Source organism: Pecten maximus, chromosome 1, assembly GCF_902652985.1.
Source record: "Pecten maximus chromosome 1, xPecMax1.1, whole genome shotgun sequence".
Classification (NCBI taxonomy): domain Eukaryota; kingdom Metazoa; phylum Mollusca; class Bivalvia; order Pectinida; family Pectinidae; genus Pecten; species Pecten maximus.
Window position 1 is genome coordinate 42,019,022 of NC_047015.1, and position 67,005 is coordinate 42,086,026.

Genomic DNA, 67,005 nt, shown 5'->3' on the forward strand with positions numbered 1-67,005 from the left:
ATTATGCCTTCTACCTGTCTCGATTGGCATTTTTAAATTAGACGTGCGAAATTTGGTTAGAATTATTCTATTTCTTTCTGATAACTTAGTAGGATAATTTTAAAACCAAATTCCGGTTTGAATAATACATAAGTTTGACCTTTAGACGAGTTTTCAACATTCGAATACCATTTCTGAATAAATTGATCCTGAAAGCGTTGCCTCGTGATACATTTATAAAAGTACTCAAACATTTGTATATCGTTCATGAAAATGTTACTTTACTTTTACTTTAAACATATTTTATTTCAATTAAGGAAAAGGGATTAGGCACAAGTTATTGCAACTTACTAAGGCCTTCTCCCATTACACATATAAACACATGTATATTACATATAGAAATAGGCATAAAGTTTGAATGACTATGAAAATTTAATACAAACACAATAGTTCACAAGAACTTTATAAATATTTTAAAATCTGTTGCTGGATTTTATGAATAAATGCACAAGTCTAAAAATACGACAATTTAGATCTACGGAAAATTGAGTATTACCATACAATAGAAGTTTTAAACTAGGTTCTGTTCCAAAGGCATTTATATGTTGTAGCATAATACGTCTTTCCTGAGCATAAAGGCGACATTCAAATAAAAAGTGAAAGGCATTCTCACATGGATATCCACATGAGCAAGCTGGATCATCAACAAGATTTACACGATACAAATCGTACTTAAGTGGACTACACTGGTGTCTTAGTCTGGTGTGCATAATATTGAATTTTCTTTCACCCAAACCGAAATAGATAGGTGGGGATGGTTGCACGTTTAGAGCCAAAGAATTTACAAATAAAGGTAAAGAAGGTAATGATCGTCCGGATAAATCTAATGAATTCCAACTACGAATAGTAGATGGTATAAAAGAACTATTTGTAAGAGAAAGCCGAAATGGAGGAACTCTGTAATTATTATTATTTCTAAGAGGATATCGGTTATTTTCTGCTACTGTAGATGGTAGGAGATCATTCAAATAAATTGGTGTTAAGTTATTTTGCATTTTATATAAAAGTTGGAGTTTTCTTCGATTTCTACGATTTGATAGGGTATCTAAACCTGATTCAAAATATAAATATTCGATATTTGCATAAGACGGAAGGCCTGTTATGATACGAATGGCCTCCCTTTGGGCTTTCTCCAACAATTCTGATTCGGCTTTGGTGCAACCATCCCATACCTCACATGCATATTCTAAAACTGGTAAGATGAATGATTTGTAAATTCTTAAAAGACATTCACGGCTTAGTAAAAACTTCAATTTTCTTAAAACGTTAATTTTCTTCATAACAGAACTGTATATTGCGTTAATGTGATCTCCCCATTTGGCATTCGAATTAAAATATACTCCGAGATGTTTATGGTTGTCAGTAAAAATCAAATTTTTCCCATCAAAGTTCAATTCTAGGTCTTCGTCTAAGTCATTAGAATTAGAAATAAATATTACATCAGTTTTGTCTGGATTAAATGTAACTAGCCAAGTTTTAGACCAAAGATTTAAAGAATTTAGATCCCTATTTAAAACAGTTTCAATTTCAAGACAGGATGACGAAGACATTAGCATAGAGGTATCATCTGCAAAAAGACGAGCAGCTGACTCAAGAATATCGGCAATATCATTTATATATATTAAAAACAAAAGTGGACCTAGGATTGAACCTTGGGGAACCCCTGCTAAATTTAAACCCAATTGAGAATATGAATTGTTTAAAAAGACTTTTTGTCGTCTGTGACATAGATAATTTTGTAACCAAGAATGTAACTCTCCACAAATTCCGTATGATTGAAGTTTGACCAGAAGACCCTTATGCCACACCCTATCAAACGCCTTTGAAATATCACAGAATACCATACATACATGTTTCTTTTCTTCAAGTGAGATACAGATATTGTGATAAATTTCAAGAAGTTGATACACAGTAGAATGACCACGCATAAAACCCGATTGATATTTATAAAACAAAGAGTTTTCCATGAAGTAGTTATATATATGTTTAAAAATTACACGTTCAAATACTTTACCAACGGTAGATAAAAGAGAAATTGGCCTATAATTAGAAGGAGAATGTCGATCACCCTTTTTAAATAGTGGCATAACTTTGGCAATTTTCCAACTAGATGGAAAATTACTGGTCGATAAAGACATATTAAAAATAATTTCAAGAGGAATACATACAGTATGTGAAGTATTTCGTAACATATGATGGCTAATTCCATCTTCACCAGAGGCCTTTCCGAGTTTCAATATTTGTAAGATATCTTTAATTTCGTTAATGTTCACTCTTATAGAGCTAAAAGTTTTGTCAGTTCTTTGTTCTACCAAAGGAATAGCAGTGTTAGTATCGTCAACTGTTGTAATATTACAAAAGTAATTGTTTAATAGATTAGCCTTATCTTCATCATTGGTGACAATAGAATTGTTAAGAGAATCTACCAGAGTAGGTATAGATTGTGAAGATCCGGTTGATTTTAGTAATCGTTTAATAAGTCTCCAATAAGATTTTGGATCAGTGGTTGAAAATGCATCAATAATGCCGTTTACGTTTTCATAAAAAAATAATCGTGCATATTTTTTCATGTTGTTTACCTTATTACGTTGTTGCTTAAATTTATTAACGTCCGAAAGAAGCTTGGTTGACCTAGCAATTTTGTGTAATCTATCACGAGTTCTCAAATTAGTTCTTAATTCTGAGGTCATCCAAGGTTTATCATTAGGCCTAAAAGTGACTAATTTAGATGGAATACACAAATTTGCAAAATTTAAAAATATATCAGTAAAACGATCACAAGCAATATCAACCGAATTACAATTTGAGAAAAGAGCGTTCCAGTTATAATTAGTAATAAGATTATTAAACTTTTCAAAGTCGGCTCTCTTATAAAGCCAAACTTTACGATTAAAAGTGGGTCTAAAAGTACAAGGAATATTAATACTACCAGTGCAACTATCATGGTCACTGATAGACTTATCAACAGGTATTACAGACGAATCGATACAGGAAAGAGACTGGGATAAGAGAATAGGATCAAGTAGACTGGATCTAGTCGGCCCAATACGAGTTGGTTCATTTATGACATTAGTAATACTAAAAGATCTCATTATATCAAAAATAATATGATTAGTAGATACAGTTAAAAAATCGACATTCAAATCACCAGTTATTATAATATTTGGTGAAATGTCTAAGGCACTATTAATAGATGTACGAAAATTTTCCCAGAAAGGTAAACCAGAATATTCAGGTCTATAAGCAGTGCCAATAATGAAAGAAGAATTCGTTAACTGGACATTAATCCAAATTACTTCATGGCCGGGAAATTCAAGTTCCGTTAATCGGTTTACTTTTAAAAGACTGTTAGTGTAAACTAATATACCTCCACCAGCAAAATTTCTGTCAAGACGAAAAGGTTCATGAAAACCATCAATAAGTAATTCATCTGTAGATACTTGATCATCTAGATGAGTTTCTGTTAAACAAATAATATCATATTCATCGGCTATGTCTTTTACACAATCTAATTTATTCCTAACACTTCGTACATTGAGGTGAAATATTGAAAGCTCGTCGGGCCTCGGGCCGGGATTGGACTCTATATCCATATCTTGTAATAAAAGTAGTAGTAAAACTACTGAAAATTCAACATTTTGAAAGCATGAAGAAATAAGCACATTTAATTGATTAATTAACCATGAAATATAAAAACGACTTCGGTCTAGCAACCATATAAGCATCTTTAGACTAAAAGATATACACACGAAATACTTCCTCATGCATTTACCGTAGACCTTTGAATAAAAGATACCGATCGCTATTCTGTGACACATGTACGAATTACCCATTATCATACACATAGAAAGAAAATGGTTCAGAACAGCGAATCGGTATCAAAGAAGGGCACTGTGCAATCCAGCAATAGATTTTATGTCTGAGTGTATGTATTGAGTACATTTGAAAAAAAGCCACAATAAGTACATAAAATTTAGACAGATAACATGCAGTAAAAAATGTAAGACGTAAGTTCGCAGTCACGTAGGGCAACATGGTTCGATTAATAAACATTTGAGTTTTGGTGAAAGTAATCGCATATCAGGATTCGGTGATAATTCAAATCCCTCATATTAAAGGATCTTATTAACAAGACAAAGATTAAATTGACAAAATTCATTTGTGACTTATGTGGCAAGATATATATATATAACATTAAACTAACACTATATGAATCATATGTACTATTAAATATAACTGCATGTAACATTTACGCTCATCGATATGTACTATTACTACTATAGAAAATAATACGATACCATGTATGTATATATAATACCAGAAATATGTACACGTATATAATATAATTGATTGATATGTATATATGATACCAGATATTAAATTGATACTTATACGATACAGTCATTTAATTGATATTTACGTAGACTCTTATTCCAAGTATTTATATGTATATAAAACAATTATATGATGAATAATAATATAAAACAATTATGTAATTACTAATCACACATACATATACAGCTATGAGAGAAGCATCTAAATCTGTCATTACAGTTGATATGTTGTAATGTTGGTATCTTTAATAGATAATAGATATTCAATTACTGAGCAACTTGAATCCCCATCCTGAGACAGTGCCAATGGCCAAATTCCGTACACACGTCCGTCACCTGACCACTAGTATCGGACAGTTCATAGGTCAAAGTGACCATTCGGCGGACGTATACCAGAATCCAACCAAAGGAACTGCCATAGAAACAAGTAAATCTCGAAATTAAGTTAGTTTCATCAAGTCATGCATTTATCATTTATTTACGTACCAGAAAAGTGATAACTATGACATATACACCAATATCGGAATTAGTAGTTTCATTACTTTGCTAATTGTTAAAAAACTCTAAAATGTTATATGAACTTTACAAAACACAAGTTATTTAACATTTGTTTGCTTTAATTTTGGAAAAAAATAGAAACAAAGTGAAACAATTTAATAAACATTTGCAGTCAACGTAAATGATACACTGGCAACATATTACAATATACTGTACAACGAAATAGTACCATTTATATTTACTTGTTAAAAATTCTTTGGTAATCGCATCTATTACACACTTTGGATATCAGGTTACCTCCCCTGTCGAGGTTAGTTTAGTAAATAGTAAAGGGTTCTAAACGCCAAATTTTATGTTGAGCAAGGTGTGCATGATCGAAGAAGAGTAAATATATATGCTGGGCTCCATATCATGACAAAGCAGCTACTACTTTTATTTGCGACGTCGTTCAAACCCAGTTACTTCAAAATATCAAAATTTTAATTTTCTTTCCTGGAAAATCACATATATACTGACATTTTATTTAATGTACACGTCATAGTACAATAATACGTGTATCTTTGTTTTACGTATCAGAAAAGTGTTTAATATGACAGTCACTAATAGCGGAATCTGTGTTTTCAACACTTGCTATTTGATAAAACTTATATATACATATATATTAATCATACAAAGCACAAGTTTATATTAGCTTTGGGAAAAAAAATAAGAACGAAGGAAAACAAATAGATAAACATGTATACTGTACAATACACTGTACAACGAAAAAGTACCATCTGTGTTTACTTTTCTTAATTCTTTGGTAATCACATCTATATTATACACTTTGTGACATATATTTGATTACCTCCCCTGTTGAGGTCAGTTTTGTATATGTAAGTAAACGTTCTAAACGCCAAATATATGTTAGCAAGGTGTGCATGAACGAAGAAGAGAATATATATAATAATTATAAGTTTGACTGAAAATCATGACAAAGCAGTTATAATTTGAGTTTCCGAAGTAATTAAATTTCAGCTACTTCACAATCTGTAAATTTGAATAAACTCACACATTTATTGACATTGCATATACTGTACGCTTCATAGTACAATAATACATTTTGTACGATCATTTTGGCGTGTGACAAAAATAAAAGACGATTGTATTTGATAGGGCGCAATTTATGAACAATACTCATCGAGCATAATCTATTGTCGAAAGGATGCATATATAAACTACTTATGACATATTTTAATACGAAATCAATTTTTCCTGCTAAAAGTCTTTGTACTAAAACCCCATGACGAGACATTGCCATTGGCTGACTCCGTACCCACGCCCGTCTCCTGACCACCACAGTTTGGACAGTTCATAGGTCAATGTGGTCAATTAACGGATGAACACAGAATTCAGCCAATGGAATTGACGTGGAGGGCAACTGATAAGGACTTTATAAGTCATTGTTAAATTTATTGTTTACTGTACCATAAATGTTTAATTCGATAAATAAGTGTAATTTTGAATACCGATAATATCTTATAAGTCGTTTGTTCATGTGTACATTATATATATATATATATATATATAAAGTTTCAATTACGTAACTTTAAGCAGGAAAAATTTGCAGAATTCGAAATTTGTGAATAAGATTTTAATTATACAATACATAAATGTTTTGTACATGTTGACTTGTTAAATGTTTTCGATTGCAACAAAACAGTGGCAGATATAATTCAGCCCCTGAAACCTATATTTTGCGGCCGCTGGCGGTCGTTATAGCCAGGTACAAGAGACGAAATATCGTTCTGACGATGGACCTCCACTTTGCGGTCCCCTTGACTCTTTTGAGCGAAAATCCTCCCATCCCTGGTCCAAAAAGAAAAAATCTGTTTTCCATGACGAAGTTTGTTTAATTCATTTACTATCGACTGTCTACGTTTGGTTAGGGCTTCAATAATCATGGTGCCAGAACTGTTTCCTTTTAACCGCGTCTTAGCTTCAAACACATTCTGTCTGTCATAATACCTGACAAAGCGGGCAATTATAGTAGTTTTACCATCCCTCACAGAGCCAAGAACATGACAGCGGGAGATATGGGCTTCCTTTATGTTAATTTTGAGTTTTTGGTTACATATGTCAAGGACAGCTCTCAAGGAGTTAAAGTCTTCAGCGTCACCTACCGGTACATTGATGAACTTTAGACACGTCCGTCTCGAATATTGTTCATGCTCGTCTAGCATGTCATCATGCTGTTGGCGTAAATTTTCCAAATATTGGATTCTCTGTTTGAGAGCAGTGATCTCAGTTTCTTTAGTTTCGATAGTTTTTTGTAATTTTGAAGTATTTTGGTCAATATGTTTTTTAATGTTAATTTCAACGGAGTCAGACACAAGTGACTTTAGATTTTCTTTATTTTCAAACAGTTGACACATTTTTTCGTTCGCAAGTTTAGATATCTTTTCCTGGAAAACATTGTCCAATATTTTGGCAATAGCTTCCGCGACCGGATTTGCAAGAGCCTGCACCAATGACTTAATAAAACGTGGGTCTGACATAGATATGTCGGTCTCAACGCACGCACTGTTATACTCGCGAGAATCGTGAACTTGCATTCCAGCAGACTGGTTAGCTTGATCAGGCGAATCATATTGCAACATACGCTTCGGGTCAGTTTGGTCAGAGTTTTCAGGGGAAATTTGATCAATGCCACGTTTTCCTCCCAAATCAATTAAAGGAGTAGTATGACTATAGGCTTGTTCCCTGGTAATATAAGGCGTTTCTGTCTCCTGAGTGTATGTAACACTTGTCTGACCATGAACACTCTTAACACCTGTATTCTCACCTGTATCGGTCATAGTTGAAATCAGTTATTAAGTGCACTATCCGCTACCAAATAACTTTTTACACCGCACAAATGTCCACAGTATGTATCGACACAAGGATATATCCAGAAATTTAAGCAAAAAAGTTCATCAGAATATAATTAATGAATGAAAACCTCACACCGATCTTACCACCACCTTCTAGTTAGGCCATCACGTGAAAATGTTCGAGTAACCAGCTTCATCAAAAATATTTTTAATATAAGTTATCCATTTAAAGCTATAGGATCCTTCAGCATGCAATTTTGAGATTAGTTTATACAATATGCTACTCAATTTGTTTTCATTTTGTATAATTTTGTTCCAAAATGATAGCATTCTCAGTTTAATATCAACTTCGCCATATACCATATAATTTGGAGTACTGCTTCTAACTTTTAATATGCGTTTGCAAAATCTAAGGTGAATTTGTTCCATTTGACTACAATTTTCGAAACCCCATACTTCTGAGCCGGATAACAATATTGGCTGGACTAATGAATCAAATAATTTTAACTGTAAATCTATAGGTATAGCATGATTACGTACCTTTTTATATATGGAGTATATAGACTTCTGTGCTTGATCACCCAATCTCTTTATAGCAGAGGAAAAACTTCCATTATACTTGAAATTGACACCAAGATAAGTAAACGTATCTGTAGTTTCTAGTACTTGCCCGTTTAACACAAAATGAGAAACTTGTCTATTTTTTCTCTTACTAAAAATCATCACTTTTGTTTTGTTAATGTTGACTTGTAGTTTCCATGTATCGCAATACTGTTGAAAAATACCCAGTGCATTTTGCATATCTTGGCGTTTCAGAAAAAAATACGGTATCGTCTGCGTATAATAATATCAATATTTTCATAAAAATGTAGAGTTTCGGACAATTTCGTAGACATAATGTCAAGGGAGCTAACTCCTTCAGACCCCATATATTCTTCTAAATCATTTTAAAATATTGAAAAAAGAAATGGAGAGAGCTTTTCCCCTTGGCGTACACCAACTAAACACGGAAAGCAATCAGAAGTTTGTGAGTTATATTGCACGCAAGATTTTATATTATCATACATATTATGAATTACTCTAAAGCATTTCCCTTTTATGTTACTCTTTCTAAGTTTATCCCATAGTCCTGCACGCCAGAAGGTATCGAATGCTTTACGAAAATCAACAAAAGTGCAGTATAATGTTTTATTACTAGCCAGATAAATAGATATCAACGCATGCATTATGAATATGTTATCGACTGTGGAGTGTTTTTGTCGGAACCCTGCTTGATTTTTTAATATTAGATTTGTTCGGTTCGAGAATGCATTTAATCTAGTATTTATTATCGAGGTAAACAGTTTTCCAAGACAACTGATAAGTGTTATTGCTCTATAATTATCTGGATCGTTTTCATTTCCCTTCTTTTTATACATAGGCCTGATGACACCAATTGTCTAGCTTTCCGGTATTTTTCCAGTGTTTAATATTACATTAAAAAGTTTACAATATATACTTATCAGTATAGGTGGAGAGTTTTTTAAGTATTCATTTAAAATTCTACCAACACCAGGGGCTTTGTTGTTTTTTAATTGTTTGACAGCCTTCAATATTTTATCTTCCGAAATATTAACATTTAATGCATCATCATCATCATCATCATCATCATCATCTCTGTCACTATTTATTTTCTTGAAGTATTTATAAAACAAATCTAAAGGTACGTATGGACTCTTCTTTTTTGATGTACTAAATTTGTTAAGTATTTTCCAAAACATTTTAGGGTTACTCTTGGAAAGTGTCCTTAGTTCTTTGGCACATTTATCCTGGTAATTCCTAAAATTTACATTAATTAGTTTACGTAATTCCCTACCTTTTACCTTTAACTGTGTTTTATTTTCTTGTGACTTATCGGTTTTGTATTCGTTTTTTATCTTGTTAAATGCATCACGGGCTACTTTAAAATCTTTGTTAAACCACGGTTTACTCCCTTGCTTAGTTTTAACTTTACATCGTGTATTAGAAATCACCCCAAATATATTCGAGGCAGTAGTTGTCAGTACATTACATATATCATCAACAACCTTATTAGTATCAACCTTATTAACATTGGGAAGTGTTAACATTTCATTTAATTTACTATCGATATCTCGCAATTTATTATCAGGGTCTGAATTAAGTGCTGATGTAAATTCCTCCTTTTTCACGGGATTCCATTTTACATGATTAGAAGGACCAACTTCATAATTAATTTGCGTCTGTATTGCACACCGAGAAAGATATAATTTATATACGATCGTTGTCAGTGAAATTATATAAAAGTGATTCGCAACAATTATAATATAATTGATACTTTATGTACAGGTACATAGCATAGGTACTTATTAAAACCATCATTTTAGCTCCGTTTTTTATGATAAAAAAAACCATACAATTTAGTTCATCGTGACTAATCATAATTAATACTAAAACTTATTAACTCGCAATGATTTTCGTGTATGATTTTTTTCAAATTTTATTTATTTATTTTTTGTTATTATTATTATTATTATTTTTTTTTTTTTTTGTAATTGTGTCATTATCGTGAAGTCATCGAGATCCTTGTGGTTTTACTTTCCATTCGGATGTCGCAAGTCATATCTTCACTTAAAACAGGACTACAAAAGATGTATAAACATGTTCGGAGAACTATGAATTCTCAAGTTTGAGTGGGTTAGTATACCGCTAAACAAATACCAGGTGTGAAATTACGGTCCACAAGCTCGTCACACCTGTCTCTGCGCCACAGGTGTCTGTGATTTCTGGTGTTCTAATCGGCACACGCCGATAATTGCTTGTGAGTTCACGCGTTTGGTTTCTGTATATGAAACATATCTAGGTATGCTTTTACAGGTTGTACGTAAATTGAGCTTGAATTTTATTAAGAATTGCGTTTATACTATAGGGAATACATTTTCAAGTTGTTGAAATAAAACACATCATTTTTGGAATGCAGTGAGTTTCGTTTTCCTTACAATCGAAAAAAAATCGTATCTCAAATGTTTGTCTATAGAATAATTAACCTAAGTTGCCTCATTCATATACCCACGATGTTTAAAATTTACTCTATAAATCTTGTCTGGGAGCTACTAATCTTTCATGGACAAGTTTTATCTATTTCGGACAATTATCCGAAAATCACAAATAACGGTATCTTCAAGTATTTTGCAACGTATCCATTGCTGTTTTGGCTGATAAAAATTCAAAATTTTCAGCATTTACTTCACATCGTGTATGAATTGCATTTTAAACTTCTATTACTAGAAGTAGTATAACCGAAATCAATATTGGTATGTAACAAACCGGTCATGCCCTCATACTAAAGGCTATATGATGTAAGTCGTTACAAACGGCCCGTTAATTCAAATGTCATACATGTTACAAGGACCCGTTAAAATGGAAAATTATTCAAATTTTACATGTTATATACGACCTGTTATATTAGAAAATAAGTAAGATGATACACGTTGTACATGTACATGTATATGGCTCGTTATGAGAGAAAATTAGTGAGATGCTACAATTTATCAGAGACATATATATGTCTTTGATGTTATAAATGGCCCGTTATAATAGAAAATTATATGTTCCTGGTTTCGGTAGCACTTGTTATTTACTAATTCACAAATATAACTCAAAAAGTTTATTCAGCACTTACATTATTGTTGTCTAATTCGCATTAATTGCAGGTACGTGTCCACGTTTGTTTCTATATATTTCCTGATCCCGTTAAACCTCTGACGTCACAGGTCAGAAGTCACCGAAACGAGGTCAACGGCTTTAGGCTTCAGGTGTGTTTTCGAGAAAAATCGCAATTAATCTAAAACTAAAGTCGCTATGAAAGTCGGACTTTCAGCATTTTTAGTTTCATCCCAAATGGCGATCGTGGCAGTTACACTGTAAGTACCTCAGTGGTAAAAAGTTTTGGCAAATCATGTTTGTACGGCGCTAGATTACGATGAACTTTGATATATATTGCTTCTAATGCTGCAAATTATTACGGATGAACTTTTAGAAAGCCAATGAGTGATTTTTGAGGTACTTTCCCTTGTTTAGAAAATTGTGAATAGCGCCATTCCTTTGTTCTGATATCGTACGTGACGAGCAAAAAATGGAGGAAGACAATAACCAGCCTGCAGGTACTCCCGTTGTCGACAACAAACGGAAAACCTGTGCTAGTACCCCTAGTCCCAGTGTCCCGTCCCAACCGACCCACAGAAGAAGAAATTCTATGGGTGATGTGGAATATACGGAGATGACGCCATCTTTGAAATTAGATGTAGGAAAAGGCAAGGTTGTTGACTTCTGCCTTTGATACAAAATACCGTCTCTAATCCTGCTTTTGCGGCAGCAATTGCCCCAGTTTGGGTGGAAGCTATGGTTCCACATTTTAAAGTGATGATGACTGCAGTGGTTACGGAAATGATGGGGGAATTGATTAAACCACTTCACCACAACATAAATGAATTAACAGATAGGATAAATGATCAGAGTGTGCAGCTCCAAAATCTAAAACAATCTAACAGTGAACTCACAAATAAATGTAACTTTCTCGAAAAAAAAGTTGAACAACTGGAAATTAGTGACGAAGAACAACAGCAATACAGTAGACGTAACTCACTGCGATTCCATAATGTCAAGTTAGCTTCCGGTGAGATTCATAACACTGATCAGAAAATAGTATCTATATGCAGAGACATATATACAGATATATGTCTCTGCTATATGTTCTCAAATATCTGTCGACATTTCCGAAGATGACATATGCAGATCACATATCATTGGTAAGCCTTACAACGGAAAATATCAGATTATCTGCCGTTTTCGGAATTGGAAGATAAAAAATTCCGTGTTCCGCTCCAAAAAGGCCCTAAAAACGAACCCAGAAAAAATCTATATTACTGAGGATCTGACCACTTTTCGCCAGGGAATCATAAAAGATCTGTCCGCGGCAAAAACGAGAGGTGAAATAGATTCTTTCTGGACAAATGATGGTAGAATTTTCCTGAAACGTACCGTGGATTCATCCAAAACTTCAATAAGAAGTAAGAAAGACTTACATCAATACATCCCGTCCACTCGCCCAGCTGAGTGAAGTCAGCTGTGTACTCGTCAGATTATGTTATACCAAAAATCAAACATAAGGACACACTTCACAAGTTTGTGTTTATTTCCATCATTTACTTAAATTTCACTTTGTTTTGACAATTACTTCAATGTACCTACTTGTTAACAAAGTATCAAATTTCATGAAGTTTAATAACTATTAACTATTTGTCTACAAAATATCATTGTCAATATATTTGACAACTATTATCAAATTCCTTGCACAATGTCATATTTCACTAGATTTTTGATAATAATTGATAATAATTACATAGTTGTTTTTACCAAGTATTATCCTTCATTTTGTCATACACTGTATCTAAATACATGTCATCTAAATACCTACATATCCTATTGCATTATTGGAAACAATTCTGATAACTATTACATAGTTGTTTTTACCAAGTATCAAATTTTACTGTTTCCAAAATGTCCTTTTCAATAGGTCATATCTATATATATTATTGCATGTTTACATTATTGCATTATTATTGCTATTGCATTATTGTAAACAATTCTGAAAACCATTTCATAGTTGTTTTACAGAGTTCAAATTAACACTGTTTCTAAAATGCCAATCTCTCACTATATCAGATCTATATGTATATAAATGTATATATGATAACAAAAAAAAACTTAAACCAGAAAATTACAAGTTCTTTTGCCTACTTGAGTAAAAGCTATTCATACTTGTTCATATCCAATATATATATATATACGTATATACATGTATGTCATATTTGCATATTGTCAACTCTGCATCAAATTTCTTAAGTTAGATGACCGTTATATAACTGTATGTGTACAAAGTTCAGTTTTGTTTTCTATTATTTTGTTTACCTTCAGTTTGGTTATAACAATGTATGTTTACAAAAGTAAGATATATCTGTTTCTAAACATTCACTAAATTGCATAATGTCAAAGTTAGCAAAGATTGTTCTTTACTACAATGTATCTATGTATAAATTGTCAGTTTACTATTACCGATATGGTAATTTAAAAAAAAAAAAAAATACAATTTTTTTTTTTTTTTTTTAAATCTAAACTGTGTTACAAAGTTCAGTTTTGCACTTGTTTGTTTACCTAAAGTTTGATAAAAGTAATATTTCATAAAGTTTGATGTATGTTACTAATAACTACTCTTTTTCATAAAGGTAAATTTCACAAAGTTTGGTTAAAACTGCATTTGTATTCATGTACATTGTGTCAGTTTATACGTTCTCACACAAATATGATTATAAACAATGATTTTTTTTTTTTAAAGTGTTTTCTTTTTGCTGTCAAACTGAATTATCACACCAATTTCTGAGTTATTTTCAATATGTATTTTATATATCCCTTATTTCTTCTCTCTTCTCTTCTTTCCTTTACTTACTTCTATATGTCTCTTGTAAATGTATCTGAGTGTTTTGGCTGCCTTTCTTTTTATACATGTATGCTAATTTTGATAGATGTTGCCGACTGCCTCCCAACTTTCTATGTAATATTTGATGACCATGGGTAATGACTTAGCACAGTACCGGGCGGCTATCGGTTGTTTCTATCAAAGAACTCACTGTTTTTTGTTTTCACGAAAGTTTATTTATCATTTAAAATTATTTGATGTTGTAAATAGTTGCAGGTCATAGGGGGGGTAGTCGTGTATACATCCAGTATTTTGTGCACCCGGCGTAGAGATGACTTAGAATTTCAAGTGGGCGAGGTAATTTGGACAGAAATTCAATTCCCATCAAAAAAATATCTTCTGTGTACTCTGTATAGGCCTCCAAATAGCGCACATGCATTTTGGAACCATTTACGTAACTCTGTTGACACTGCTATTCAGGAAACTCCTCATATTATATAAGTTGGAGATATAAATGTTGATATGTTAACTGTAGAAAACACACACGCTGTTTACGATATTATCCACACTTTTAACATGACAAACACGATCGACAAACCTACGCGCACGAGTTCCACCCTACTAGACCCCATCTTAATCTCAGACACGTGCACGTATAACTTTACTGAAGTAATCGACATTGACGATGACCTGTCTGATCATAAAGCGACGACAATATAACTAACAGTAGGGACTAATATTACAAGGACGTATAAACGAATCATAAGATGTTATAATGAAGCTAATTATGAACTGTTTAATAACAAACTAGACGATACGGACTGGGTTGACTTGTTCTCTACGACGCACTCCCCAGACGAAATATGTAAAAAAAATTACTGATAAATATTTGGACATAGCCAGTGAGTGCATACCTATTAAAACTGTTATAATTAGACCTAACGACAAGCCCTGGTTTAATTCTGACCTTCGCCGAGAAATTAGGAAAAGAGACAGACTTTTAAAAGTTTTTAAATCAAATCGCTCTGTAAAAAATTTGACGAATTTTCGGAAACAACGTAACCATGTCAACAATCTTAAAAAAACATACCAAAGAACTTTTCTATGCGGATATAAATGGTATTCTAGATCGTTATTCTTCTTCAAATCCACGAAATTTTTGGAAAATTATTCGGAGATTAATAAAAACTTCTGACACTGCTACTATTTTACCACCGCTTGTACATACAAACGGAAATCTTGTAATGACAGACGTCGATAAAGCCAATATACTTAATGATTACTTTGTTTCCATTTCTACCATTGACGATACAGACATTGACGAGCCAGAGGTCGAACTAAGGACTGACGCTACGATATCAGACATACATTTTCAACTCAGCGACATTACCGACATACTTAAATCTTTATCTCTTTACAAAGCTGTAGGTCACGACGGAATTAGCCACAATATGTTAAAAAATACAGCATTTTCTATAGCCTACCCATTATCATTAATATTTAGATACTCTCTTGATACTGGTATTTTCCCGGAACACTGGAAATTAGCAATAGTTATGCCATTATTCAAAAAAGGGGATAAACACGTTTCTTCTAATTATAGGCCTATTTCATTACTCAGCACTATCGGTAAAGTTTTTGAACGTTTAGTAGTTAAATATTTGAATAACTATTTGCTTGAAAACTCACTTATTTATAAATACCAATCTGGTTTCCAATCTGGTCATTCTACCGTCCATCAAATGATAGAAATTTACCATACCTTATGTGAAAATTTGGAAAAAAATCAACCAACCTGTCTAGTATTCTGTGATATCTCCAAAGCGTTCGATCGCGTGTGGCATAAGGGACTGTATGTAAAGTTAGCGAATTATGGAATTAATGGGAAACTTCTAATTTGGTTAAAAAATTATGTAAGTAACAGGAAACAGCATGTTTTTGTAGGAAACAGTAAATCTTCCGTTAGGACTACTAATGCTGGCGTGCCACAAGGATCTGTATTGGGCCCACTACTTTTTATTCTTTACATAAACGACATATCTGATAATCTCGATAGTCTTTCAAAATTATTTGCTGATGATACCTCTTTATTATGTCCTGGTCGATCACCATTTGAAATTGAAATTAAAATAAATAATGACTTAGCAAAAATTCAAAATTGGGCAGAAACCTGGTTGGTGAAATTTAACCCTCTGAAAACGGAAGCCTTACTAATTTCAAATAATGAACATGAACATGTTATAGACATTAGATTTAATAATATAGATGTAGAATTTGTTGATCACCACAAACACCTAGGCGTAACATTAGATGTAAACTGTAAATGGTCTCGACACATTGAAAGCATATGCAAAAATGTATCTAAACAAGTAAGTATTCTCAGAAAGCTCAAATATATTTTAAATAGGCAAACTCTGTATAAAATTTACAAGTCATATATTCTGCCTTTATTTGAATATTGTTGCGAGGTTTGGGATGGATGTTCTCTCAGTGATGCAGATAATTTGGAAAAATTAAATTTAGAAATTGCAAGAATAATTACCGGATTACCTTCCTTTGCTAGCAGGCTCTCATTATACTCTGAAAGTGGATTAGAACCTCTTGTAAATCGTCGTTCTAGAAGAAAACTACAACTATTCTATAAAATTACTAACCAACTCACTCCTAGTTACTTATCCATTTTATTACCTCCCTTGGTATCTGAAAACTCACATTATAACCTACGTGATGCAAATAATTACTCTCTATCGAACTTCAGACTTCAACTAACAAACAAATCTTTTTTCCCATCTACTATTCGACTTTGGAATCAACTTGATCTAGAGATTAGACATAGTATCTCATATTCAGTATTTAAAAAATCTATCTCAAATAAAACACATGTACCTACCCATTACTCAGTTGGAAATAGAAAATCTAATATATTGCATGCGAGATTCAGAAACAAATGTAGTATTCTAAAAAATGACCTTTTTCAATCACATCTTATTGATTATCGCCATTGTCAGTGTGGACATCCTATTGAGGATGCATACCACTACTTCTTTATTTGTCAAAATTACTTTGAACAGAGAATCGAATTGTTCCGAAATCTAAACAATTTCATGCCACTAGACCTGCAACTGTTGTTATATGGAAACAATGATTTATCCATTGAAGATAATTTTATGATAAGCCAAATCACTCAGAAATACATTCAAGACTCCAGAAGATTTTAATTCCCGTTTTCTCTTTTCTTAATCAATATTGTGAAATATTATACATACATATATATATTGACAGTTAAAAAAAAGAAAATGTATTTATAAAGTCTCTTCCGATTCCGATAGCGCAAGAGAAACGAATATTTTTTTTCCAGAAGGCAATGGATCGAACGGAGAAAGCTTACCATGGAACAGGATATAACGAACATTAGAAATAGCAGTGTGTTTTTGTGCAGCGAATAGTTTAATCTTCTGCTATCGAAATCGGATTTGTTTTGTTTGCTTAGTAAAAAATTAAACTAAATTTATCAATTGAATATTTGAATAAATTCGAATCGTAATACCTCTCTCCCTGACTCTCTGTCTCTCTGTTTCTCTCTCTCAGTCTCTCCCCCCCCCCCCCCCCCCCCCCCCCCCTCTCTCTCTCCCCAAATATAATTGTTAATATTTCAAATGTCATGTCATCTTGTATAAGAATTGTAAACAATCATGATAATTGGGAAAGGGCTTCATATAAGTTTGAAAACTTGTGCCCAATCCTCTTGTATATATTGATACAAATAAAATATGTTTAAATCAAATCAAAATCCCAAATCACATTTTTCGGCATAGCCGTATAATTTTCTTTTGTTCCCGGATATGACGCGACAGGTGGCGACTGGTCAAGATGAAGTATGTGATTGGTCAATGTAGCGGTAAATGCAAAATGCAGACATTTCAGTTAAAGACGAAACAAAATTAAGATTGAATGCAAGCTGAATACGTGGATGTATCTATTCAAATGACACATTAATAAAATCATATTCCTGATTCAAATGCAGTCTTATTATCACCAAAAATGATTCAAACTGATATAATTTTGTTATCCGTGCTGAAACTGCGCATTTATTAATTAGTTCGTTAATTTATTTCACCAACAGTTTTACATTATAACCACCAGCATTAAATTGATTGATTTTTTTAAACATATTTATTGCCCCATAATTGAGCAGAGTTTTTCCAACTTATCAACGCCTTTTCCTCTAATACAGTTCATATATTGATATTTACATGATGACATTTAACAAGGCATACAAATCATATTCTACCATGTATGCTATGCAACGCCAGTTTTGATTGGTTTAAAACCATGTATTATTTTCCATAACCCACGCTCGTGCCAATAATACACGGTCGGGAGTCATGGCTGTAACAATTTTATATATCTAATATTCACCCGTTTCATTAAAGGTCACCATAGCCTAGTGGGCTAATGGGTTGAAAGTTAAATATCTGTGATTATACTGCCTGACAAAAATTCTGTGATATTTTAATTATGTCTTTCTTATTATGCATTTTATCTTTGTTTGAACTGTGAGGAAAGCCCCAACCCCTGAGGCCCTATGTATGGGATATTAAAATTTTATTTTTAAGATAAAAAAAAAATGGGTTGTCTTTCATTAATTTTAATCACGACGCGAGTTCGAATCCTACGGAGGCCCACTTTTTTTTTCTTTTTTTTTTTTAATCCCTTTTTTTTATTTTCAAAATCAATGCCATATGAAAGATGCTCTTGATCGTAGTACTGTATTGCCTGTATATTTCATCAACAAATAATGTAATACTCAAGAAATAAATCACAAGGTTTTCTCGGGGTTTCTTTGCTGTTTTTCTATTAGAAAGAGGTCGATCTAAGAACTAAATAGTACATGGTAGAATAGAAATAATCAACTTTGACTCGTGTATTGTTGCAGGATATACAACTCGGACTCGGATATTTTGCAATTTTAATTAATAACTCAGGCCTGCGGCCTTCGTTATTAATTTATTTGCAAAATATCCTCGTCCTCGTTGTATATCCTGCAATAATACACGAATCATCGTTAATTATTTCTTAAATATACAAACAATACCTTTTACTTAAAACCTGTTGCTGGATTTGATGAAAATATGCACGTGTCTGAAAACTTCTTTATTTATGTCTACGAACAGATTTTCATTACCAAATAAAAACAAGTCTAAATTAACTGGATATATATTTAACGACCTAGTGTTTTGAAATAGTGTGATTCGTGCTACATTATAAAGTTTACATTCTAAGAAAAAAAATAGTAACATCCTCACGGGAATGTCCACAGTTACATGAAGGGTTGTCAACAATCTTAACACGGAACAAATCATATTTCAAGGAGCTACACTGATGCCCGAGTCTTGTATGTAAAATATTTAAATTTCTGTCGCCAAAGTTAAAATATGGTGGTGGAGGCGATTTTGCTCCGTCGGATATAGCAGATTTGAAAGTACTTAAAAAAGATAGTGTTTTTATCGCATTATCTAATGAATTCCAAAGACGTTAACTCGATGGCAGAAAAGATGAATTACTCAACGAAAGTCTGAAAGAAGGAATATTATAATTATTTTGATTTCTTAAGTTGTACCGATTGTTGACACCCACAGTTTGGCAAAAGGGCCGATAAATAGCTGGGGGTTAAATTATTTTTCATTTTATATAAAACACTCAATTTTCGCCTTGTTCTTCTTTCTGATAGAGTTTCTAATCCCGTTTCAAAATATAATGAATCATTACTTGCATACAAAGGTAGTCCAGTTATAACTCGAGCTAATTTCTCAGATTCATAAGCAGTGCAACCATCCCACAATTCACATGCATACTCAAAAACTGGTAAAATGAACGATTTATATTTCTTTAAAAGTGAATCTCTTTTCAAAAAGTATGTAAGTTTACGGAAGACATTTATCTTTTTCATAACTGAAATATACACTGTCTCAACATGACTTCCCTATTTTCCACTTGAATTAAAGACAGCTCCTTAATGCCTATGCATGTTTGTAAAATCTAAGTCTTTCCCATCAAATATCAAGTCTAAATCTTCATCAATATCAATAGAATTAGAAATTAAGAGAACGTCAGTTTTTTTAGGATTAAAAGAAACTAACCAACGTTTAGCCCACTTATTTAAAGAGTCTAGGTCCTTGTTGAGAACAGTTTCTATTTCGTGGCAGGAAAAAGCAGAAAAAAGTAAAGATGTATCATCTGCAAATAATCTAGAGGCGGAATCAAGTACATCAGTAATATCATTAATATATATCAAGACGAGAAGCGGCCCGAGTATAGAACCTTGTGGTACATCAGCATCAATATTACATAGTTCCGAATAAGAATTCCCAATCAAAACTTGTTGTTTACGCTGATGTAGATAATCATTAAACCAATTTAGTAATTCCCCTGAAATTCCGAATGCTTCTTAGTTTGCTATTAGACCCCTGTGCCAAACACGATCAAAAGCTTTTGATATATCACAGAAAATAATGCAAGAATGTTTTCTTTCTTCTAAGGTAATGCATATTTTATGGTAAATTTAAATAAGTTGATAAACAGGAGAATGAGATGACATAAAACCTGACTGATACCGATAAAACAAGCAATTTTCCAAATAATAATTATATACGTGTTTATATATTACACGTTCGAATACTTTACTTTGTAAAGAGGCATTACAGTAGCAAGTTTCCACTTGGCTGGATATTATATACAATAATGTACATGAAGAGAGTGACATATTGAAAAAGTATTTCTAGTGGTTTACAGATCGAATTAGCAGTATGCTTCAGCACATGATGACTGATCCCATCCCCTCCCGGTGCTTTCCCAAGCCTTAAAACCTGTAAAATATCTTTAATTTCTGAATGATTTAACCGCAGAGATACCAAACGTTTATCAGTTTTAGATTCAATTAACGGAACTGGTATATTAACATCATTAACACGGGTTATACTACAAAAATAATCATTGAATAAGCGGGTTTTATCGCCATCGTTGTAATAAGTACTGTTAGTCGAAGGGTCCGTCATTGAAGGAATGTTATGGTAGTGTCCACCCGATCTCACAAGTCGTTTTACAAGTTTCCAATAAGATTTAGGGTCAGAAGTAACATATTCGTCTATAAGTTCATGAGCGTTCTCGTAAAAAAAGGAGTCGGGCATTTTCTCTTCATATTGTTTACTTTATTTCGTTGAGATTTAAATCTGTTAATGTCTGATGGTTGAAGTGTTGCCCTGGCAATTGTATGCAGTCTATCACGGATTCTCAAATGTTTTCAAATGTCAGATGTCATCCAGGGCTTGTCGTTAGGTCGAACTGTAACTAATTTAGAAGGTATGCATCTATTGATGAATTCTAAAAGAATGTCCGTAAAATCTGCCACACGCTGTATCAATCGAGTCACTAACAGAGAACAAGACAGTCCAGTCATATTCGTTAATAAGGTCATTTAGCATTTCAAAGCATTACAATTATGCCGTTTGTCTTTTTTTTAAAGATATTTCTTGTTTAAGCTTAACATAGCAAATCGTTCCGGGTACACTTTAACATAGCAAATCGTTCCGGGTACACTTTAACATAGCAAATCGTTCCAGGTACACTTTAACATAGCAAATCGTTCCAGGTACACTTTAATACACAATAGATTATATAGCGGCAATTAATTCATTAAAATACCGACGTCTTGTTTTATAAACAGTAATTCAAACATGTACATGTATGCCTCGTATCGCTAAGTTTGACATTTCTTACTTTACAATTATATAAAACGATTTAATTTAAGTTGTGTACGTCATTTGAAGCTCCACTAAACAGTCTTAATATATTTCAACAGAACGAATATTTCGACAACTTGAATGTTAAATAAAATAAATAGAGGATATGGAATGATTTCCCGTTAAATATAGCATTTATTTCAAGAGTACATGTTTGACTGAATATCGATATTTTCAGAAGTGCGAAGATCGGTTAAAAATATTCGATATATTCTGTCATACGATTGAAATATATGTTATAATCACCGGGAAATCATTCAATTTTCTGTTTATTGCATTAAAAACACCGAAAAATTAATAGTTTCAAAAAGTGCGTGAATCAGTTCATGTAACATAAAATTGTTATTCATGACGTCTCTTTGTGACGTTACTCCATGTCTACTTGACGGCGCCATTTATTAAGCGTTTTCTGCTGTTATCGGAGAATCTGTGCATGGAAAGCTAACGTCAAGTGAATATTTTGTCAAAACTAGTCTGAATATTTCAGAAATGCAGCAAAATAACCCATCTATTCCTTTTCGCTTCGATTGGAAAATCGGCAAGTTTCGATAAGGCGAATACAAAGGTTCGCTCTGATTGGTCAGAAACGAAAAATGTCTTTTCATTTTAACTATATTCAGCATCATTTGGACATTTGGTGTTTTCATTAAGCTGATAATAATTTGGACAATTGGTTCATGCGAGAAAAAAAAGGACCGAAAGACTATCAAAATATCACCTTTCGGGTAGGAGATTCTGTCACACCCTCAAGGTAGGGGGTGATGTGTTACCCAACCCTCAAGGTAGGGGGTGATGTGTTACCCAACCCTCAATGTAGGGGGTGATGTGTTACCCAACCCTCAAGGTAGGGGGTGATGTGTTACCCAACCCTCAAGGTAGGGGGTGATGTGTTACCCAACCCTCAAGGTAGGGGTGATGTGTTACCCAACCCTCAAGGTAGGGGGTGATGTGTTACCCAACCCTCAAGGTAGGGGGTGATGTGTTACCCATTCATAACAAGTATACTAGCATTGTTACCGACACACGGGTGCATTATAGAAATACAGCATAGCTGCTTGGTGGGAGGTTCTCTTTGTCTAAATGAGTCATAACTGTACGTCATTCATATTGTGACGTCAACAAGGAAAGCGTCCGGGTCAATATACATAAGTGTATCGCCTTTTAGGATTTATTATCATTTTTTTTTCTTTTCTTTTTTTTATGTTTAGAAAATATCTTTTTTGCCATATGATTAACAATTTTTGTGTTTGTTTCAATACGAAATTCAAGAAAAACCGCAAGATAATATGGTTTTAATGAGCGTTTGTTGAGATAAACGTACATGTATGAAGAGGAAAATAGTTGAATTCGGGCAGAATGTACATTTCTCAGACTTTATAGCGATTCAGATGCTATGTAACAATTATGAAATTTTACAGACAAGTTGAAAACGTCGAGATCACCGCACTGTTTTATGTATTAAGATGAAGTATGTAGTCTAAAATATGAGTAATTTAATATGTATAGAATCAGTTTTCAAAACAAAACCATACAACATAGATCAGATAACCTGTTTTATTAAACAATGGTATAACATAAATCGTGTAACAATATCACAGTTTCTATAGCAACAGTATTAATATTGCCCACACTGCCTACTTATTGACGTCATCTCAATGAGGAGGAGCTCGCAGCAACTGCTATATATGGAAAAGTCGTGTTCACGCGACAGTATTGGTAAATTGCATTGACGCTGCAAGTGGATTAGAAATCACAACTCTAAAAAAAAAATCAGTATTATACATAAATAACGATAATAAAAAAATCCAGCAACTAAGGTCACTCGCTAGACTTTAAGTGTTCCAATGTGTCACAGGCATTTGTTTATAATACAGTATGTCTATGTAATATCTGTTTACAAGTGTCTGTGACAGTACGTGTGTGTGTACCTTACATTTCGTAAATTGGAACATCTCACAATGACATTGTTCAACAATAGCATTCAGCAAAAAATATGCAAAATGCTATACACTTGCATATACTTAACATATATATTGATATATTTTTTTCATTTAAAAAGGAATTTTCGAAACACGGTTTCTGTATGTGGTAGCTATTTCGTTCTGACAAATGATATCTATAAATGATGAATGAAATCAACACTTCAAATATGAAAAAAATTACATCATGAAATTAACGCTTCAAATATGAAAAAAAATTACATCATATTTCTAGACGTGCATGGAACGGACTCAGGAATACGTTTGATTTTTAAGTGTGATTGACATTTCTACAAACATGAAAATCAATATCTCTCAACACCGTTCATTATTCCACAAAATCAAATAACTTTGGACCACCACACCAGTTGATTTTTTTGTGACCAGCAATAATATCTTTGTCTTTAAAATCAGCAATATCTCTTTCTTTGTGGCCGCCAACCTATGTGTATGACAAATGCCACCATGACCTTTCCAAAAAACCTACACAGGAAAGCTGGAGTGACCAGAAAGGTTTTCAGATCGCCTATCCATATATTACCACTTTTTATTGCCATTTTTATTCGTTACATTATAGTTATCCAAGTACATATAAAACCCACACTCTACACACATTCCCATACACTCTTACACTATACATAACGCACTCTATTTTTATCTGCGATATTATTACTTTGATAAAACACGCATGCACACACCCAAACACACACACACTCACACACGCTCACTCTCACACACACACATGTATATGCGATATGCATACATGTCAATAATTGATAATGTAAAAAAGTAAACGTGGTCACACAGAAAACCACTTATCGCAACAAGAAGTGATGAATCAGTTGGAGAGTTGGAGATAATCATATATTTGTAATGAAGAATTGCAAAAATTCTGAAGAACCATGTCATGATGGGCGTTTCTGCTGCAACCATTTGTCTATTTATTCGTCGCCTTTGCCAGCCATCGGAAGGCCTCTCCGTATCCATGTTTCTTTAGGAGACTACACATAAATAACTGAGACTCCCGACGAGGAGAAACGTCCTTCCCTGTCTCCTGGTATGTCTCCTCCTATAATAACAATCAATTCAGTATGTTAGTACATGGACATATATATATTATAACCTATGATATGTAAATTCGGACGGCGAACGTGAAAGGGACAAACACGCATTCCACGACCCCCCCCCCCCCCCCCCCCCCTGAAATAAGTATGTGTTGTACAGCGGTTACAAATACAAGGGCGATAACTATGGCAAATCTTACCATTATACAATGTATGGGTACATAGGGGTTTGTAATAAGTCCTGTTTGTACCAAACACAGGGAAGAAGTTTTACCTTATATATATGGCGATGTAGGTCAAAGGTCGTGATAAGCTCCTCCTTCCCGATAGCTCCCTCTTTGTCCGTCTTGTTGCCGAGTATAAGAAGGGGGATCGGAGGTATCTCCGGGTCTTCAAGAATCCTCTGAATAGACAAACAAATATTTTGCTCATAAAACCACAAAATAGTCAACTGTTTGTGATTCAAACTGAAAAATACCTTACATATCTTCATTTTAAATATTTTTTAACAGTCAATAGTTAGTTATGGACATGTAAAATTGTGAGGACAGATTTAAGGTAAGTGTGTCTTACCGTGAGCTCGGCTCTGCTCTCCTGGAGTCTCTCCCGGTCAGCCGAGTCGATGATGAAGACAATTCCATCTACAGCAGGGAAGTAATCAAGCCAAACTCTCCTCACTATATGTGTATAAAATGACTTTATCATTATCATATTTTAATTCGAATCCATAAATAGTATCATTAAATAAAACTTCTTGCCTAGATTGGAATTTATACAATGGCAAAAATGCTTTAAGATATTTTGAAGCTCATTAATTTATAACGAAATTTTGAGGGTGTTTCACAAAAACTTTTCTTCGATAGCCACTTCAAATAAAATCAATGTTATCCCTATCAGAACGAAATGTATAACGATACTTTAGCAATAAACATGCATCTCATTACAATACATCATACTGTAGTTTTCAGACACCCTAAACTCAGAGTTTGATTTCTTTGAAAAAACAATTTCAATACAACCGCCGAGGGAACTGAACCCAAATGGGTTATAAGCAGCATAGGCTGCCAAGCATGTCAAAGATTTATGTTAGACTAAAAAATAGTAGATGCTTAGACGGGTTGCAAAAAATGGAAGGTCCAAACTCAGTTAAATTCGGCCCTCAAGGCGCACAATAAATTACCTAGTACCAAAAGCAGTAAAATGTACTTACTTATCATGTGGCCGCCGAGGTCATACGCTTGTATAGTTAGTCCACCAATAGTCATTTCCTCGTATCCTGTGGATCCAAATAGGTAGAGATATATTTTTAGCATGAATATATTTTTCATCAGGTCTGCAACAAACGTACCAGGAAAAAGCCTAATTGACCAGCTAATGAACATACCCACTCCGCACTTAAATAAACTTATATAAGACTACATTTATACTGGATTACTATAAACTGCACTATATGTCCATCCATATATGCAAGTGTATACTTACATGTAACTACACACCTGTAATATATTTATATATAACTACACACGTATTAATACTGGATTTATAAGTAACTACACACCTGTAATATATTTATATGTAACTACACACCTGTAATATATTTATATATAACTAAACACCTGTAATTACACATTGTAATATACTTATATGTAACTACACACATGCAATATATTTATATGTAACTACACACCTGTAATATATTTATATATAACTACACACCTGTAATTACACATTGTAATATACTTATATGTAACTACACACATGCAATATATTTATATGTAACTACACACCTGTAATATATTTATCTGTAACTACACACCTGTAATATATTTATATGTAACTACACACCTGCAATATATTTATATGTAACTACACACCTGTAATATATTTATATGTAACTACACACCTGTAATATATTTATATGTAACTACACACCTGCAATATATTTATATTTAACTACACACCTGTAATATATTTATATGTAACTACACACTTATACTGGATTTATATGTATTGTAACTTCACACTCAACTGGATTTATATGTAACTATACACACTTTATACTGGATTTATATGTACAACACACTTAATTTATAATGGATTTATATGTAACTATACACACTTTATACTGGATTTATATGTACAACACACTTAATTTATAATGGATTTATATGTAACTACATACTTATACCGGATTTATATGTAACTACATTAAAAAAATCACCCATACACACTCTCATTAACTAAACAAAATGTTAATCCGTAACTAGACTCACGCGCTTGGCCTGTAGGCGGGAACTGTACCAATCGCCCTGTCTTCAGCAAGTTTAGTAAGGTTGACTTCCCAGCGTTGTCCAGTCCAACAATCATAATCTTAGCTTTCCTGTTGAACCCTAAATGGATACACGTTATATGTTGGTCAGTTTTTGATGTTTTTCTTACCTGATAATACAGTCACGTATATGGACGCTTTTTATGGCTAAAGCTTTTATTATTATTTTTTTTGTACATAGATTTTTTTTTTTTTTTTTTTAATGTACGTAATACGTAATATATTGTTTCGCCTTTCATTTCAGAGATTTGTAATACAAAAATTAGGTCATAATTACGAAGGAAATGCAATACCAAAATATGAAAATGTATATCATAACACGAAATAAAGATATCAAAGTAAAATAGATATAAAATAAAAATAATAAAAAAAAAACACTTACCGAAAAAGTGTACGAGTGACTGCATCCAATCCCAGAGGAACATTTTGTTATGTTGTGTGATAGTATTGGCCTAGAACCTTTACTGCTCTGGTTTCGTGTAAAGCACACTGTGTTATACATGTTGTTACCCGACATATTTATACACAAGTAATTATACATAACACATCAAAACCGAATGCCTGTTCACATTGACACGGCGTAGCTGACATAGCACAGGCAACGTAGCTACGGACACGTGGCCAAGTCTAGTTAGAGTTATCTCCCTTTAAACGTTATCGACACGCTCATAGAATTCATTAACAATTAATTAGGAAATGTATTCACAATGCAATAAATTCAACATGTTCGTGTGTGTACTAATCATAACCTGATACAAAATTGAAGATTAATTTGAAAATAATAACATAAAAATATGTTTTAAAATTTAATAATACCAGTTCTCTGGTGATATATATATACCGTTGCCAGGTTTAACGCATTGCATGACGCATTTCTAATAATAGAATGCCAAGTCACCATTAAAAATATATTCTTGGTGAACATGTTTACGTGTCGTTATCTAAATTAAACACGTGTCTTTTCCTATCCGTCTATTTATTGTAAATGATGACCCTCCCCTCATTCACATCAGTATCATAGTCTATGTAGCTATACATCAGGAGACAGTCTAAAATACTCTATCAGGTAAGTTTGTAAATTCCTGAAATGTTTTATTGTCTGCAAAGTACATTATAATAATTGCATTTTATTCTTTAATTTGTATTGATAGAACACTATGTGTGAGTAATTAACTGATGGTACATGTATCTATTGTACAAATTCGTTTAATATATAAATGCTAATGTATCCATCGCTTGTGGCGTATATTTACTGTTCGATACAAAAAATAAAATAAAATGCATACAATGGTACCCGGGGTATTGAAATACACATATATATTTTCAACACAAAAAAAAAAAAAAAAAAAAAAAGATTATAATTTTAACGATGATTATAATACATCTGTAAGTCTTAGAAATGATCACCTAGCTATAATGGTAAAAACAACTTACCTACTAAATATTAAATAGAGGCGGGGCACGACATTTTTTTGGGGATACAATTAATTGATCACATTTTCAATTTATTTATTAACAAGAGCCCGTGGACCTTAACGGTCATCTGGCAAAGACTTAAAGCAGGGACGCGCCCCTCCAGCCCAAGGTGTTAAACCAGCCTCATTGATATAAATGCAGACCAAATTTTGTTGTAATCCATTAAGCCACTAAGGAGGAGTAGCGCTTTAAAAGCAAAAAATATATAAAAATAAAAAAAAAAAAAAAACAGCGATAAGCTCCCCTTTTGGGTCCCCCAGGGGGTGGAATCATCCTCATTTGTATAAATTATGATTGTGCTCCCCAATGATATTACAGACCAAATTTGGTTGTATTCAATTTAGGCATTAAGGAGGTGTAGCGTTTAAAAAAAAAATCAGCAAATTTCCCCTTTTGTGGCGGGCCCTTCTGTCCACAACTGTCGAACTAGTCTCACTTATATAAATTATGATTGTCATCCCCAAATGATGTTTCAGACCAAATTTGGTTGAAATCCTCTTTGGCGTAAAGGAGGAGTAGCGATTTGAAAGGAAAAGTTTACGCATGGCGCAGGGCAAACGGCACACGGGGCACAACGACGGGCGAAACAAGATGGCTATATCTTTGGAGTGTGGTTATAGCTGTCTATTCTTATTTCCGTCGATCGTAATTACAGCTTTGTCGGGGACGTAGCATCTTTATGAAATACAACAAGGAAATAAATCTACAATGTACGTGTATAAGGATTTATAAACAACCATCTAAGGAAACAAAATAGCAAGAATTTATTTGTATTTTTTTTTCATGAGTCTGTCGTTATTGTGACGATGCGAGGCATACTGTTGTCATGCAAAAGAGAAGTAAAACTAGGACAAATTAGCAGGTCATTAAACATATTTATTACACCATATGTTTAAAACAGTGCATGTAATTAGCCGAAACGGATCACATGGCCGGGAGATTTAACATCATATCTTCCCGGAGCACGTGCCCCCATAGCGACCCTCATATACTTTTTCGCGGAGCTGGCTCTCTTCCATTTGTTTACAAATGGCAGACGAACAGAAACGCAAACATGTTCGTGCAGTAGAAGAAGCAGAAATAGATAAAATTCTGCAAAACAAGAATGCTTATAACAAGAAAGTATCAACGAAGGTACACGCCAAGAGTTTCTAAAAGAAACTGACGAAAACACATGGACTAGGATCACAGGGGTTTGTAATAAAAATTACATTTCATATCTTCAGTTTATTTTTGAGTATCGTCATTACTGGTTATTTTTCGGAATACCGTCAGCTCTCATATATGGTACCTTCGGGTAAACAAACCTTCATATTATCCTGCATCCAGGGCCATAAATGCATAATATACTAAGGTGTTAACAATGTAAAAATTGACAATGAAACTATGAAACTTTTTTTTTTATTCAGCTCATTAAACAATTCTTAAAATATGTATACATTCTCGTGATAACGACTAACGAAGCGACCATCGAATTGAAATATTCGGCTACGTTTTGTATAGTATCTGACCAGCAGTATACCGGAGTATATTAGCTCGCTTTGGAGTATATAGGTGGTGATCACTATCTGCCACTCAAAAACATCTCAGTGTATTTAAAGCACGCGATTGCCGATTTATCAAATCTTCACTAATGCCAATCTTCGTCTTCCCGTTGATTCGCTCACGCAGATCTTACATGGAATTTCGTCAACGCATTCAGTAACGTTATTGGGTGTTTTTTTGGTAACATGGCCCGAGAAATCACATTTTTCTTTTCTTGGGACGAGTGTATACATGGGAAAGACGCATCTTATTGTTACGCCCTGCTGTACCCCTGTACCGTACCCCTGTTGTACCCCTATACCGTACCCCTGTTGTACCCCTATGCCGTACCCTACTTTACCCCTGTACCGTACCCCTACTGTACCCCTATACCGCACCCCTACACCGTACCCTGCTGTACCTCTATACCATACCCCTGCTGTACCCCTACTGTACCCCTATACCATACCCCTGCTGTACCCCTATACCGTACCCCTACTGTACCCCTATACCGTAGCCCTATACCATACCCCTGCTGTACCCCTATACCGTACCCCTGCTGCAACACTATACTATTACCCTGCTGTACCCCTATACCGTACCCCTGCTGTACCCCCTATACCGTGCCCCTTCTGTACCCCTATACCGTACCCCTTCTGTAACCCTATACCGTACCCTGCGGTACCCCTATACCGTACCCCTGCTGTACCCCTATACCGTACCCCTGCGGTACCCCTATACCGTACCCCTGCTGTACCCCTATACCGTACCCCTGCTGTACCCCTATACCGTACCCCTGCTGTATCCCTATACCGTACCCCTGCTGTACCCCCTATACCGTACCCCTTCTGTAACCCTATACCGTACCCTGCGGTACCCCTATACCGTACCCCTTCTGTACCCCTATACCGTACCCCTTCTGTAACCCTATACCGTACCCTGCGGTACCCCTATACCGTACCCCTTCTGTACCCCTATACCGTACCCCTTCTGTAACCCTATACCGTACCCTGCGGTACCCCTATACCGTACCCCTGCTGTACCCCTATACCGTACCCCTGCTGCAACCCTATACCATACCCCTGCTGTACCCCCCCATACCGTACTCCTTCTGTACCCCTATACCGTACCCTGCTGTACCCCTATACCGCACCCCTATACCATACCCCTTCTGTACCCCTATACCGTACTCCTGCTGCAACCCTATACCGTACCCCTGCTGTACCCATATACCGTACCCCTGCTGTACCCCTATACCGTACCCCTGCTGCAACCCTATACCGTACCCCTGCTGTACCCATATACCGTACCCCTGCTGTACCCATATACCATTCCCCTGCTGTGCCCCTGCTGTATCCCTATACCGTACCCCTGCTGTACCCATATACCGTACCCCTGCTGTACCCCTATACCGTACCCCTGCTGTACCACTATACCGTACCCTGCGGTACCCCTATACCCCTGCTGTACCCCTATACCGTACCCCTTCTTTACCCCTATACCATACCCCTGCTGTACCCATATACCGTACCCCTGCTGTACCCATATACCATTCCCCTGCTGTGCCCCTGCTGTATCCCTATACCGTACCCCTGCTGTACCCATATACCGTACCCCTGCTGTACCCCTATACCGTACCCCTGCTGTACCCATATACCGTACCCCTGCTGTACCCCTATACCGTACCCCTATACCGTACACCTGCTGTACCCCTATACCGTACCCCTGCTGCAACCCTATACCATTCCCCTGCTGTACCCCTGCTGTACCCCTATACCGTACCCCTGCTGTACCCCTATACCTTACCCCTGCTGCAACCCTATACCATTCCCCTGCTGTACCCCTGCTGTACCCCTATACCGCACCCATATACCGTACCCCTGCTGTACCCCTATACCGTACCCCTATACCGTACACCTGCTGTACTCCTATACCGTACCCCTTCTGTAACCCTATACCGTACCCTGCGGTACCCCTATACCGTACCCCTGCTGTACCCCTATACCGTACCCCTGCTGCAACCCTATACCATACCCCTGCTGTACCCCCCCCCCCCCATACCGTACTCCTTATGTACCCCTATACCTTACCCCTTCTGTACCCCTATACCGTACCCTGCTGTACCCCTATACCGCACCCCTACTGTACCCCTATACCATACCCCTTCTGTACCGCTATACCGTACTCCTGCTGCAACCCTATACCATTACCCTGCTGTAACCTTGTACCGTACCCATGCTGTACCCCTATACCGTACCCCTGCTGTACCCATATACCGTACCCCTGCTGTACCCCTATACCGTACCCCTGCTGCAACTCTATACCATTCCTATGCTGTACCCATATACCGTACCCCTGCTGTACCCCTATACCGTACCCCTATACCATACCCCTGCTGTACCCCTATACCGTACCCCTGCTGCAACCCTATACCATTACCCTGCTGTCCCCCTATACCGTACCCCTGCTGTACCCCTATACCATACCCCTGCTGTACCCCTATACCATTCCCATGCTGTACCCCTGCTGCACCCCTATACCGTACCCCTGCTGTACCCATATACCGTAACCTGCTGTACCCCTATACCGTACCCCTATACCGTACACCTGCTGTACCCATATACCGTACCCCTGCTGCAACCCTATACCATTCCCCTGCTGTACCCCTGCTGTACCCCTATACCGTACCCCTGCTGTACCCCTATACCGTACCCCTGCTGTACCCCTATACCGTACCCCTACTGTACCCCTATACCGTACCCCTGCTGTACCCCTATACCGTACCCCTGCTGCAACCCTATACCATTCCCCTGCTGTACCCCTGCTGTACCCCTATACCGCACCCATATACCGTACCCCTGCTGTACCCCTATACCGTACCCCTATACCGTACACCTGCTGTACTCCTATACCGTACCCCTTCTGTAACCCTATACCGTACCCTGCGGTACCCCTATACCGTACCCCTGCTGTACCCCTATACCGTACCCCTGCTGCAACCCTATACCATACCCCTGCTGTACCCCCCCCATACCGTACTCCTTATGTACCCCTATACCTTACCCCTTCTGTACCCCTATACCGTACCCTGCTGTACCCCTATACCGCACCCCTACTGTACCCCTATACCATACCCCTTCTGTACCGCTATACCGTACTCCTGCTGCAACCCTATACCATTACCCTGCTGTACCCTTGTACCGTACCCCTGCTGTACCCCTATACCGTACCCCTGCTGTACCCATATACCGTACCCCTGCTGTACCCCTATACCGTACCCCTGCTGCAACCCTATACTATTCCCATGCTGTACCAATATACCGTTCCCCTGCTGTACCCCTATACCGTACCCCTGCTGCAACCCTATACCATTACCCTGCTGTACCCCTATACCGTACCCCTGCTGTACCCCTATACCATACCCCTGCTGTACCCCTATACCATTCCCATGCTGTACCCCTGCTGTACCCCTATACCGTACCCCTGCTGTACCCATATACCGTACCCCTGCTGTACCCCTATACCGTACCCCTATACCATACCCCTGCTGTACCCCTATACCGTACCCCTGCTGCAACCCTGTACCATTACCCTGCTGTACCCCTATACCGTACCCCTGCTGTACCCCCCCCCCCCCCCATATACCGTACTCATTCTGTACCCCTATACCGTACCCCTGCTGTACCCCTATACCATACCCCTGTTGTACCCTTATACCGTACCCTGCGGTACCCCTATACCCCTGCTGCAACCCTATACCATTCCCATGCTGTACCCCTGCTGTGCTTCTATACCGTACCCCTGCTGTATCCCTATACCGTACCCCTGCTGTACCACTATACCGTACCCCTGCTGTACCCCTATACCATACCCCTGTTGTACCCTTATACCGTACCCTGCGGTACCCCTATACCCCTGCGGTACCCCTATACCGTACCCCTGCTGTACCCATATACCGTACCCTGCGGTACCCCTATACCCCTGCTGTACCACTATACCGTACCCCTTCTGTACCCCTATACCATACCCCTGCTGTACCACTATACCGTACCCCTGCTGTACCCCCATACCATACCCCTTCTGCACACCTGCTGTACCGCCTGTCACAGCTTTTTACAGATGGGGAAATATTTTGCATTTTAAAAATAATCAACAGCTGTAATAAATAATGAAACGCGAGCATTTGATATAAGCGAGATAGCAATATATAGTCGAAAATTGCAATTAAAATTATGAATCATACTTTCGAATGGAATTCTATGCTAGCTTTCGAATTTCAGTCAAAGTTATCTCTGAGCTAATACGTAAAAGTGACGGTTATTTGAGTAACATAATATCATAATATTACATCTTCACAATACAAAGCAATATGTTCGGCAATATGACAACAGTCGACTTAGGTTACATGTATTCTGTACCTTGAATGGTTTGGTTTAGTATTGCTTAGCGTCTGATCAACATTCAATTGGAGTATCCTCTGTGTGCGAGATGCTTTTGAAGGTACTCCTATAACATATATGAGACCGCTGGTCGGCTGATTTATTATAACTAACTGACGTTATTGTGTCGTCTGCGACCTCTTATTCCCCAAGTGCTATTTCTTTAATGCGCGTTGAAGATCAAAGATTTGATTATATATTTATAAATAGCTTATTCAATCGTAATGACCGGGCGCCGGTGCTACACCTGGGCGTGGATGAATTTTACACCCGAGCAACGATAATTTCTATACAAACGATCAAAACACGATGGATAGAGTTTTGGCATTAAACACTGACTGCAATAAACTATTAGTAATCAACAATTTGTTTGGATTACAGCTATAAAGTACCTTAATTGGCTAATTATAATGGCACGAAAAATTCCGACGGGGAAAATCTCTCTCCAATATTTGAATCCGACGGGGAATATCAGCCGAAGACGGGATCGAAAGAACGGTTGAGGTATTTTTTCTTGTTTTTTTTTATGCGATAATGCTGTCCTTCACTGAAAATAACCCGACCATGGAACAATATGATAAATTGGCTATAACTTGCTAGGATAGCGGACAGGAAAAACACATATCATTTTTTGCTAATTCGCCAACTGTGTAGGCGGGTATGACCAAATTATGCCCCAATCCACGAATTATGCAACATATACAGCAAAAACCGCGATCGAAATTACTGTAAATCTCACAGTTTATCGGAATTATATATTTTGACATTATCAAGTCTTATTGGATTGATTGGTATTAGTTAAATAAGAAAATTAGACATTTCCGTATTTTACACCTGTGGCAACGAAGACGCTCTGGAGCTCTATATACCCGGGCGCCTCAATTTGCTGACGTGGTAGTGATGCAAATTTTTTTTACCAGAGTTGGCCTTTACTATAAGACAACATTTAAACATTTTTTATCACGAAAGAAACTCCCAGATGTAGTCCATGGACTCCATAACATAGCCGAGTTGACCTAGCTTTCAAACATGGCGTTTTAGGTCAATACAAAATTCAAATACTGTACGTCCTTTATACGAAACGAACTTATGCTAGTAATGAAGAGGAAAGCAATTCCGTTTTTTTCCTAAGTGACTATGACCTTTTCGTTTTTCTTCAGTAATGAATGCTGATGTTCCGTCATCTTCACGTTGAAGAAAATATTTATGTATGCATTTTTTTCGCGAAAAACAATTGAAATTTTGTGTTTGATAAGTGGCGAGGACTAATTTCTTTAACCATTTGTTGATTCACATTAAAACGCAAAATGTAATTGAAATCCGATTTTTTGAAAAAAATGTGACAGCCAGCATCGGGGGAATCGCCAAAGGATACACGAGTCCTATCATGAATTGTGACTCCAAGCATACTGCCGAAGACATACAGCAGGACACCCCACCTGGTCACATTATACTAACAACGAGAGAACATGGTTTTGATTTGATTGCTCGGACTTTTTATATACATGCGATGCATCACGTGGTTCCCCATTGTGGAATTCCCAATTCAATCTTTTCGGTATATTTTTTAAACCCCGCATTTTCCAGTCCTGGTACATGTAAACAGGGTTTACTTTTCCAAACTATATGATTTTTATGGCATAAACTACAAAGAATATGTATAACATTGTAATAATCTTGATATTGATTGATTTCTTCAGAAAAGTGAAACATGACGGAGGAAAATACAGGGAATTTGGAAGCCAATGACTGTACTATGTGTGACAGGTGTGGACAGAAATATCCTGGTGACTATCCACGCAACAGTGATTCAAGCAAAATTCAGCGGGCGATCCAAAAAGACAAGGCCAGTAAAATCCTAACTGTTTTAGGGTTGCTGGCTTTAATGGAAGGATTTCTCTGTCTCGTGGCTGCCTACCTCGATCAAACTTGGGGCGTGTTGCCCACCGATCCATTGTCCATTCTTGGTGTGGCGTCCATTTTAGCCGGATGTCTCCTCACCGTTGGATCTTTCCTCGCTAGTTCAAGATCAGTTAATGAGAAAGAGGACATGAAAGAAAATTCAGAGATTTGTACAGACAATAAGAAAGACAGATAAACTTGAGTCGATACATCGAGGAGATTAAAAAATCCTTAGTCAACTTCGTTTATAACGAATTTCTAGGGAATGTGAAAAACACTTCGAACGTTATATCCAGATTCGTTATTCCTGATTGCAAGGCTTTAGATAAAAGAAAAAGAAAAAAAGAGAACACAACAATACAGAAAATATATCGTGCATTTAATTCCAAGCATTCATTGTATTCAATCAAAAAAGTAATCTGTTACAAATACAGGTAAAGTTATCCGAGTTCAAAAAATCAGAGATCGTCGTTTAGCTTTTCGTTTCATTTTTTTTTTTAAACCTGAACGAAATTAAATCTACCGAGACAAACATTAGGCTTATCATCAGTGCTACCTCATCAGAACGTGGTTCGTTCTCGTCGTGGGGGCATTTGCAAGTAACCCCGCTTTGAAAACTGCTATTAAATGTCGGATTGACAAGGGATAATTTATCTCATTAATGTTTTCGTTATTAGTAAATGAATTTGAAATCAGATTCATTGATAATGCCACTGCCAACTTCTTAACGTAGATGATTTAGTCTTTGTTTTTAGAATCAATCAAAGTGTGTTAAGATTTTCGAACAGCTTAAGTGAGTACGTCAACAAAAGGAAATTAGTAGTGATTACGAAGAATACCAAATAGTAGTTTTCAGAAATGGTGGCCGTATTAAAGATAACGAATGTTAGAAATATAATGACAAACCATAGCGATAGTAGATCAATTCTAGTATTCAGGAGTCTAGTTAGAATGACCATCTAGATTTTAATTACCTTATTGTAGATTGCCTTGTCGGAAACGTACGAGACACCGCGCTGTCGATTGAGTCAACAGTGCAGTCTTATTGGTTTCCGACGATGCTGGGAGCCCCATTGAGATTTAATGATACATGTGCATGTTTATTAACTGATATGCTTAAACAGACATCCAAAAGTATTAAACGAACTATTAGACATAATCAAAACACCACTGTGTGAATACTTCAAAATGGAGAGTTTCCGAACAGTTGGAAGGAAGGGCAAATAACGGCAATCCACAAGAAGGGAGACAAGAAAACACTGGGGAGCTATATACAAGTTGTGATGGGTACTTCTTCATATGAGGATATCCATACGCCGACCACGTGCATTTGTTTACAAACATCCCTTGATTTGATATGCGATTATTTGAAGTGGTGAGAAAAATAATCATTCCTTACCTAGGGAGTGTGACAAAGAAATCTCAACCCTCGGGGAAACTCATGAATGTCCAACCCTCGGCAATCCTCAGGTTGGATGTTCATGAATTCCCCCTCGAGTTGAGATTTCTTTGTCACACCTCCATGACAGGGGAAAATTCTATTAATCCACTGTCGGAAAATATTTGATCTTGATATATAGGCATTTCCGTGCGTCCATTATTATTTTTATTATTATTAAACATGTAGCCAGACAAGGTCGTAAAGCTGTAACCATTTAAAATGAACATTAATACAATGGTACATCTTTTAGACGCATATGTTGGTATCATTTTACACTACGCTTGTGATACATGAGGGAGTTTTAATTAAATGCAGTTATAGAAACAAGAGGCCCATGGGCCTAAACGGTCACCTGACAAACACTTACAGCAGGGACACACCCCTCAATCCGTAGGGCTCAACCAGTATCATTACCATAACTTGTCTGGTCGCAGCCAGTTGTTTTAGATCAAATTTGGTTTTTATCCATTTTGGCTTAAAGGAGTTGCACCTTAAAGCAAACTTTCAGCCAAGTTACTGTTTTGGGGCCTCACCTCTCTGTCCCAGGGGTCAGACCAGCCTCAGTTATATAAATAATGATTGCCCATCCCCAATGATACTTCGTACTAAATATGGTTGTAATCAATTAAGGTATTTACACAATATATACGTAGTAGAAGCGTTTTAAAGCAATATTTGAACACCAAATTTGGTTGTTATCCACTAAAAGGTTAATGAAGATTAGGGTTTTAAAACAACAATGTTACTCTGAAAATGTACCTATACAGGTATCTTGCAGACAAGGTTACCCTGTAAATGTACCTATACAGGTATCTTGTAGACAATGTTACTCTGTAAATGTACCTATACAGGTATCTTGTAGATACTGTTACTCTGTAAATGTACCTATACAGGTATCTTGTAGACATTGTTACTCTGTAAATGTACCTATACAGGTATCTTGTAGACATTGTTACTCTGTAAATGTACCTATACAGGTATGTACCTACAATGTATACAGGTATCTTGTAGACAATGTTACTCTGTAAATGTACCTATACAGGTACTGTATCTTATAGACAATGTTACCCTGTAAATGTACCTATACAGGTATCTTGTAGACAATGTTACTCGGTAAATGTACCTATACAGGTACTGTATCTTGTAGATAATGTTACACTACAATATTACTGAAATAAATCATTATTCAAACAATATAGAATTGTACATTTAACTGCAGTAATCTTTCTATAAAACGCATAAGTGGAAATGATGAAATTAAAAATATACATTTATTATTGGACTCAATACATATGACTTAAAAGAATTGAAGTTCGGAATATACATCCTGGAAGTTAACAGAGAACAATGTAGCGTTCTAATAATCAATTAGTACAGATATTTTATATGCTTATGTAATGTTACATTAATTATCATTGATGATGACGACGACGACATACATGGAGGAGTCAATGGCAATTCTAATGTATCTGGATATAAAACAACTGTAATTGAGATAATAACTGTAATTGAGGTAATAATCAGTTTTGATACCTTTAATCATATCAAGTAAACCAGTATAATGAGATTACCTTCCTATGTTATGGATATCTGATCAATACCATAGAAAGACAATGGAATGGTAAAAAAAATAATATAAAATTGATTAAAATCTACGAACGAATGTTGTTACTAGGTGTTAAAATTGAAAGAGTTGATGATTTTCTATATTTAGTAACAGTGACCTTTGACCTAAACATTGAAATCCTGAAACAAGAATTATACTAATATTCAACCTGTGTTAAAAAGTTTAAAAAATCCATGGATGAATGTTGTTACTAGGTGTTGAAATTGAAAGCTTTGATGATTTTCTATGTCTAGCAAAAGTGACCTTGGCCTTGACCTCGGAATCCTGAAGGACAACAATGTCAGAAGTACACTGTATAATCATATTTGACCTTTAAAGTTTGATGAAAATCTGTCACAGAATGAAGTGTTAAATGAATCGGGACGTGACGCGTCGGGACGGACATGGGAAAAAAAATAAAATAAAATAAAAATAAAATTACGGCGCGAAATAAAACAGTTCATTAGTTTGTCGTAACTTTCAGAAACTTACCGCAAACAAGTTGATACGTTTTGCCAGATGATGGTGGGGAACAGAATTAGCACACTCGTATAATTGCGATCAGACTTGTAAGCTCACAATGAGTCATCTTATATGGGACAATATAGTGTAAGCCCCTGTATCCTGATGTTGCCAAGATATATTTCAGTGGGGAATCTTTGAAGGCATTGCTATTTTCAAAGAATAAGGACAGGTGAAGGAATCGCCATTGCTCCCCAAAAAACAAGTACAATGAACTATATCATATGCATTTCTTTCTATGACGTATACAATATTACACCCCAGACTAGTATACCAGTCTACTCATTCTGTTCATTTCATTATAACTTGGTTTGAGTTTGGTGTCTCCCACCTACAGGCATACCATTACTTACTTTTTATAGCAAAATCACTATTTAGACCCCTTGTTGTGAAAGTCTAGTTATGTCCGTTCGATATCGAGTATGACTTGGACAATAAAATGGCCGATAAGAGGTCCTTCTCGAATCTTAACAGCTGAAATTTGTCAGGAAGTTCTTCTTTGATCTTTCTTCTCTTTCATAATTACGTTGTTTCCGCTTATTATCAAACGATTAAAAGGAAGAGGAAAGAAGAGAAAAGACCAGTCTTTCAGAAGACCATCCGTTATGTTATCACCGTTTAGACCAAACAAAATTAACATACTCCGATAAATGTTTAATAAACGGAAAGCAGAAATTACAGGATCAACAGCAGGTGATTCCAGCAAAATCGCGTGGATTCTTGGCGATTTTCTCTTGATGGAGGACAAAAGAACGCACTCTTCCTAACAAGTCTTGTTAGGCTATAACACAGTATGTATGTATATATCTGTGTGCTTTTGCTATAAAAATGACCGTTGGTTACATCGCATTAGAAAAAGGTGACTGGCCTCATATCGTTGTCTTTTAACGTATCAGGACTATATAAATGTCTCTTGTCATGTTCATCCTTAAATAGACTAAAATCCGGCAATGCTTAACGATTTTTAACTCGTCGGTTTCATTATTTGTGACGTGCGTAATTTCCTAGATACGATTTGCTAGCGAAGTCTTATGGATTTTGCGAGGCTTTATATTACACTCCACACCGATTCGGCTGTCTGCAACTTTACCATCAGAACAGGTATGACGATTGCAGAGATCATATGAACTCATAAATATAATTATCTCTGAATAAGATGCTTAACTTCACACGCGATGTCATTGCACAAAAATGCTCATTACTAGGAAACAAGCTATGCTATAGATAGCACATGCAGTAGTCACATTACCGCCGGTCTGTGTCATTTCAGTCGTATCTAAACTGAGACAAAATTTGTACATGCACGTAGACAATGCATGTTAACCTCAACGGACATGATTTATTGCTATAAAAGGAAAGTAAACGGTAAACTTGTATTTTTCTAAAATTGTAAAAATTAAAATGTCCAAAGATAACCAAAAGACAAACTATTTGAAAGTATAACTTCCACCCGAAGTAGGAAAATTAATTTCCGCAAACGACTATCAATACGAGTTGCTGTAGTTCACTAACGAAAATAGTAAAAAATTTGATCGAAATCTCCCCAGTAATAGTGTTATAAGAGCGCCGAAGTTGTACATCAAACCCGTCAAATAAAGCATAATCTTTGATATATGTGTGATCAGAATTCCTTAGGAATTAAGACACTAGGACCCCGAAAAGGTTTCTCAATTTCAAAATTTTAAATCATGGTCACTTACGAGTTTGCCAAAATTGTCTTAACTGTGCCGTTGTAAGTAGGCCAAGGCGCCCTTAAACACGTGGAAATGGAAGAGTGGTATGATACTTACCGAAACATAATAATGTGTACTGAAATGAAAAAGAAAAACAATCAGAATTTGCCCGGCTGATTGGAGATAATAAAGTGTTATGGAATTTAATATTGGTGTCGTTGAAAGGTACGGAACTACTCTGTCCATGTACGGTTAGTACTGTTTTCAAATTTCCAATTGATCTGTTCTACCTCACTGAAGCACACAGTTGAATACACCCAGCAGGACACACATCCGGTCACATTACAATGACAACGCAGGAACTCACTAAAACACTGAACCCTAACCTGAAAATCAAACCGTGTTGAGCAGTTGATTGTTCATTAAATCTCTGTACATGTTTTGACATTTCTGTTGTGGTGCGATAGTTGTGACGCCAAAAGGTTAAGTACCCAAACCCTGTGAATGATGTCTCCTATATCAATAAGCTCTATCAGATTACAGAGAAATCAATGTTGTATGTCCTAGCGGGAATGGCCACAGGATCACGAGGTTCAATTCTAACGTTTTGTTTGGAAGTTCTAGGACTTGCTCGTATTCTTCTTATACGTTCATGTGCCGAATCTGTCATGGCAGAACTAGCCATAAATAAATTTTCATCTGGGAAATCGATGCCCAAGGTGTATACAACGCTATTGGGACGACGCTGTTGATAATATGTCACTCGGGGCCACGCTACCGCTGCTACGCCCACTCTGCGTCTTGTCCAGGGGGCCATAATCTCTTTCAAGGTATCCCTGAATGTCGAGTTGGTAAAGGAATATATGAAAGGATTGTACGCACATGAAGCTTTGGCGAATAACGTTGGAAGTGCCGCAACCGCGTGCTTAAAGTTGAAACTAGCAACACTCATGCCGGACATAATTGCGTATGGCGTCCACGCAATGAAGAACGCCGACATCATCAAGAAGCTGATCTACAACAGAGAACGGATGAGTTGAAAATTACCAATATCCCATCGTCTACGCCAAAATTATCAAGAACTTAACTTTTCCAAAGGAAAGCATAAAGAAAATTTAAGGAAAGCTCCCTTACTAAGATGTCCTCTTTAATTCAAGTGTTTCTCTATGGAAAATTGTAAAGGTTCTGGAGTAATTATGGATTGAAAACAAGAATAGACTGTTGCATATTCTAAAACAATACCTGAGGTTACATACTAAATGCTATCATTACCCTCATAAACCCTCCAATTCGACGTTTAAAGTGAAGGTATTATTTCGTACATTCCGAAGAAAATCTATCGTGCCCCGTCTCTATATTGGATATTTTGATTCGGTCTTGGTGATCATTTTAAGGACGTTATGATTGCATAAGTTTGTTGTTAATTATATATATTTCTACACACTAAGTGTTCGTTTATGCATTTGCTTTGCAGTATATACACTGTCAGTGGTGTACATTTGTAGCTTCTTTCGTTTAAGGAGTTTAATTACGTTAAGAAACATCGATGGAAATTTGGTGCAGTGGTAATACACGTCTTTAATCTAAGGCGACCGGGTTTTGCAATTACTGGAAAATAAATTAAGGTTTTACATGCTAGGTTTGTGTAGCATCAACGAAGTAATATGTGGCAGCAAACACCAACTAATTTGTTTTAGCAAGAGATGACTTTGACAATTTGTTTAATAAAGAATAAGACATATTCCGTACTTAAACCCTCCACAATTATAGCATCCCTCCCTCTTTTAACACCAGAAACCAAGACTACGCAAGTGTTGTCCTTGAAGCAGCGACACATGTGTACGGAGAGCTCCTAGATGTGTAACTGTGACCGTACCTGTATATACGAGCACCCTGCATATACGAGCACGCAGGGATGATGTCGACTTTGATGACGTTTATATCAGAAAATGAGAACAAAAACGCTATCGCACAATATATTCCTAAAAACAAGAGGCCCAATGGGCCCGTATCGCTCACTTTGCTCTACAGCAACTTTGAAGTTGATTGAGGTCATTTCTACAGATACTATGCTGATTACCTCTTTATTCAAATATCATAGTAAGCTAGGTTTATTCATATTAATAAATTTTCAAGTCCTTCATTCCAGCATTCTATTGGCCTAATATCAGGTCTATGAGGCTCTTGGCTAACGCAAAATTATTGTTTACAGATTTAAACCTATTTCACCCTGTGACCTTGAATGTAGGTCAATGTCATTTATTTGAACAAAATTGGTAGCCCTTCACCCCAGCATGCTTAAAGCCTAATATCAAGTCCCTGGCCTTTTGGTTATAAAGGAGAAGTCAATTGAAGATTATATCCTATTTGAACAATGCGACCATTAGTGACCTTAAGCTTGAATGAAGGTCAATTTATTTGAATAAACTTTGTAGCCCTTTAACCTAGCATGCTACAGACCCAATACCAAGTCCCTGGGCCTCTTGGTTATTGAGAAGAGGTCGTTTGAAGATTAAAGCCTATTTGACCAATGTGACCTTGAATGAAGGTCAAGGTCATTTATTTGTACAAACTTTGTAGCCCTTCACCCCAGAATGCTACAGGCCCAATATCAAGTCCCTGGGCCTCTTGGTTATTGAGAAGAAGTCGTTTGAAGATTATAGCCTATCTGACCCATGTGACCTTGAATGAAGGTCAAGGTCATTTATTTGAACAAACTTTGTAGCCCTTCACCAAAGCATGCCACAGACACTATACCAAGTTCCTAGGCCTTTTGGTTATTGCGAAGAAGTTGTTTGAAGATTATAGCCTATTTGACCCATGTGACCTTGAATGAAGGTCAGGGTCATTTATTTGAACAAACTCTGTAGCCCTTCAATCCAGCATGCTACAGGCCTTATATCAAGTCCCTCGGCCTCTTGGTTATTGAGAAGAAGTCGTTTAAAGATTGTAGCCTTTTTGACTTCTTTGACCTTGAATGAAGGTCAAGGTCATTCATTTGAACAAATTTGGTAGCCCTTTACCCCGGCATGCCACAGACCCAATATCAAGTCCATGGGCCTCTTGGCTATTGAGAAGAAGTCGTTTGAAGATTATAGCCTATTTGACTCCTGTGGCCTTGAATGAAGGTCAAGGTCATTCATTTGAACAGACTTGGTAGCCCTTCACCCGGCATGCTGCAGGCCCAATATCAAGTCCCTGGGCTTCTTGGTTATTGAGAGGAAGTCGTTTGAAGATTAAAGCCTATTTGACCCATGTAAACTTGAATGAAGGTCAAGGTCAGTTATTTGAACAAACTTTCTAGCCCTTCACCCCAGCATGCTGCAGGCCCAATATCAAGTCCCTGGGCTTCTTGGTTATTGAGAAGAAGTCGTTTGAAGATTATAGCCTATTTGACTCATATGACCTTGAATGAAGGTCAAGGTCATTTATTTGAACAAACTTTGTAGCCCTTCACCCCAGCATGCTACAGGCCCAATATCAAGTCCCTGGGCCTCTTGGTTATTGAGAAGAAGTCGTTTGAAGATTAAAGCCTATTTGACCCATGTAACCTTGAATGAAGGTCAAGGTCAGTTATTTGAACAAACTTTGTAGCCCTTCACCCCAGCATGCTACAGGCCCAATATCAAGTCCCTGGGCCTCTTGGTTATTGGGAAGAAGTCGTTTGAAGATTATAGCCTATTTGACTCATATGACCTTGAATGAAGGTCAAGGTCATTTATTTGAACAAACTTTGTAGCCCTTCACCCCAGCATGCTACAGGCCCAATATCAAGTCCCTGGGCCTATTGGTTATTGAGAAGAAGTCGTTTGAAGATTATAGCCTATTTGACCCATGTGACCTCGAATGAAGGTCAAGGTCATTTATTTGAACAAACTTTGTAGCCCTTCACCCCAGCATGCTGCAGACCCAATATCAAGTCCCTGGGCTTCTTGGTTATTGAGAAGAAGTTGTTTGAAGATTATAGCCTATTTGACCCATGTGACCTTGAATGAAGGTCAAGGTCATCTATTTGAACAAACTTTGTAGCCCTCCACCCCAGCATGCTATAGGCCTAATAGCAAGTCCCTGGGCTTCTTGGTTATTGAGAAGAAGTTGTTTGAATGAAAAAGTTGACGCCGGACGGCCGGACGGACGACGGACGCCGCACCACGGCATAAGCTCACTTGCCCTTCACAAAGCAACGACAATGACCTGCACAAATGTGGAAGCGCAGGGCTGATGTAGATAGTGCTGACTTACTGAAGCATACTACTGACGACATCAAGCAGGACACCTTACTCCGTCATATACATGTACTGACAACGAACCAGTCGTCCCTCAAAATACCGAACGTCACGAGATTAGCAACTCCGGGCCAGAATACAGAACCCAAGGCTTTACTTGCAGGGGTGAATGCTCAACTAAAAGCCCAAAAGTGAGGCAGCTTGCGGAGTGCACAACGCAAAACTGTTATCCCAAGGGTTGAGATGTCTGTCCATATCACAGGTGTCTGTGTTTTCTCTAATTCCGAGGTTGGGATTTTATATGTAAAAACAACTTGGAATGATTCACCCGGTGAACATATCCTGAGGTCATATACCTTGACATTGAGGGTCTAAGAGGAATGGAGTGTCGTAACAAGAATAAATCTATACTCACGAACGTCACACGTTGCTCAAGGTCTTGTACGTATCGGGGCATGTAACATTGACGGGTGCGAGGTCCTTCTCTCCGATTGGCGATACATAGCTTCTCACGCAGGACCATCCCATAGGAGAATGCAATCACACTTAAAGGAAATGCGTATACTGCCACTATGACAGCTACAGTGTACGTGAGGTCACCGACTCCACGACCATACCAGTTCACACTACAGGACACAGGCACAATTTCTAAAACGTACGATGACCATCCCAGAAGTGGAGATAATGTCCAGAACAAGGCGAAAAACCAGATAGAAAAGATCAGCTGTAAGACTGTCATCTCCGTTATCTTTTTACCTGAAATATATTAAACAAAGGAGATTTCTCCAATGCAATTATAAGTGCGAAATTATAAACAGACATCTGCATTAGTTATATACGCCATAGTGCTGATGGTATGTTACTACAATTAAATACAGATTTTATTTCATTGTTTTTTTTTATATGTTGGTTGCACCAATAGACCCTCGTCTTGCACACGATCAGCGCGATTCCTTCGACGTAATTCCCACTGCATGAAAGAAAACTGCTTCGTTCAGTTACATTCTTATTAATGTTTACCGTTTGTTCTCATTGCTTTGTATAATTTTATATTGAGTGCAAACCAACAATATAACACAAACCCATCACACTTACATTTGCTACAGTAATATTACATTCACTTGATGCAATCGCCTCGCATTCATCTGAAACTCTCACAATACTTTCATCTTTTACTCTCACAACTCACATTGCATTTATCTGATACTGTCACCTTTAATTTATCTATTACTCTCATATTTCATTTATCTGAAACTTTCGCATTTCATTGATGAATTATCTCACGTTACATTTATCATATACTATCTCATTACATTGATGAATTACTCTCACATTACATTTATCATATACTATCACATTACATTGATGGGTTACTCTCACGTTACATTTATCTGATACTGTCACCTTTAATTTATCGATTACTCTCACATTACATTTATCTGATACTATCGCATAACATTGATGGGTTACTCTCACGTTACAGTTATCATATACTATCGCATTACATTGATGGGTTACTCTCACGTTACATTTATCTGATACTATCGTATAACATTGATGGGTTACTCTCACATTACATTTATCATATACTATCGTTTAACATTGATGGGTTACTCTCACATTACATTAATCTGATACTATCGTATAACATTGATAGGGTTACTATCACATTACACTTATCTGGTATTATCGTATAACATTGATGGGTTATTCGCACGTTACATTTATCTCATACTATCGCATTACATTTATTTATTACTTTTACATTATTTGTTTTATAAGTGGGGGACCGGTCAACCTGTTGTTAATATCATATGGCCAGTTGGGGGGCCTTTGAGCAGTAAAATTTGATACGAATGTAATCTAAAGCTGGCGTAACGTTACAGCGCCTTCTTCTGGATAGGTATTGGAACTGTAAGCCAATGGCTGACTACACCACATTTGATGAAAAGTATACAAAATCTAAATTTCGACCAATCAGGGACCACGCTTTCCTAAGCAGCATGGTGGTCATGGGAATAAAACATATACAGTGCTGTTTGGCATATCCTAATAACCCTGTATACCAAATTTAATCAAAATCAGACAATTTCAAAAGTTTGACCTATCAGAGGCCTGGATTGCGTTGTCATTGTGATAATGGAAACATCTTACGTGTCAAATTATATGCTTTGTTTATTTATAATATTTGACCAAAGATGAATAAAATTGGCCAAATGACCGATGAGTTATAGCTCATTATCGGAAAACCTGTTTATTGTGAACGGTTACCATAACAACCATACTTTTGAGGAAAAAGCTGCATGCACATTATTTGTGTAAAGTTTCATTAAAACCGGCCCATCGGTTTAGGAGTTGTGCGGACAAAATTGTTCTACGGAAATTATGTTTACATTTGACCGGTTATAATAGCAACCATAATTTTGAGAGGAAAAAAGTTGCTTGTACATAAACACATGGTCCTTTATAATTTAAGGAGTTGTCCGGAATTTTTTTCTACGGACAGACAGACAGACAGACAGACAAGCAGATTCCAGTATACTCCCCTTAACTTCGTTGGGGGATGTATAATAACATACGCTCCCTATTCATCGTCCTAAAGTAAATGTCTTATCCGTTCGTCTACATATTTTGTTCCAATGGATAATTTTGATATTGTATGCAAGCTTTGTTGTTTAATACGGGAGTCACGAGATAATGAAAATGACGTAAAATTGCGTGATTTCAGTACGATATTCCGACCAAAATTTGACGACGCAAGCACCGGAAGGTGAAACAATCCGGGATATTCGTACTTAAATCACGTAATTTTACGTCATTTTCACTATCTTGAAGCTCCCATATTGTTTGCGGTAATCTTCCATTTTTTATGACCTTGGAGCCATATGATTGGTCCTCAGACTTACTATTGTATACGTCAGCAATATTCGAACGAGGTTACGCGGTCGTGTCCTGACATGCCATTTATTTAGAGTATTCTGCAATAGTTAAAAATGGTCCACTCATTCGTTATTTTACATTGGTAATAGCTTGTTTATTCAGAGAACAAAAAAGCAATGCATAAACAACATTGGAACTATGGAACCGATATATAGTTTGATTTGTTCAACGTCCTATAAACAGCAAGGTCACTTAAGGACGACCTACCGTGCGTGCGATATGCATGCGTGCAGTGACTAGTGAGTGCGTATGTGTGTGTTTTATGAGGCTGCGGTATGTTCGTGTTAAGTATCCTTGTAGTAGTGCGGAACTTTTGCTGATTTATAGTGCTACCTCAACGAAGCAAACCGTCCAATATACCCAGCAGGACACTTGGTTTGTTTTTATTTATTTAACGTCCTATCAACAGCTAAGGTCATTTAAGGATGGCCTCCCGTGCGTGCGACGTCCATGCGTGTGGCGAGTGCGAATGTGTGTTTTGGGAGGCTGCGGTATGTTCGTGTTAAGTCTCCTTGGGATAGTCCGGAACTTTTGCCGATTTATAGTGCTACCTCACTGAAGCATACTGCCGAAGACACCCTGCAGGACACCCCACACGGTCACATTATACTGACAACGGGCAATCAAGTCGTACCACTCCCAAAATGCTGAGCGCTAAGCAGGAGTAGCGTCTCGGCCAGGGGACAGAACCCAAAGCCTTCCTTACAAGGGCGAACGCTCAGCTGAAGGCCAAAAATGAGGCATTGTCAAGGGAGACATTAGGAGGAAGGAAGTTGTTCAGAAAGAGAAGAGATAAGATCCAAAATTTAGTCGGCTTTAGAGCTATATCTATTTACATATACATGTACAAATGTAGTGATCAGTTTTCAACCCAGCTGCATGTACCAGCTAAATAGCAATGTCCATAATACATTTGGCGACTATGTCGATGTGATGTACTCGAGGACGTTTATGTCGTGCAAGCCCATGATCTATCGTAAATCAGGATATTTTGGATAAGGTTATTTTTTGGCCGATTTGGCGTCTGATATTAAAACGCAAATATTGAACACATCACTTTATTACCTCGTCGGTATTAAAACGCATATTCTAACACGATTCGTTTGCAACGCGTGTTTTGATTGGTTACGGACCATGTTCTAATCTGCGATAGAACCATGATCAGTCGTGTTTAGTTCAAGATATTTAAAACAAGAGATCCCAGAGGGATCTTGGTGCCCTACATTGAATGATCTTTATAGGTTCCATGTCAGATTGATCTTCTCTCTATATTTACCTTCCTATTATTAATCTGTGTAATTTGAGAAACCTCCCTCCAGTACTTTTCAAACAAGGGGAACCTAGATATGAAATTTAAGATTTAGAGATAATGACTGTCTGTTGTTTTCAGATTGGTCCCAAAATGCAATACGAGGGACCGAGGGGAACCTACATATGAAATTTCAGAAAGATCCCTTCAATACTTTCTGGGAAATAGCGATAACAAACTTCAATTGTCAAAATCCTAGATGGCTGCCTGCCGGCCATTTTGTTTTCGGACTGGTCCCAAAATGCAATATACATATCTAAGGACCAGGGGGAACACACATATGAAATGTCAGAAAGATCCCTTCAGTATTTTCTGAGAAATAGCGATAACAGAATTCAATTGTCAAAATTCATGATGGATGCCCCTCAGCCATATTGTTTTATGACTGGTCCCAAAATGTAATATGCATAACCAGGGACCAAGGGCAACCTTCATATGGAATTTTAGAAAGATTCCTTCAGTACTTTGTGAGAAATTGCGATAACAAACTTCAATTGTCAAAATCCTAGATGCCTGCCTGTCGGCCATATTGTTTTCCGACTGGTCCCAAATGCAATATGCATAACCAGGAACCAAAGGCAACCTACATATGAAATTTCAGAAAGCTCCCTTCAGCACTTTCTGAGAAATAGCGATAACAATCTTCAATTGTCAAAATCCAAGATGGCTGCCTGTCGGCCATGTTGTTTTTCGATTGGTCTAAGAATGCAATATTCATAACTAGGCACCAAGGGAACCCACATTTTTATTAAATTTGAGAAAGATCCCTTTAGTACTTTCTGAGAAATAGCGATAACAAGAAATGTTTATGGACATCTGATGATGGTTGGCTAAAAAAGTAAATATTATTCTTACAGTCATTTATTGATTGAAACGTTCATTCCGTCCGTGTGTAGGCATCTAGCACAAACATTTGGCCCTTTTTAGCCCCGCCCATCATCCCCTGGGGGTCAGTCAGATCCAACATGTGCATACCATGAAACTGTCTTCACAAGCTGATAATGTTAACCAAGTTAGCATTAATTCCAATACTAATCAAACAAATTATAGTCAAAAATGGGATTTCCCTATATAAACTATAGTAAAGTGTACCCCCTCCCCAGGGGCACACGTGAGACCCCTGAGTCATGAAATGCACAATGTTGGTATAGCACTGCAAGACTTTTCATCTATGAAGAGTATTTGATTCCATCATATCTGATGAGTAGAGAAGAAGATTTTTGAAATTTCAGTCAATTTGACCCTTTTTAGCCCCGCCCATCAGCCCCTGGGGGTCAGTCAGGGCCAACATGTGCATACCATTAATCTGTCAACCCATGCTGATAATATAAACCAAATTAAATTGAATTCCATTACAAATCCAACAAATAAAAGTCAAAATGTGATTTCCCTATACAAACTATAGTAAAGTTTACCCCCTCCCAAGGGGCAAACTTGAGACCCCTGGGTCATGAAATTCACAATTGTGGACCCTTCCATATATGAAGAGTGTTTGATTTTGGTTGACCTTTAGCCATAGAAGCTTCCTGCCAAATTTCCTTGAATTTGGTTTAGGGGTTTTGGAGAAGAAGTCGAAAATGTAAATTGTTTACGGACGGACGACGCACGACGCCGGACAAAGGGCGATTAGAATAGGTCACTTGAGACTTTGCCTCAGGTGACCTAAAAACCCACTACAAATCCAATTGATAGAGTTTTAATTCCTCTTGTGCAATATATCATATAAGAACCGCAGCCAATTATATTTTGAGTTAATATTAGATAAAATTTTATCAACATTTAAATATACCTGGTAAAGTCAGCTATAATTTGCAGAATAGGTGTCTTTTGTCCAAATAATCTTCAATATTGGTATGTATGCAACATGAACTGTTTTTGTTTTTAAATATTTGTACCTATTGTCTCTCGGATTGAGTAAGTTGTTAGTATAAACGTGAGTACTGATAATTATTCAGGTAAGTTCATGACCACCTGCGGTACTATCGATCGATTCCTTTTTCAATCAGCCGATCTAAACACAATGCCTACGTAGGTATGCCTTGTATCTACACTTACTTTTATGACGGTTTTTAACAAAGGTGAAACGTATTCACTTGTTTATTTGATATACAAAAGGGGGTGGTCAATCGACATGTCTTAGTTCTTGTAGATATCCGCGTAGACGTTAACCTAGACATGGCTTCAAAATCAATAACTTCGTATTTTAAACCAAACATTGCAAAATATATTTCAATAGATGAGGAAGTGTTGACAAAAATGTACACTGGACATGTTCAATGAAAAATCAAAACACGTATGCAAGAGTCAAGAAATATATCTTCTAGTCATTCTCCAAAGGAAACATATAACATCATTTCCTCAGCACAGAAAGCTGAAACCGGTAAATATGCCGGCCAGCATTCTACATCTGAGAAAAAAAATTCACATTTTAGACAAATTTTGACACCAGGATGTTGGAATCGACAAAATCTGATACAATGATGATGGAAACGCAAAAGTTTGACCAACCGAAATAAAACCATCCCATTTTGACAAAAACGCGCCAAATTTCCCCAAAATATTCAACGTTGAAAACTGACCCCGGGCTAATTTTCAAAAATGGTCCATTTTCAACGCTACACCGGCACGAGTTCCGCTCTACCAGACAGGCGATCACTAACATTTACCACAACATCTTAAAACAAACATTCAATACATTCAAAACACGCGACCTAAACACAGTTTAGTGAAATGACCACTAGCTGCTATTGAAACGCTCATAGTGCACGATATATGTTGCTAAAGACAAATCTTTGTAAGAGGCGACTAAATATTGAACTTTCTAATGTTTCTCTTGACACTGCTTTGGTTGACCGTTCGCCGCTATGACCAAGGTTTTTTCCGTTGGCAAAAAATAACCCCAATAAAATTGTCAATCCCTGCTCTCCGCGCATCAAGTTTGCTTTCAGACTGGCTTAGCAGTGGCCAAGATAATGTTACTGGATGTCTCACTACCCTGTCTAGGTGTGGAATTTCAGTGTCATATCATAAACGCGTCCGTCAGTCAGTGTCCGCGGCTATTATTGTTAATATACGTAACCAAAGAGCGGTGAGTTTACACCTATTAATTTGCGTACGCCATCTGCCAAATAAGGTTTTTATTGCGATCGCCTTTTGAACAATTACATTTTCGACTTCTCCAAAACCGCTGAACCAAATTCAATAAGATTTGACAGTGAGCTTCAATGGCGAAAGGCCAACCAAAATTGAGAATTGATTACTAACTTGAATAATATCAGCATGAGATAACAGCTTGATGGTATGCACATGTTGGCTTTGGCTTATGGGCTTAAGGCCCAAGGACCTCTTCAGTTTTCGGAGCATTGATGTTATATGATGGTAGATTTAGGTATATTCCTATATGACGAAGATACAGCTAGGAGAAGCAGGGTGTGGAAATGGGAGGCACAAGGAACAAACGTACCGAGGACAAAAGAAATCAATAAACATGATAACGAGCAGTCACGCTAAAAATACGTACGGTAACCATACTGGCAAACGATTATGTAACGACAGAAGGCGAGCGCTGCGTGGGTCATGATGCTGCTCACGGCAGAGGTGAAACATATGAAGGCATATACCTTGCAACCAGTGCTTTCAAAAATCCATCTGAAAGAAAAGTCAGAAAATAATATTTTTGCAAGTAAACGACAAAGAAACAGTTTGTTAAAAATGCCTAGCGGCCCATCAACTGTATTAGGTCACAAGGGCCGAAAACGGCGAGTTCAAATGAGTAAAAGACGAAACATCAAACAAACACAACATGTAAAATTGTAAATATGTATTGGTACACACACGTTTAGTTTAAAATGAAAAGTTGCAATGGTTACTCAAATCTTGTGATAGGAGCAGCTTTTAGATAGTTCAAAATTTTGTATAAACTAAAAGTTTTGAAAAGAACTTTTAGACGTGCTATGCTGTTGTAAACACTATTGATGTTAGTTGTAGATCAATGCAATACAATAAGTGTGTAACGGTAAATGGTATATACATATCAATTCCATTTATTTTGCCACTGTGATTATAAGAAATTAGTAACGAACGCATTACACCCGGAAAAATGAAGTTTAAAATCAGTTGTCGGAGTGATAATGCCGTTTTTGCGGCGATATCTGCTTATTCATTGCCAGGTATTCTGGCATTTCCGGGAACACAGCAAAATACAATTTGACAATCTGAGGCAAGATTATGTAGTAAAATTAGTATTTTTCGTATAGAGGTATTTTCCAGATTTATATTGCAAAGATTCTGACTTAATGACGGAGAAACAGAATAGATAATTGCTCTAGCTCATTACATTTTTAGTTTTATTGTATTCGAAGGTAAAGCAGATAGCAAGGCTTCTGCAGAGAATATTCCAGGACAAAGAAATGCCTAAGCAGGGTGCAGTAGGATATTATCATTTTGTGTAATTATGTATCACTAATGTCCTACTGCACACTGCTGATTCGGTATATATTTAGGCGTTACCTGTTTGCAAAAGCGGAGGCTGCAGTCATGGGGTAACCAATGAGGGCCACGACGAGATCACTCACTGCGAGATTTAAGACAAAGAAGTTGATAGGGCGTCTGACAGACTTTCTTTTCCCAAAAACGATGACAATCAGTAGATTACCGGATACACCAAATATACCTGTTAGGATAACAATTTGTATTCATCATAAAAGGAGTGCGAAGCATTACCTGTTTACAGTTTTCTAAATCATGTGTAGTATACTGTATACACAGTAGGAATATTTAAAGTTCCAATATATGTAATTGTAATTCACTCTTTGTTAACATGCCTCCATTTACAATCATTACTTAACCAAAGTCAGCAAATCCTTTAGACGTCTTTTTCAGTGAGGTAGAACTATAAATCGGCAAAAGTTCCGGCCTATCACAAGGAGACTTAACACGAACATACCGCAGCCTCCCAAAACACACATTTGTTTAACTTCCTATTAACAGCTAAGGTCATTTAAGGACGGCCTCCCGTGCGTGCGACATTTACACTTTGTGATAGGCCGGAACTTTTGCCGATTTATAGTGCTACCTCACTGAAACATACTGACGAAGACACCCAGAAGCACACCCCACCCGGTCACATTATACTGACAACGAGCGAACCACTCGTTCTACTCCAAATATGCTGAGCGCTAAGCAGGAGTAGCAACTACCATTTTTAAATACTCCGGTATGTCTCAGCCAGGGGACAGAATCCAAAGCCTTCCTCACAGCGACGAACGCTCAACTAAAGGCCAAAAGTGAGGCATTGTCAAGGGAGACATTAGGAAGAAGAAAGTTGTAAAGAAAGAAGAGAAAAGATAAGATCCCAAATTTAGTCGCCTCTTACGATATCATGCAATGGGGACAGCAGGTACAATTCTTACGCCCTACCTGCAGGGCAGCCACATGCACGCACGGGAGGCCGTCCTTAAATGACCTTAGCTGTTAATAGGACGTCAAACAAAATAAACCAATCCAAAGTCTTTATGAGAGGTTGGACTTCTAAAAAATGATGCATGCAGGTTTACGTGAGGACTGATTGACAACAATGCTGTGTCATAGTATCATACATTATCTTACAGTTACCGAGATGAACTACAATAATGTATTTTCTTAAGTAACACCTTTTCACTTGCATAACAGAGCCTTACTGTACAATATATTACGCAACCCATTGCATCTACTTATATTACGACACCATTTCTGTGTGCGATTTCACATCAGTTACGCTTTAATAATCTCCCACTTCTCTGCCTTAACACTAATTTTAATACTGGGCTGACCACAAAGTGTTTCCAATTTGCATTGTTTTACTTCCCAACCATTAGAATTTTTTTTCTGTTACGATATATATTTTTTAATGCCGAGTATGTAGATTGGTCACCTATTCTTTGTTGTCTTTGTATAATAATCAAGTGATATTTTCCTCAGAATCTTTCGTTTTTGTTTGGTTTATTATTGTTTAACGTCCTACCAACAGCTTAGGTCATTAAAGGACGGTTTCCTGTGTGTGCGACATGCATGCGTGTGTTGTGTGGGAATGTGTGTTTTAGGAGGCTTCGATATGTTCGCGTTAAGTTTACTTTCTGCATGTCCGGAATTTTTGCCGAATTAAAGTGCTATCTTACTGAAACATACTGCCAACGCCACCAAGCAGGACACCCAACCCGGTCGCATTATGTAGACAACGGGCAAACCAGTCGCCCCATTCCCAAAATGCTGAGCGCTAAGCAGGAATAAAAACTACCATTTTTAATGAATCTGGCATATCTTAGTCAGAGTACACAACCTAAAAGCCTTTCTCACAAGAGCGAACAATAAACTAAAGGCCAAAAGAGGGGCTTTTGCAAGGGAGTTATTAAGTAGAAATTATTAAAAAAGAGAAAAAATATTATCCCAAATCTAGTCTTCGATCATGGAAAGGGGGCAGCAGGTACAATCCCTACGCACTATCTTATAAGCCTCACTGGAATGGCATGTTGCAGCCATATCGGTATGGCATCTCTCCCAGTCCACAATAGACATATCCACATAAAGCAGCCATATTAAATTTTTAAGAGTTACATGCCCCTTTATCGGAGTAGACACTTCCAGTTTACATAGCACAATAATGGTATATCCGACAGCTACATTAAGTTTTCAATCATTAAAGAAATATTTACTTTGACTTAACTGTTGATGGTGAACAGGTATCTGTGCAGCTTTATAAGCAATACGTTACGTACACATTCATCGTAGGTAACGGGTTTATAAGCTTCCGTTAGGGTCCGTGATTTGAGTGGGCACGTCAGGTGTTACTATAGCTTCCCGATGCCTTTTATCACGCATCGCATCACGTGTATCAAAGCGTGATAAGTGCTTTATATCTATGCCGATAATTGCCGATTACAAAATCTGATGGAAAAATAAGGGCATGTCTGTGGTTAATTACCATTGTGCTACTGGCGAAATCCTTATGAGTTCACTGTAATGTAACTTCTGTTCAGTTTTACGACAATTTAGAGCTACCCAACAAGGCTGGCCAGACTCAGCACTGCTACTCGTAATAGTGGCTGAAATAATGGCTAAATTAATTAGACATTATTTCATTTAGCCAATAATGGCTAAATGAATTAGAATGGGGTCGCGGTGGCCGAGTGGATAAGGTGTACCGACACTTTATCACTAGCCCTCCACCTCTGGGTTGCGAGTTCGAAACCTACGTAGGGCAGTTGCCAGGTACTGACCGTAGGCCGGTGGTTTTTCGCCGGGTACTCCGGCTTTCCTCCACCTCCAAAACCTGGCAGGTCCTTAAATTACCCTGGCTGTTAATACGACGTTAAACAAAAACAAAACAAACCAAATGAATTAGAAGTGAGCAAACCATATTGTGCTTAACAATAAAAAATCATCAAAAACATCCATACAAAAAATATTCCAACTAGCAGATGACACTACACTTTTTTTTAGAATCAAAACAAAACATCCGAAAATCCCTAAACATAACAGAAACAGTTGGCACTTTCTGAGGATTAATTCTTAACAGAGAAAAAACAAAAGGGCTAAGACTAGGATATCGGACTAGGATTGAAGTTGATTTTGAGAATATAACGTGGACGGATGAAATCATTAACATACCTGAGGTTCGATTCTGTCTAAATCACAAAATAATGCTTAAAATAACTTGGAAGGAGAAAAACAATAGACAATTGGAAAATGAGGAACCTTACTACAATAGGGGGAATACAAAGTGTAAATTATTACCTTTACCACAGCTAACAATTCTAATTGGTATGCTGCATGATAAAGATATGGTTAAACAACTTAAAACCATAATATACAATTACATTTGGGATGGAAAGGGAGATAAAGTAAAAAGAAAAACAATGAAAAAAAATGAGTTCGATGAAATTTTGTATATCTATTCATTAAGGAACACTGTTCACTTTTGCAACCTCAGTTTCACATTTTAAGATAATGGCCGCCATTTACTGGCTGCTGATTGGTCAAATTTATGTATTGTTCGATTTCAATGAAAGTTGGTTCATAGGGATACTGCGAATTCAAATGATTGGGTTTCGTTGCTATAGAAATCACACGGAGGCTTCTGATTGGTCGAAATTTTAATATTGTCCAATTTTTTTTATGAAAATTTGTATAAAAGGGAAATAGGGGACTGTGAATTAAACTGTATGGTGTTGGCTGCCAAAGTAACCACATGTCAGCTTCCGATTGGTCGAAATTTAGATATTGTTTGATTTCTATGAAAAATGGTTTATAGGGGGTTGAGGGACTGCAAATTCAACCGTATTGATTTAATAAGCTGTCATAGGGACCGCATTTGCATCTTCGAGAATATGGGAGGCGTTTGGGGGACTTCTGTAATGGTTTCCTATTACTATTAGTCATTATCATATAAATGCCATGGGATTTCAACTAAACTTACCAGCAATAACCCTTATACATCGACTACCTTTAATTTCATTATTCGACAAATCACTTCATTAGGGGCGAGGGGGGATAAGTTGTCTCCGGACGACAGTGTTAGTTATTGACAAAGTCCTGCTGAACAAAGAATAATTGGATTATGTAGCCAGTATCCTATACTATTTAGGATACTACATGCATTTGGAAACCAGTAACCCTTTGCTTCAAAAACTCAAGTTGTGTAGATTTCGCTACCAACCATCATCTTCCAGGTATTACGTATGGTCGAATTGACATTCAGAACTATGATGTAGACTGCTGAATATGACATGGTCAATCAGATTCTAGGACGGGGAAACCATTTTGCATTCCAGATTATAAGTGGTATAATGTGTAAACCAGCATAAATACATTATAAAAATTGTAAGAACATTTAATATTTGTGGTTATCAGGGAACATGGCGACCACATTGAAAGTGGAAACTGCACCTTAGTTGGTTATTCGTGTAGGTGTCGGTTCCTGTGTACTAAGTATACCAAGTATAAATATGTTATTAAAGTTCAATTTACAATATTGAAACGCAAAACAGATTTTCCTATATGCTCGTTATCTTTTAAAAATTATTATTAATAAATAATAATATATATTTGAGCCATTCATTTTAAGCTGTTTGGAGATGTGTTTTAGCACATATTTACGAATGGACTGCAATAGGAAGTTGTACTGTTGGCGTTCAGAAAATTTCGCTTGATATAAAAAAGAGCATGTTCTTACTCAAAATCCATCAGATTGTTAATTCTCCTTTCTTATGTATTCAAAATTGTAAATTTTTGCTTTATATATATATAATATCTAAAATGATATTATCCACATGTTTATGCTTAGCTTCCTCAAAAAAATTAAGAATTGATATTGTAACATTTTCCCCCACCATACATTTTTTCATATTTTACACCAAAACGGCGCTATATTCCAGCGTACATATATGTTTGGACTTCAATTTTAAACGTTAAACTTCGGAGGCTACCAATAGCACATACAAGCTATAGTGTTTACTTCAACTATAATTATCTATCAATTTGTCTGTCCGTTTTAAAACAGCTCTAAGGTAGATAGCCTACTTCCGTGCCACAACATAGAAGTAGGAGTAGGGACTAATATTTTTTTCTATAAATACTTACCATAAGCAGACGCCTGTATTCTAACTAACAATTTATGTATTTCAACATGGTGACAACATCATCTTTTCCTATTTAATTCAATAATTAAAAAATATGTTTTCAAAAGAACTATATGTATTTAAAGTAGAGATATGTGTACTTAAATATCCCCCAAAGAATATCTTTAACTTAAATATATTTCTTATTAAGTTAGTTATATCACACTGATGCCCATTTCCTCATGACGAACTTTCAAATATGTTGAACACAGCGTTTTTTTTTAGGTTGACATTTAAATCCAATGAAGTATTTCAACCCATAGAATAAAGTAATCTAATATAATATTATATATTTCGCCAAAAATATATATCTCTAGTTTAAACACAGACATATGAAGTAAATGGGTTAAAACACAAACGGATATACTACAATTAATATAGTTGACCGTAAGTTGATTAACAGTGAACAGTTCATATAACATGCCACACAACCATGTTGATCTTTACCCTTTACAGAAATGCATGCAATCTAAGGCGGGTGTGAACCATCGCTATCTTTTCACCAGTTCAATATGATGTTATATCTACTTAATGGTGATACTTACAACAGATAGACATAAAAATGCCTATTATTTTAAATCCGGACGGCTGTATGTCGAGGCTATTCAATGGTTCGCTTCTATTGGATATATTATTCCAAAGACTTGCCATGATCATAACTCGCAATGACCTGATGTTAGACAGTTAAGTAGTAGTTCCATATGCAAGTGATGAGGTAATACAGTGTATCATCACCTACTTAAGTCGATTACATCTCTATCAGGCTTGGTGTCAATTATCACGGATATTAGGGAGTAACAAAAGTATATGGCATTTCCACTGACGGTTTGACAAGCGATTATATCCACATGGTAGTTTATGAATAGCTACGTAGCTACAATATTACCGTTCAAAACTTGATAACTACCCCAGCCTCAGTAGCTCGTCCAGGAAAGCGATCCATACTTGTAAAAATAAATAGCATCCAGTGTCTCATCACACAACTCATTATCTCGCCGCCACAGTCACAATGACATGATATTTCAAATTCCACCAAACGATGCCTCCGTGCAGTATTCTGATATAGTGTGATGCGTTTAGGTATCAACCCCGTGGCATGTGTTCCGAATTAAACTCTGTAATATGTGTGAAAATATATAAACTCCATATGGTGCTTACAGACGCCGTGTAACGCGTGTGTATATATAACTCCATGTAAAGATAATACTCAGTGTGTGAACTATTTTTTCAAACGCCAGTCTCAAAATTGAACATGCCTGCCTACTTATGGAAATCCGGAAACGTTCGTCATAATAGAGAGCGATTGTTAACGTCAACAGCCAGCTACAGCGTTCTGTTGACTTTTTATTTAATTCCGGCCACCATCGCTGCTTATTGTCATAACAAAATCTTTCTCAGTTAGACTTCCCATTACTTTTGAGATCAAAATGTAAAACTTATCCTCAGCGATACGTACCTGCTGCCCCAATTGCATGATCGCAGCAGGCGACTAAATTTGGGATCTTATCTTTTCTCTTCTTTCTGACCAACTTTCTTCTTCCAAATGTCTCCCTTGACAATGCCTCACTTTTGGCCTTTTGTTGAGCGTTCGCCGCTGTGAGGAAGGCTTTGGGTTCTGTCCCCTAGCCGAGACATACCAGAGTCTTTAAAAATGTTAGTTGCTACTCCTGCTTAGCGCTCAGCATATTTGGAGTGGGACGACTGGTTGGCCCGTTGTCAATAAAGTGTGACCGGGTGGGGTGTCCTGCTGGGTGTCTTGGCAGTATGCTTCAGTGAGGTGCACTATAAATCGGCAACAGTTCCGGCCTATCACAAGGAGACTTCCCACGAACATACCACAGCCTCCCAAAACACACATACGCACTCACCACACGCATGCATGTTGTACGCACGGGAGGCCGCCCTTAAATGACCTTAGCTTTTACCAATTAAACCAGCGATACGGACAGGTAACTTCTTGATTATTGTGGGGGATAATATATAGGCACGTGATTGGGCCCTACATGTCAGTAATCTACATTGCTATACATTTTCCTTTAAACCTTTGCTAAATTTGTTTGAAAAAGTTGACAGAAATACATGGTACTAAGTAGATGGGAAAAGCATTTGAAATATCAAGGTGAGCGATACAATTTGGTTTGGTTTGTTTATGTTTATGTCATGTTCCCTTTCCATTCTTATACCTGCATTGTGATTAATTGGTTCTTTGAATCTCAATAACGACTAAATGAATTAAAATAAAACTTCTATCAAAACTAGAACTGTCATCCAGAGGGCCAACTCATACCCCCGCCCCTCTGGTGAAGATTTTCCAACAAAAACCTTTTTTAATTAACGGGTTACCAAGGCAACAACATAAATTTGTGGGGAAAAAACCTGCATGCATATGTACACATTATGAGTCCCAAACATTCCTGTGTATTTCAAATGAAATCGGTTAATAGCTATATAGGAGTTGTCCGAGTTGATTTGACAAAGTTTTCCACAAGAATATGGGTATTGAAACCTGGTAACCATGGAAACCAAAAATTCTAGAAAAAAATCATGCATGCAAATCTACACATGGTCCCTATCACTCCTGTGTAGTTTGACTTGCAGTTCTCTGGTTTATGAGGAGTTGACTGGACAAAATTCCCCCTCACTCAACAAACGAAGTATAGTGACCTGGTTACCATGGTAACCACAAAATTACATCATGATATAGATTACGCACATCTACAATATATAAGGGTTATTGTCATAATAGTCCGGCAGAATGGTGCATATATCAGTAGAATTGTTGGTTTTGTAGTAAAAACAGGACATTTTGCATATAGGTAGGGCATCATGACTTGAATAAATTCAGATATGGGGCCAAGCTACTTTTTCCAAGATGGCCGCCAAAATCAAGATGGCTGCCAAATTCAATATGGCTGCCATATATATCTGGTAAATTTAAGATGTCGTCAAATCTATGCATACCTTTTACTTTTCTGACTACTAAATGAACAGAAATTAACAAACTTATTTCTTTATCCAAAAATCATGTTAACAAGATAGCCACCAAATCCAAGATGGCCACCAAATTCAAGATGACTGACATATACATGCCGAATGTTGAGTTTCATAAATGAGTTACAGATTTTGACCTTTTTTTGTGAAACTCTTAGGTTTAATTAACAGAAAATTTGTAATGCTTACATTAAATCATATGGTATTTGAGGTATTATATAAGTGAAATATCATATACTAGGCACTATTTAAATCTTGAAAAAGAATTCATCAAATCAAAGTTAGACTGGAAAACATTAACACTTTTCCAAAAATCACATGGAAAAATGCCATGCTGAAGTTTACTTTTCATGGTCACATTCACCATCACACTTGCATAATGCAGTGCACTTGAGGTTGTTCCTTGCACATTTACAACTTGATTTCAGACTATCATTAAGATATTTGTCCCACACGATGTCAATCCTACCTACATCGTCAAGTTGCTCTGGCATGTACTTCAAAAACTCATTTCGTGAATATTCTTGAAATGTTGTTGCTACCCCAGGTTTTAGGATATTCACAATTGCAGCTCCATCGAACAACTTGGCATCAACATTTTGAAAGGTGTCATGTGATTTTCCATGCTTTTCAAGGCATGTGAGCAATGATGATTTAGCGCCTGACCGAATTGTACCATACTGGGATAACGCAGGTGGATAAGTCTGGTTTTCATGACAGAATAATTCGCCGAGATCACATCCGCGTACCTGGCAGGAAACATATAGTTGTGAGAAAAGAGAGCAACTTTTCTTAAGAGAATTGATGTGTAGTTTGTTTTTATTAACATCTCGAGGTGGCGGGCATTTTAGTAATGCCAGTTTGTTTCTTTTTAAACATGCAAAGATATGTTCCGACTTTTGGATCAACCTCTTTTCTACAGACTCATCAAATTGTTCTTTTCCGAGCCTCTCAATGTTGCGTACCGTCGATACAACTTCTGCGTCTGCGATGTTTCTGCTAAAGTTTCGTTGAAATTTCCTCAATAGTTTAGGAGGAGTAGCCGGTACATCGTTGTGTCTACAGACGGACGGACGGACGGACGGACAACCTGATTCCAGTATAACCCTCTAACTTCGTTGCGGGGGTATAACTACATAAAACTTTCGACCTTTGATAAAGTCATTGTTGAAATGAAAATGAAGCTCAGTCCGGGTTCAAGAATCCTTTGCAGGTTCAGCATACTCTTTTCACCCTATGTTTCACTGTAGCCTCGATTTCGATATTGTTACTCGCTCAAATATAGCATTTATTTGGGTATATTTACTATGAGGTTGTTTCGTTGTCATGCTCGATCGACACTGTCCGATTCCTATGACCTCCTTGTAGAGGAGAAGCCGAAAGTGAGGCTATGTCAAGGGAATTGTCAGGAATAAGAAGCAATTGAGGCAGAGGTACAATTGTTACGCTTTGTGTTTTGTAGCAATAGTAAATGGATGCGGGAGTTGTTGATATTTCCGCTAGTTCTTGCGACTTTATATGAAATATAATTGCTAAGTTTTTTGGTTATCAACTCTTGCAATTGAATTTATCTTCAAATTTAAAACACATGAAACCACGCCAACCTAGGGTAGCACACTACAGTAGGACAGCCTGGCCATGGGCAATTTTTTTGTTAAGCAAATAACTCCTGTATTATGATATGCATAAAACATTTTGCATTATATTTTGCAATTTTAAACCAACTTTTAAGTTGTTACCATGGTATTCACAGCTCTATAAAACACAGAAAAAATAAGTTTATTTATCCTCCAGAGCTGTATTAAAACTGCAAATGTTATACAGATTACAAATAATATATATACTTTATTAGATGTAATATGTAGGGTTAACTGACAATGTTTACATATCTAAAACATGTGCCATAGTTTTCCAAACTTGGCATTTTTATTGTACACTGCTACCTAGGAACCTTTATAACGGGCGCTAGATTCATTTCATTCCCATTTCTAGGCAGACATATAGTGCCAGTGACCACACACGCATGCCTAAAATAATATCCCTATATTAATGCTAACATCAATCTTCCAAACGATGTACGGATTTTGCGTACGTAGCAGATGACAGATATGTTCATTAGAAGACCTTATTATAATGATCAGAGTCGTTTGATTATGCAGTATGTTACGAACGTCTGCTTTGCCTGCACTTGTATCGATTTTTAATTTCATACTGTAAGCTGTCCCTTTTTGTGTGGTAAATGTATGTTTTGGAGTCTGCTGTATGTCTTCGTGTCTGATGCCAACTGTATACTGCTACAATATAAAATGCACCTCAGTATGTTACCAAAGACATCCAGCAAGAAACCTTACCCGGTCACACTTTACTAATACCGGGTGAACAGGTACGCTGAACTCTAATAACCTTTCTTATAAGAATCCGAAGCCTTTTTGCAGTACCATTGGAGTTAATAAAATAATAAGAACAAAAAGATAATATACTAAATGTTGTCACTTTTTAAGTTACCAATTAGGAAAGAGGGGGGAGTATAATTCTTACGCCCTACCTGCAGGACTGTCGTAGAATATTCGGCGATTTGGTTTGCATCACCTTCAAAAAAAGAAAATAATTTAAAAAAAAATAAAAAAAAAATGGAAATGTCCTTGACATGCGTATAGACGATATTTACTTTCATTATGGGATATATATATAATCTCGTATATCTCAGGTTATGCTTGACATATTCAATATCGAGTATTTTATTATTTTGTTAACACTGCCGAAATTAATCGGTAGACAGTGCTACTAGTTTATTAACAATGTCATCTACCATTGTTATCAAAAGACATTGCATCAGTTTAGGCTTTTTCAACATTTTCATACTGTGACATGATACTATCCTTATCTGGGGTTTAAAACGATTCCATCATTATCAAACAAAATCGATACGCTTAAGCTTTTACTTTACACAAAGAAAATTATATTCGTGACTGGGCTTTCATTTTGCCGGAAGAAAAATTAAGTCATAATGTGACATATTTTCTCGTCATGATTGTGTTTATCTCCTGAAGCCAGAACGTTCCGGCCTATCACAAGGAGACTTAACACGAACATACCGCAGCCTCCCAAAACACACATACGCACTCACCACACGCATGCATGTCGCACGCACGGGAGGCCGTCCTTAAATGACCTTAGCTGTTAATAGGACGTTAAACAAAATAAACCAAACCAAACCAAACCTGAATCCAAAACATTCATGCTTCATATGGTTATGGGGTGGGGATCTCCTTGGTTTTACAAATATTACCTAGAAACTAAGTCCCTATTTCCTCTGTGGGCCAGTTTCAACGTGTATACAAAATTGATTTTCTTTCATGCATGGATGCTTCAGACCAAATTTAGTACAACTCCTACAAAAGAAGATTTAAAAGAATTTGCTTTATTTCCCCTATAACTAATCATCCCGCCATTTCATTCGTACAACGTTGAAGGCCAAATTATCCCCCTTTTTTAGCCTAGCCGCCTCCGATAACAGCATGCTTCAAAAATATTCTTTTGAATGGGTCTTCCAGGCTAGAACATCTAACTACATCGCATAAGGGGTCACGTCAGGATGACCTTTATTATCTCAATATTTCATTTTCAGGTCGAATTGTCAAGTTTTCGATGTCATTAGATGTTCATGTAACATAGTAGTGATAATGAACATCTATACTTATTTTAATTAGATTTGGGGACAACATGTACAATTCTTAGGCCCTATCCCCAGTGAAGAACATATAGACATCGAAAAATTGACAATATGGATTCGACCTGTCATTTCGCTAAGTTTTTGGGGTTCATTCAGTTTTTAGGTCACCTGAGACAAAGTCTCAAGTGACCTATTCTAATCACCATCCGTAAACAATTTACATTTTTGACTTCTGCTCCAAAACCACTGAACCAAATTCAATGA

The 67,005-nt window shown here is 36.7% G+C and overlaps 2 protein-coding genes and 1 long non-coding RNA gene across 3 annotated transcripts; 1 reads left to right on the plus strand and 2 right to left on the minus strand.

Annotated features, from left to right (window-relative positions):
• Positions 1–23,533: 23,533 nt before the first annotated feature.
• Positions 23,534–27,977, minus strand: LOC117334113 (GTP-binding protein SAR1-like). Its single transcript, XM_033893575.1, has 6 exons — positions 27,749–27,977; positions 27,311–27,427; positions 26,248–26,313; positions 25,611–25,714; positions 25,312–25,440; positions 23,534–25,042 (listed from the first exon to the last, which is right to left on the minus strand). Exons 1-6 carry the CDS (start codon positions 27,789–27,791, stop codon positions 24,911–24,913), a joined length of 591 nt encoding a protein of 196 aa, XP_033749466.1. The 5' UTR covers positions 27,792–27,977; the 3' UTR covers positions 23,534–24,910.
• Positions 27,978–28,302: 325 nt separating this feature from the next.
• LOC117334132 lies at positions 28,303–39,276 on the plus strand. Its single transcript, XR_004534040.1, has 3 exons — positions 28,303–28,432; positions 36,506–39,125; positions 39,238–39,276. It is a non-coding gene; the product is annotated as an uncharacterized LOC117334132 (long non-coding RNA).
• Positions 39,277–40,420: 1,144 nt separating this feature from the next.
• LOC117334124 (rhodopsin, G0-coupled-like) lies at positions 40,421–60,728 on the minus strand. Its single transcript, XM_033893584.1, has 5 exons — positions 60,623–60,728; positions 54,934–55,096; positions 53,945–54,072; positions 46,591–46,931; positions 40,421–42,964 (listed from the first exon to the last, which is right to left on the minus strand). The coding sequence occupies exons 1-5, from the start codon at positions 60,726–60,728 to the stop codon at positions 42,482–42,484; spliced, it is 1,221 nt and encodes a 406-aa protein (XP_033749475.1). The 3' UTR covers positions 40,421–42,481.
• Positions 60,729–67,005: the final 6,277 nt, after the last annotated feature.

Excerpts from the sequence above, each read along its gene's own strand:
- LOC117334113 (XM_033893575.1), bottom strand. The coding sequence starts at position 27,791 with ATGTTCCTCTGGGATTGGATGCAGTCACTCGTACACTTTTTCG. Across the intron at positions 27,428-27,748 it reads GTCACTCGTACACTTTTTCG|GGTTCAACAGGAAAGCTAAG; the intron begins GTAAGTGTTTTT and ends GTATCCATTTAG. Across the intron at positions 25,441-25,610 it reads AGAGCAGAGCCGAGCTCACG|AGGATTCTTGAAGACCCGGA; the intron begins GTAAGACACACT and ends TTGTCTATTCAG.
- LOC117334124 (XM_033893584.1), bottom strand. The coding sequence starts at position 60,728 with ATGGCAAGTCTTTGGAATAATATATCCAATAGAAGCGAACCATTGAAT. Across the intron at positions 54,073-54,933 it reads GCCTCCGCTTTTGCAAACAG|ATGGATTTTTGAAAGCACTG; the intron begins GTAACGCCTAAA and ends CTTTTCTTTCAG. Across the intron at positions 46,932-53,944 it reads CGTTTGCCAGTATGGTTACC|GTAAAAAGATAACGGAGATG; the intron begins GTACGTATTTTT and ends AATATATTTCAG.